At 41.3% G+C, this 72089-nt stretch overlaps 5 protein-coding genes and 1 long non-coding RNA gene across 6 annotated transcripts in view; 4 read left to right on the top strand and 2 right to left on the bottom strand.

Annotated features, from left to right (window-relative positions):
- The first annotated feature begins 367 nt into the window (after positions 1-367).
- spaca6 (sperm acrosome associated 6) lies at positions 368-27177 on the top strand. Its single transcript, XM_079560797.1, has 8 exons — positions 368-1726; positions 21233-21319; positions 21503-21574; positions 21801-21824; positions 23742-23819; positions 24321-24424; positions 26264-26420; positions 26626-27177. Exons 1-8 carry the CDS (start codon positions 1477-1479, stop codon positions 26823-26825), a joined length of 972 nt encoding a protein of 323 aa, XP_079416923.1. The 5' UTR covers positions 368-1476; the 3' UTR covers positions 26826-27177.
- A 5756-nt stretch (positions 27178-32933) lies between these two features.
- Positions 32934-35188, bottom strand: has1 (hyaluronan synthase 1). Its single transcript, XM_079560778.1, has 5 exons — positions 35134-35188; positions 34237-34935; positions 33942-34167; positions 33734-33866; positions 32934-33662 (listed from the first exon to the last, which is right to left on the bottom strand). Exons 1-5 carry the CDS (start codon positions 35143-35145, stop codon positions 32987-32989), a joined length of 1746 nt encoding a protein of 581 aa, XP_079416904.1. The 5' UTR covers positions 35146-35188; the 3' UTR covers positions 32934-32986.
- A 5959-nt stretch (positions 35189-41147) lies between these two features.
- Positions 41148-43524, bottom strand: LOC306966727 (trypsin-like; the record flags this gene model as incomplete). The annotated part of the gene is made up of 5 exons (XM_079561540.1): positions 41148-41297; positions 41374-41510; positions 42874-43136; positions 43271-43421; positions 43485-43524. 5 exons carry the CDS (start codon positions 43522-43524, stop codon positions 41148-41150), a joined length of 741 nt encoding a protein of 246 aa, XP_079417666.1.
- An 8383-nt stretch (positions 43525-51907) lies between these two features.
- Positions 51908-54127, top strand: fpr1 (formyl peptide receptor 1). The gene is made up of 2 exons (XM_079560793.1): positions 51908-51958; positions 52874-54127. The coding sequence occupies exon 2, from the start codon at positions 52885-52887 to the stop codon at positions 54022-54024; it is 1140 nt and encodes a 379-aa protein (XP_079416919.1). The 5' UTR covers positions 51908-51958; positions 52874-52884; the 3' UTR covers positions 54025-54127.
- Positions 54128-54974: 847 nt separating this feature from the next.
- Positions 54975-64702, top strand: LOC306966130 (uncharacterized protein). The gene is made up of 2 exons (XM_079560780.1): positions 54975-55132; positions 62716-64702. The coding sequence occupies exon 2, from the start codon at positions 62760-62762 to the stop codon at positions 64470-64472; it is 1713 nt and encodes a 570-aa protein (XP_079416906.1). The 5' UTR covers positions 54975-55132; positions 62716-62759; the 3' UTR covers positions 64473-64702.
- Positions 64703-70113: 5411 nt separating this feature from the next.
- The window catches only part of LOC306966156, a 5178-nt gene continuing 3202 nt past the window's right edge, over positions 70114-72089 (top strand). The window contains exons 1-2 of the long non-coding RNA XR_013793089.1: positions 70114-70202; positions 71182-71272. This is a non-coding gene — a long non-coding RNA (uncharacterized lncRNA). The remainder of the gene's footprint in view (positions 70203-71181; positions 71273-72089) is intronic.

A 72089-nucleotide genomic window follows, 5' to 3' on the forward strand; every position in this document is an offset into this window, starting at 1 on the left:
GGACTCTCCTTTAAACCCCCTCCGCAGTCTCTTCGTTTCCGAACTCGGCCGAGGTGAGTGGAACGCACACGCGTGACAGGCATCTGGTGGCGGCGGCGCGGTCCGTCTGTTGACCCACACGGCGCAAATGAGTCTTCCCTTTTATTATCAAACATTTCACCTGTGTGTCAGCCGTTGCCATGGAGACGGTGTGCAGAAATGCGCCTGCTCGGGCTTAATGGTCCGACCTTAACCCCGCTCTCTCAAGATAGTGCTTTCATGAACACATGGGCATACTTTGTACATCAAATCAATATTTAAAAAGCAGCCGCGATTCCCTTAAAATTGATTTCCCTCTGAATAATGAGAGGCCTGTATTGCTCTCATGAAAATATGTGTTTGACGCTGTTGGTGTAGGGCTGAAAATATCTTTGAAAGTGTTGCGATTGGATTTGCATCTTTGGAGCATCAACTTTGACCAGAAGACTAGAATATAACCAACATAACCAATACAAGAATCAACTTAATTATAGAGTTACAAGGTTTTAAACGCATAAAAACCCCTTTGATATGTTTTTGTCATTGTTCTCAGATTAGCTAAATGAATGTAGGCCTTGAGATCTGCCTATCGCAAGCTTTGACTGCAAATTTCCATCCACTTGTGATTAAAACTTGCCGCCCTTGTGTGGTGTGCCGGTTTTATTGATATCTTCCCCATCAAATTGAACCTGTCGCTACTGTATAGCCTTGAACTAGCACTTAGAAACCTTTTCCCCTCCCCCCATCTACATTTCTCACTGCCCCCTTTTGCCCCTCTGTCCTGTTCGGCGGCTTTCTCTCTCTATCTCCCTCCCTCTCTCTCTCTCCAAGCTGCATGTCTTTCCTGTGTGCAGGGGGCCAGCGGAGGGGAAGTACAGCGAGAAAGAAAAGCACTCTGAGTTCAAGTGCGCGGCCTTAAAGACACAGCTGACTCGAACAAAGGCGAACGCGAGAGGAGGAGAGAGGAGCTCTGGTGGAATTGTCCATATAATGCCCCCACTGGCGGAGAGGCGCAGACAGTAAGGATGAGGTTCATTTCACAGTTGAAGAAAAAAAAAAAGAAGGAAGAAGAAAAAAAAAAAGAAAAACTCAGGGAAATTTGAAAAATGTGAACAGGAAAAGCTGAAAAAAATGTCTCCTCCCTGCTTCCCCTGGCTCCACGTATGCTCCCTCCCACCTTCCTTTATTTCAATCTCGTCCCTCCCCTCCGCTCTCTCGCTCCTTCATTCCTGCCCTGCTCACATGCACACAAGCCGAGAAACATACACAAACGGTGAGCGATGCCTTCTCTGCACTTTTACGTGTGTTTTCCTCTCTCAGGCGGCTCTCGGCGTATAGAAACCGGTTCAGCGCAGCCTTTCAGCAGCCCGTGCGAGACCTCCGGCCACAGACTGAGCAGCGGGCAGCAGCAGCAGAGCGGCTCCTAGTGTGACTTTCCCCACCGCTGCTCCACTTTCCATGCTTCACTCCCATTACACTTTCCCTTTGTCCGCGAGACCTTGTTCTCTCCAAAGTCCGGACAGAGTGGGAAGGAAGGAGCTCGGGACTCAGCAGGGGAAGAAGAAAAAAAACGTGCTTTCGGTGAAGAACGGTCCGAACGGCAGAAATGTGGCCAGAAGAGAAGAGGATTGGAGCAAGATAGAGGTGCAGAGCTGCAAGTCAAGAGCTGGAAGTCAAAGAGTTGGAAAAGAATCGACCGCGGGAAATGGTAAAAATCACACACACACACACACTTTTATAACATGACCCTTTTCTTTGCTCTTTGCTTGTCTTGCCCCTGTTTCTCAGCATTCCACTCGTTCTATGATTTCTTCATTTATTCAAACACTTGAGGGCATTTCTCTGTTCCGCTGCGCATCCTGATAATCCGTCCATGCCTTTTATCATGCCTGACAGAATATCTCTGTTTGCTCAAAGAGAACTCGCCAGAAATGAAGCTTAGTGCAAGTAACAGCCCGGGCTGGTTTGAGGCCCTGCTTTAAGAATAAAGGGGCAGAAGGAACAGGGTCAACCTCCCACTTCTTTTGCACCATTATTTCGTCTAATCACATGTTGCACTGCAGTTGGGCTATTCCCTTTTTAGTTCCCAAAAGTATTAATAAGATGACGTTTTGAATTATTGGCTGTCATCCTCCCTGCTCTGGAATTGACCTGTCCCACCCTCGATTTCCCCTCGGAGTTTGTTTGTATACCACCCTGTTACAGCTCAGCCCCATTGTTCCACACATGCGTTACACTTTCAAACTTTTTTACCAGCGTGCCGTGAAATAATGTTTCGGGCATCTTACTTACTTGCACGAGGGAGCGGCATTCAACAGTGGGCACAGAAAAGGCTTTCAGGACTCTGTAATGGTTTATTAAAACTGAAGGTCAAAATAGTTTTCTTTGTGGATCACGGGGAAGCAGGAATTATTATAAATGTTTGATTGGAAAAAAGATATTGTGACAGGTTGTGTTTAATTCTGCCGTGTTTTTACTTGTTCGTACGTTTTAAGACTTAAATACAGCAAATAACATATCTTTTCTATTTGACATGCCTGTAAAAGAAATATTAATTATTCTGTGTAATTAGTTTTTTAATACATAGATTTTGTTGAAATGAAAAGAACAGGTCTTGCTAAAGCTGTGAATAATGTGAAATTAACTTGGACTGTTCAGAAAGGCAGCATATATTGACTGCAATTATCAGCCTCGCCTGCGCTGTCCCGATTCAGCTGCTGGATTTCTGTCTGTCTTCTTTGGGCCTCAGCACCTGACAGCTGACAGACATGTTAATGTCAACTCACTTCTCCACAAATAAATGTGCACTTTTTGCACTGTTTGACCCAATCATTCATTTCACACCATATTTATTTGAATATGATGTTTTTTTTATCCAGTTTCTCTGGTTAGGGGTCAGTGCTTGTGCGTTTATACTTGCGTCTTGTTCTGTGCTGTTGTGAATTGGGTTGAAAAGCTGAAAAATCTTGCTATTCATTTGCAAGCATAAAAGCTGAAATAATAGATTACTTTTATTGAATACCACAGTTATTCCAGATATTTGGAAGTATTAAAAAGGATTGCACGTTCAGAGGCCAGATGTAAACCATTAATGCATTTCGCTTTTATAAAACTATGCCCCTGCCATCAATTATGTAGCTCTGAGGTGAAGGAGACAGAGAATCAGGTCACACACAAGGACTATGTTTACCGAAATCATTTTACTTGGTTCCTTTAGTTCAGTGTAGTTAACTGGTTGATTTTTTTTTTTTGCTTCTAAGTGAATTATGGCAGCAGTCAAAACCAATAAATGTATTTAGCTTTTCTTAAAACTATGCCTTTGTTATCAATTATGTAGCTCTGGGGTGAAGGAGGTAGTGAAATCGGGCCACGCTCAACCGTTAGTGGGTGCACCATTTGATGGTCCAGGCTCAGAGCTATTCCCTCCGGATGCACTGCTCCACTTGCATCAGTGGTGTTTGTCTGCCTCCCAGGACATGGGGCTGGGAGTGGAGGGACAGAGGGAGAGAGAGCTCCATCTGGATCCCCATAGGGCTTTAGGGCCAGCGCTGATAATGTTTCTGTCAGTCGCTCCCAACCCAGCGATTTTCCACTTTACATCCCTGACTGCCGTTACACTCGATTTGCAGCGATCACAAGAGAGAGGCAGGTCTCAGTGCAGCTTTATTACATATGTATCGTTGCTTTCCAAAAGAGCAAAGGGACTATTCAAAACTATTTCTCATATTCCGCCTGGTAGCAGTACCCAAGACTGAAGATTTGGGAGTAAGAAGAATTTAACGGCAGATTGTTTGTTTTTTGTGTGATTGGGCTCGGACAGTAAAGTGCCCTTCAGAATATTGCTTTTTGTATTTTTCACCTACTGTATATCATAACTTTATTCCAACTTATTCCATGTTTTTAAAGGAGCTGTGAAATTCCCCAACACATTTGGTTCTGGTTTCATATTCAGCATTTCCCCTGTATCTTTTTCTGCATATTTCTGGATGTATTAATTGTGACATCCGAATAGTTCGAGTCTCCCTGATTAGTTGTGCGCTTTTCCAAACCGATCTTTAAACGTTGGATAAATCTTCGGTGCAATGCGACAAAGTGATCAGGTGTGGACGAGCCGCAGTGATAGTTTTCATTGACTCTGTGTGAAGGATTTGTGTTATATTTAACCAGTTGCATTGATTATTTGGTTGATTTAAACAAAGCATTATGTTGGTCTTAACAGCAACTAGATTTACTTGAAGGCTCTTTTAGTCGGATTAATCCAATCTTTTGAGATGGTTTCACTGAGTCAAAGCGGCGTCTGTTTTCGGATTAAATCAACTGGTGTGACATTCGGCGAGTATTTCCTGATTCAGGGATTTGGAAACTGTCGAGTTTTCCCCACGACAGCGTCTTTGTGTGGATATTAATTGATAGCTGGAGAGTATGGATTTCGTTCTTGATAGACTAAGTGTTGGGTGTGTGGGGGTTAATAGTTGCAGGCTGCAGGAATGCATAAGGAGTCAGCAGAGAGAATTCCTCAGTTGTGCATTAGTAGGTCACAGCATCGTTGCCTCTCTCTCTCTCTCTCTCTCTCTCTCTTCCTCCTCCCCGCGTTCATTTGATGTATGTCTTCATCATCCAGACTCGTTCCTCATGCACAGCTCTCTCCTGGTGTTCCCCTCTTCGCGTTTGATCCTCGCGCCTCCTCCCGACTCTTTGAAAGTCTGTCAGACATCCCGGGAGCCTCGGGAGTCGGGGTTTTTAAGTCAAATGTGAGTGATATCTCTATACAGGGCCTGGTGTTTTCTGCAGTGCACCGCTCGTACACGATTCAAAAAGCCGCTCGGTGATGATCTCTCTGTTTCTTCTCATTGGGGGCAATGACAGAAATCTTACGAGGTTTATATAGTAGGATCTGCACAATTAATCAGAGGATATAACGGAAATAATGACTGTCGCCTGGTGACAGTGGTTTTCTATTTGTACGGTTTAGGATGAAATAAAGATTCAATTCACCTGTATAGCGCATTTTAGAAGATTCTTCTTCATTTCCCCTTTGTATCTTTAAGGTCTGCTTTCATAAGTGTCTTCCTTAGTACTAGTTGTCCACAGATCTTACATTATGTTGGACGCAATCCTCTCTTTTCATTTGGTTTTGGCGCTGTTGCAAATACTGATGTCTTTGGTGCATTACGAGCACTATATGACTTTTATTCACACGTTCTACTAATATAAAGGCTGTGAAGTTAAAACAAGACAGATGTAGATATACATATTTTATACCTTTACCACTGAAACCACTTCATTGGTCTTATAATAATATATAATAATCATCCAATCACAATTACAATCCAACACAAGTTTTCTGCACTAATGCTTTAAAATGGAAGAGTAATTTCGCCTTATGCACTGATAATTAAAACATATTATCACTGGCTGGTCAACGACTAACTACGCATCCGTTTGCATTTCGGCTGATCGTTTTTTTTTGGCTGTGCACAGAGGGGGGATTTTTCTTAAATTCTGAGGGTGTGCGTTGAGCGATAACCTGTTTTTATGAACGCGTTTTGCTTTGGTGTCACTACTCCTCCGCTGGCAAACATATTGGTGGTGTTCACAAGGCGCTCCATTATGCTTGGCTGTTATACACACGCTCCGCTGTGGCATCGGAGGTGTCAGCTAGCCGCGTCACCTGCTGCCACCCGCCAGTGTGCCAAGCCTCCCGAGTGCCAGACGCCGAGCGGGAAGAGAAGCGGAGGAGAAGGTGGTGGTGGGTGGGGGGGGACGTGTGAAAAAAGATGGAATGAAAAGAGAAGTTTAAGGTGCGAAGACGTGGTGTTGTGCGCGAGAGCAGGGAGAAGAGGAAGGAGCGGCTCTGGTTAATTGGAAAAGGGAGGATGTGTACGTTGATTTTGGAAGATTTTTTCTGAGAAGCGCTTTGACTGCGATTATATTTACAACTTATTTTATGCATCAAGATTAAGTCCACAGTGCACATTTTAACAGGTCCAGGAAGATGAAGGGTAGGAGACTGGATAAATCACGGCAAAAAAAATACAATAATCACATGAATTTCTACGGCTGTGCAATTAATCAAGTCGATGCCGCTTTTTAATCGACAGGTCTGCATCCATTATTGTGGCGCTACCATTGTTTGGAAGAAAGTTTCAGCGTCGTAACTATTTTGTGTTAAATGGTGCTGCGGTGGAAAGCAGTCGTTTGTTGTTTTTAATGTCGCATTTTGTAACAGCCATCAAAACATTGAGATTTATCAACATGGGGGGAAAAGGAATTTGTTTTTTGCTGTGTGGACCGGCGTTGCCTTTCCAAAGCAGATGTACGGGTATCATTAGGGCACCGAGCAGGGGCCAAAGGTGTTCTTTTTGAAAGGAAAGCTTTTTCATGACTTATTTTTGGTTTAAAATGTTTGGGAGTATGAGTTTTACCCACTTTTTTCTAATATAAAGAGGTTCTAATCAAACACTTTCTTAATAATTGTAAACGCCCTCGAGGTAGGGCGTTCTCGGGGTATTATGAAATGTTCAACGGGTGCGCGTCAAGTCAAGAAAGGCCTAAACTGAAGGCTTAGCAGTTTATAATAAGACCCCATGGAGACACAGGGATATTTGAGCGAGTTGAATTTGATCTCGCAGCCCATAGATTGAGGTAAACTCTTGAGGTTGAAGAAAAGAAATAACACAGAAAAAAAGCCCTGAGGTAAAGCCTTCTGTTTTGCACTTAACACCCTCCTTGAGAAGTGAAAATCTGCCGTAGCCAACTGTTCTTTGGTCAGTGTGGGGTCGCGGGGGTCACTTGTGTAAGATGAAAGCGCAGGCTGCGGTGGGTTACTTCCACAGAGCGACCGAGAGGTCAGGAAGTGGCCCCCAGCACAAACACCAGACTCATTGTTCCAAGTTCAAGGTAACGCTGAATGGGGTTTTCATTCAGCGGGCTGTCGTTCTCGTCCTCCTGAGAAGTTTCTGTTTTTGAAAAAAAAAGAAAAAGCCCCTAATTAGATGAAAACACTGCACCTTCGGGAAAGTCTTGCGTCGGTGTCAGACAGTTATAATTGTAAACTAATTATGCTGCATTTCTTTATTTATTTAATTTGCCGTTCTGGTGTTGATTGGATTGGAGAGGCTGATTATTTCTACGAGGGCTGCAAATGTTATTGCAATGCAGTGTAAACCGTGATTTGAATGGTCACACTTAGAAAACTGATACACTTGCAATTATTGAGGGACCATAGTTTCTTTTAGGTACAAAATATTCTGCTCTATGGGGTCCTGTTACAGCTGAGCAATATGAAAAATCACATTAAAAATCAAGGTTCTGTATGAGCTTTTTAGTAAAAATAAATCTTTTTGTGTGTTAAATGGTCCTGGAGTGGAAAGCGTAGTATGTTAACTGTTTAAGCTGAGGGTTTATCTTATCGATATGCAGAAATTATGTTGGTAAAAGACTTTTTTGTTGTTAATTTGAAAACGTAATAGTTAAGATCTATGAATATGATGAACCTCTCTTTATATATTGTTAGTTATTCTTCTGAAAAGTAAATGCTATATAAATTCTGTGTTCTGAATAAAAACAAGCTACTCTTATCAGAATTGTGATAAATAAATTTGCATTATCCATCAGCTTGTAAAATATCCGGAGTAACGCGTGGTGCTGGAGTGTGCCGGCTCGTTGCCCTCTCAGACAAAGGCCAAGGTCAAAGCCAGTGGGTCATGTGTCAGGCCTGCCGTGCCCCTCCTCTCCTCTCTGTTGTGTCTGTTCATTTGTCAGCTCCTCATTAACTCCTCACGGGGGATTTCCTGTTCGCCTCTTCCCCCGGCTTCCCCGTTCAAAAACTCTGCTGCCTTTGAGCCCTCTTTACACAGTCTGAATATTTAAAGCCTTTACAGTTAAACTATGCAAACGTCTCACCCGATCACGCTCGCTTACGGACTTAATAACTTACTGACAATGGGTGCATGGAAAGTGTAGCTAACCCCGACTGCAGCTCGAACCTTTGGGAAAGCTTATAACTGATGACTTTGTGCTCTCAATGAGTACAGTACAACACACATATATGAGCAGGCAGCCCCATAATTCAGCGTCTGACTCTGTGCCTTTAACAGAAAGTCAATAACAATACACGAATGATTAATCAGTCCCTGCGATGCCCCCTCCACCACCACCTTCCCCTCTCCCTGCTGAACCCGGCTCACCCGCTCTCAGCTTAGTATTGATCTGAATGCATTTGCTTCCCATTTATCCTCCCTCTCCTCCTCCCCCCTCTGTACTCTCTGCCACTGCATCGAGCGGTCACAAAGAAGCTTTTACACAGGAGTGTCTCCCATGCACCAATAATACGCAGAAATACACTACATGGGAGCAGTAGAGGCACCGCAGCTCGGGCTCAGATTGGTCCCACACTTAAATGCAATGCGCAGTGGGATTTGAGTAGATTATGCAGAAGTGCAAATTAATGTGGCCCCTTTCATAGTGCAGGTGCACGTGTGTGTTTGTGCTTGTATGTTCTGCACACTTGGCCTAAACACAACACCGCTTTCTTAAAGCTTTACTGACAGTTCTTTTGAACCCCCCTCCTGCATTTGAGTTGGTGGCACACAGGTTGCCATGACACCAGACTGTTTTGTCTGCCCTTTGACCTCTTTTAGGGGTGCTGTGGTCAATCAGACATTACATGTGAGGGGCAAGTAGAGGGAGGGAAGAGGAATGCACCCCCATTTCCTCTGTAAAAATGAGGTCCAAGAGGTTGTTCTATACATCCGTTTTGTAAAGCACAGAAGGTGGGGAGCCTCAGAGCCCAGGGCTGAAACAAAGACACATGTGCGCGTATAGACATGGCAGCTCTGCAGGGTAAATGAACTAGGTTGGCGCTCCCAGGGGGTGGAGAGTTATTATGCTCATTGTGCAGTCGGCCAGCTAAAGCTGTTTGGCTGCTTCTTTTGAAGTTATATTTATCAAACCGGAGCAGGAGGCTTAGCTCTGAGCTGGTGCATCCCACCGTCCACACAGCAGAGACCCTGGGCGCCGCTGTGTTCTGCTTGACATATCAATAATTAAATATGTTTATCCTCACAATCGAAAACTGCAGAAATTAACTATGAAACTGTGTTTTCAAGGTGTCCTTCCTGTGCCTTGGAGCAGTGCTACTACCGCTCCATCGCTCCGTCATTGGCGTAATTATCCCCAGTGTCTCTTTGCTCTTTGCTTGTGATTTTTGGATCATTTTATAAATTATAAACACAAACATTTATTAATGACGACTCTCACGAGACAAAGCAAAGCATTAAGTGTTGAGCGTGACTTTTTAAAAGAGGCTAATTATAATGTAATTTTCTCTGGAGTGAACAGTGCTGGCTCCATTAGTCACACTGTTAGTATATCAGAATTACATGTTGAATGACTTTTTAATTGCATTGTTTGTAACTTCGGTTGTACATCATCTGCATGTTGCTTGTAAATAATTTGACCAAACAACTGTCACCTTGTGCGAGTGCGCTATGTGACGTAGTGCACCTGAGTGTTGTAGTGGCTGAAGCGTCGGTCGGTCAGTAATGGTTCAGGGACTTGTTCAGTGGCACTTTAGCTGTGGCTGTGGTTGAACCCATGACCTCTTGGTTAAACAGGCTTTCCATTCACAAGGCTCTGTGTGTGTGTTGCAGCTCGTCCCCCTGTGAGGGAACACCTGGGACGATCATCCTTATAAACAAACTCAAGGTAACGGCATTGTTAATTCATTATAACATCTGCACCTCTTCATTACACCTCATGTTTCATTGATAATATTGTTAAAACAAGAAGAATGAAGTACATGTTTAATGCACAGTTATGTTGAGAGCAAATTGAGCTCGCACATTTCTACCGTGCAGTGTTGTGTATTTTCTGAATATTATTGTTTATATGGTTTTATTTTACAAACAAGAGTCGATTCACATTTTAAATATGTCCAGAAGCATTCTCCTTTTTTTCTTTGGGATCAGCTCAAATAGGAACTTCTAAACTAATAAAAGAATCCCATACATTTCTGAACATGTCTGGAGAGGTCTAGTTCGGACGTTTTTTACACTGTTGCAATCATTCAAATTGCAGTTTTGTTTCAATTGCGATGAAGCCATACTGCTTAAGTGTATATTTTACTATCAACTAAGAATAGTAGAAACATAATGTATTCAACAAATTTAAGATATGCAATAATATTTGTGGAGACAGTTGTCGCCTTAATCCATAAATGAATTCAGTCCCTCCTCAACATTGGTTTGACTTTTGACAGCCTAATTATCAGTCTTTTTATTATTTCATGAAGCCAATATAGTATCTTTCAAAAACGTTTGGTTTGTTGGTTTGTTTCAGGCAGTTTGTTTTCAGTAATAATCTGAAAGTATAATTTTATTTCATGCAAAAGTAGGAGAATGGAAACCTAGGAGCAAAGACCTGGTATATTCACTCAAAAGTGACTTTTGATTCTGCTTGTGATCTGGAACATTCATGGACACTTGTTGCTCAGGCATTTGCTCTGAAAATGTGTGACCATCAAACTGAATTCCCACAACATGACCTTTTAACCCCTTCCACACCCTTGTTTCTATGGCTTCATCTGGTAATTCTGGCAGCCAATCAGTCCTATTCCCTCCACTACCAACAACTTCCAACCATTCGGCGTCCCCGCTGCAAGTAGCTCCGTCCTATCGAGCCTTTGATTGGAAAGTTTCGAAGGGAGTGGACCACCAAAGGCCAGACACACACCAGCGCCGGCGCAGATTGACAGCCGTGCCATGGCAACAGTTTGGCTAGTTTCCAGGCTGTTTGAGTTGCCAGGCAGAAATGTTCCCATGGCAACATTCGTTTTGCCATCGCCAGTATAGGCGGCCGGCGTCAACCAAAGCAGATTAGTGGATAGAGACATGAGCTCTCACCTGAAAGGGGAGAAAACATGCACATGCGCAGTCCGCTGTTACTACCTTACTACTGTACTCGTAGTAATGTAAGCCACGCCAGCGCAGCACGTGGTCCATTCACGATTGGGCCATGCGTGGAAGTAGTGGTAGTAGTAGTAGTGTGCCTGGTAACAAGCAGCAAATAAGATTCTCAATATTTTAGACATCACCTCCACTTTGTATACATAATGATCGCCTCAGCGTCCAATCCCTGCATGCGGGTGACAGGCAAAAAGAGTTCACGTCAGAATTGAATGCAGTTTTTATGAATGGACGCCTCTTGTACAATAGGAGCACTTTGGGCATGAAGCTGATGGATGAGTGAACGAGAGGGACAAGAGGTGGACAGCTGACATTGGCACAACTGCACTGCGTTTGTGCATGATCAGACTGTGAAAATGATCGCAGAGTCTGTGAACTGCCGTTGTTCCCTTTGGTTTTCAGACAAGGAGACTGGGTACACTTTAGGACAGGAGAGCAGAGAATGCTTTGGTTGTCCTCAAGGGGGATTAAGGAAAGGAGAGAAGGACGAAGGAGACACCGAGGAAGGGAAATTTACCTGGCAACATTTCCCAGTTCCACCAGCCTATCTGTGGCTCGGGCAATGGTTTCTGATTGGCCCAAGTGTTTCAGATGCTGGTTTCCTAGTGTGTATCCAGCTCATTGATAGGCGCGTAAATACAGAGAGAAGAGTTGCATAGTTCAACTAGAGGTTTGTGCAAAGAGTAGGTGGGGCAGAGCATCTTAACACTCGCAGTTTCTCCATTGTAGTGCAGTCTTTGTGGAGATGAATTCCTTATATCCCACTTGTCAAGACTATTGTTGCCGCAAATATAGAGCTTCCACATACGGCACGTAACTCTTGTTTTTAATACTACACAATAATGTTGATGGCGCCTACACAACTCTCAAACATTGGAATAAAAGGTTCAGCTTAGATTACTTCTTCATAGACATTTTATCAGAAAAGATGGATGGAAAAATGACTTTCTCTCTGTTTAGATTCGATTATTTATATATTCTGTCCTTGCGGAGTTGGACACACCAGAGCCGGTACAAACAAACACACAGGAACAAACAATAAAACCTTCTCGTCAAATAGCACAAATCTCACATACACACACACACGTCTGAGGCAGAGTTTATCACATGACAACAAATACTTTCAATAGCAGTTCACATTGAAGAATCACAAAACATATTTAAAGCTATTTACAGGCAACTATATGCAGTGGGGGAAAAAAGTATTTAGCCAAAATCCAATAGAATGTCTATGTGAAACTGACCAAATACTTTTTTTCCCCACTGTAGACCTTATATTTTAAAATGTGCCAATCTTTCAACATCTAATTTCAATCAAGAAACTGCATAAAACGTTTAAAAACGTTTGTTGAAGCAAAAGAAAAGGATTAGATAGGACTTTCAGACTTGCATTATAGATTCAAAACTACATTTAGAGCTTCACAAGTTTGGAAAGAGATGTAATTATAATTTTAGTATTGCGGTTAGTTTTGCCATTATTATTATTATTATAGAAAGATTTAGAGATTGATGCCAGCACTGTTGAACTAATGCTTGAATCCCATGCATTTCAGACAAAGTTTATAGCAGTCTAAACTACAGGGTTAGCAGGTTTATACAGTGCATAATAAAATCCCCAGGAGACGGATGATCTGGTTGTTTGCGATGGAATTGTTTCTAATCTAATTCTAATCTACTAATTGCAGCCATTCAAATTGTGATTTTGATATGATTAATATAATTGTGCCACGCAAACTTTATATTTTAATTTGCTATGATTTATAAAAAATGCTATATCTTTGTGATGCATGAGTAAGTTGTGGCTATTATTGAGCTATTAGTTACTGTTTGCTGAATAGTTTGAAGGTTGGTAGTAAAAAGATCACCTTGTCCGCAGTTCTTTCAGCTTCACTGCAGCTGGTGACATTGGCAGGGCTAAAGAATTAGAAATACGCTGCACGGAGTCGCCGTTTGCAAAGTCACCAGTAGGGGGCGACATATCCAAAGACATAGAGGGAAATCCTATCAACGAGCGCAGCAGAGGCCTTGACTTTGTGTTTAATTTAGGCTCAAATCGAGTGGCCCACAGTTGGTGTGACTGATGCAGCTTATGTGATTTTTCATTCATGCATTTCAAACACTGGTAAACATGAAGCAGAGTTTCCGTGTTGCACCAGTGAGAATGTTGTAAACTCTACGTTTAAATGTTTCACCTGCCGCTTTCAGGCTGATATTCTAATTCCATGTGCTTTCTTTTATATTACAGAAAAGATTGTCAAATTGTATTTTTTTTTCCTTTTTTTTTCAGCTATTGAAATTACGATTAGATTTGAGGCTTACGTTTTAAAAGAGATTCTCTTTACACAATTTAAACATGTGATTTAAACAGCGTTTGAGACAAGATCGAAATGTGAACCGCCAAAATCATGCGCTTTGTAGAGGTCAACTAGCGTCTCAACAGGCTTTAAACATATGAAGACTCCACAGAGACAGGACATTTTCTTTTTTTCTTTTTTTTCGTTTGCAAAGTAATTACAGTCTTTATGATTTTCTAATTGCAACCAAGCAAATTACATTTATTGTGCAGCCCTGATGAAGCCATCCATCACTAACTCATCAAACACAGGTACTGATAGCCTATATTAGCCCTCTGGTCTTTTTTATTTTCTAAAAGGAGAAGTTGACAGGTCTATGGACGCGATCAAAATGGCAAAGTGCTTTTGAGGACCTTGTCTGGGGTGCATCTCGACCGTCTGTGCTCTGCAGTGTGAGGTAGTTGGTTGTATGGTTTCGCATAATAAACAGCACGGAGATAACTGTACAACCTTCTAGCTTTCCCTGCGGAGTCACTTGTCACCGCAAGTGAAGCACCCCCGGCAGAGAGGTAAGTATGCTATTGGTCCGTCGCAATGGGCTTAATGACATGGCACGTCCTTCAAAACTCCGTCTCCTTTTATCCCTGCGGGGTCTTCCCCTGGTTGAAGCCCTCTCCTTCAGGACTGTTTGAGACGTACTTGGAGCTATAGTGTTCTTGTAAATATGGGTTTAGTTGGACATAAGGGTAATGGAGGTGGCTGTTCTTAAACTGACAATCAGTGGTTTCAAGTACGATTCACCTGTCGCCTGGTTTTTCCTATTCACCTACTTATCTTTGACACAAGACACAATAGTTGTCATCTAGATCCATTACAGGAGAGCCATCCTGTAAAGGGATCACTCCATAGGCTCAGCAGTAGCTTGCCATACAGTCATGGAGCAGGGTCTAACTTGTGGATGTCTCTTGTTACATTAACACATGTTTTGCATTGTGCCCAGTGTAACCTCATTGTGTGTGACCTCACCATGTGCTCTTGACGGCTGTGTTTCCTCTGTGCGCATTATGTTCATGTGTGACACCAACACAGTCAATTCCCATGTTTTATTGCCCCACACAGACACCTGTAGTCCCAGCGTTTGTCAGCTTGGTGACACGGACAGCAGCCATCTGCAGTGCGTTATGGTGCCTCTCTTCCACAGAAAGGAGGGGGTCTTGGGCATATTTCAGATTTGTGCTGATTCAGCATTGTCACTTCTATAGCGTTGTTGGGTCTTGCCGCTTCGCTCCAAAACATGCGACTCACAGGACAATGACGCTGACCATTGTCTCGCACAAATGCAGATGGTTTATGTCCTGTTCATACTCACTCTTCATCACAGTAGAAGGCATTGCACGGTCGCAAAGTAATACATATATGACTTACTGCGACTCCATCCAATGCCAGTGTAATGAATGAAGGTGGGCATCAAAACGTTCCCGCTACAGTGTCCCATCTTTGTGCACTGATATACAAAGCATACACATGTATTATTCTTCTGAAAGTTTATTACTATACAGGGGGTATTTGGGGAGAGAGGAGCGAGCATGAGCCTCTTTATGCTTAGACACAGGGCAGACTCCAGCCCAGACTGATGATGTCATGGCTATGGTACACTCCCAATGCTTTGTCTCTCTCAGTGGCACTGCGGAGAGCGCCGCAGGCTCTCACACACACACACCTGTCTGAGACGCTCTGCTGTGGCACTCCAGCCTGTTGGAACCGCCTTTTCCACTTTTTCTGCCCTAAATAAATATAATAACGATGGTAAGATGATTCTACCTCTCTCACAGATGTACAATGATGTGTAGAAACGTCAGAGGATTTCATGGATAGATGCTGCTGTCTACACATCCAGCCACGTGCTGATGTGAAGACAGTGCAGAGAGTGCGCACTCCACACACTGAGCATGAGTTTATGCAAATGCAGGTGGAAGAACACTCGCAGCGGGTAGTGCTATTAAGAATTGCATGAACTGTGAATGAAAATGCAAAGACTGGAACACGTAGTCACTGGGGCCGTGGTCATGATTCTTATGTTTATAAACATATAAACCTACTTTGATCAATTTATTATGAGTATCTTAATATTTCTAAGTTTAAAAAACAATAATCCACAATGTCAACTTTATATAAGAAGAAAGAATAATCGACTTTCCCCGATCTCTGCATTGGGATCATACAGAGACACTGGTAGCTCTGGGCCTGCAACTAACTGCTTCTTTATCATCATTGGCTCCATATCTGTGACACGTTACTGATATTGTGTGTTGTACACAATGGACCAAACACTTTAGGGCCATTAATGATATTTACGCACCAAGTGTAATGTTGATGCTTTATATTGAGGACAGACAGCGATCAGTTGGCCCAAATTAGATTTACTTTTTGATGTGAATTTCCCTCAGGGCCTTGTAATTCTGTTATCTAACAGTGCTCTCACAGCGCTGCAGATGTTAAAGCCAAAATCAAAACTGCCTTTAGACATCAAACAAGCGCACCAGGTTTATTAATGTGCAAATATGATCTCATACAAACAGCCAAACAAAAGGGAATAAACTAAAGTGGCACTGATTCTTCATTTTTCTGAGGGAGGTTTCTGTCTAAGTTGCAGGTTTATGTCACAACACAGAATTGTAATATTTCCGTAATTAATTTGTTTCTTATATTTTCATGGCTGTTGGAGCGACATCAGTTTCACAATGTTATGATTGCAGTGCACACACAGGAGCAGGCAGTAACGGCTGTCAGGTTCACGAGACTCCCGGGCTTTACATTTTCTTCCCATTCTCTTCCTATTAGAGATTCTGACCCTCCCCCTTCACCCCTCTTCCCCCCCCCCCTTCCCCCTCTGTCTTGCACACGCACGCTCACACACGTGCACGCTCCTGGACACACAAACACTACGATCACACACGTGCATGCACTCACTGCACTCCTTCCTATTTCTCACGTTCACTCGACTGGTGCGCGGACCGGTATAGGCTGGGTTAGTGGGCTACTAGAAAAAAACAAAAAGAGAGTCTACAGTGTGAGGGAGAGAGCTCAGACGGATGCAGGCAATGATCAGAGACTGCCGTTGTATAAGCATGGTGTAGACGCACATGTTAAAAGCTTCTGATTCATTTGTGTCTATTTGTTTTATGGCAGAGACGCAAGGAGGCGAGGAAGCTGCGTGGATGCCGCTTGCTGTTAGTCAGGTAAGAGAGTGGAGTAATACAATCAATACTATTGTCTGTAACCAAACTGCCGCCGGGCTCTGTGTCTGGCCCCATCAGAGATGCACAGAAGCAGAGAGAAGCCGCTTCTGCACACCAGACTCCACTGAACGAGAAAAGAACAGCAGAAGAGCAAGGCTGTCACCGAGAGGTGAATGTTTTTTTATTATCTCTCTATGCAATTGACATGTTGATATGCAACATCGTGAAGTAAAAATCAATAATCGCCTTTCGGCATTTGTGTTTTCATTTGCAACTTAAGGATTGGGCTCCTTCATTTTTGTGTGCACACGATCATAGTTTCTGATTTTATCTCCATTTTTGTAAAGCGTTGAAATGAAACTGCTCTGAAGCTTTTGATTTAACAGAAAACACATTGCTTACGGTTTAAGTTCTGCGGGGTATTTTTGACAGTTATTTTATATAAGCGATAACTCGTGCTGTTAATATTATGGCATTAGTTCAATTTGTGGCACGGTTTTGCATAATTTTCTGCAACTGTATTTTGCACGTACACCTGTGAAATATGTCAGCCCTGATGTAGATAATGCGTAATTGATTTCTAGGTGTTAATTTAAACTGGCGTTATAGCTCGTTTGTCACATGCAGTGGGATGTCTCATAGGCCCGCGCGCCATGAAGCTAACATAGAGTTAACACATATACAGATCGCGTGATGCAGGAACCAGGCACCTCGCTTTTTTTCCTCATTGTTTAGGTGTCGGACGTGTGTTGAAGCATTCCTACAAGTCGTTTCTGAAAAATCTCAATACAAGAAGCCGACTTTAAAGATGTGTCAGTGCATTTGCTTTCTTGTGAAATTTATGTAACCGCATGAAAGTTAAGATTTCTGATTCCATTGACAGATTATCGATGTCCTCATTGACCTGTCGTATGAGGGTTAAAGGTGAGTAAAAAAAAAAAAGAAAATTGTATTAGCAACAGCGAGCTAAAGAATAACAATAAAAGTTTATTGAGTTAAATATTTGTAGTATATTATAAATTGTATATTATTGCAAATATTACACTTTAGATGCTATACATTTAGTAAAAAGAAGAAAACCGTCTGTACGTGTTGGAAATTACAATTACTGTTTTCCGACATTCGCTGCTGCATCAGAAAACAATCTGCGACTCACCCAGTTTTAAAGAAGAAAATAAAGCAGTAGGATTGTGTATCTGCAGTAAAGACGACTGGGTGTCGCAGAGTCTCTTTAGTATTTGTTTATTTTTTTTCCCAGTATGCCCCTCTGTCCCTGAGACCCTTAACCTGTGAGGTCAAAGCAGGTCACAGGTGAGGTCCTCGGGAACAGGGCTGCATTCAGTTTCAACACCTACAACAAAACTTGGGAGTTTTGCTTGTTCGCATTATCCATACAAACAAAGCAAGAATTATGTTTTTCAAAGACTGCTCCTGCAGCACCGACTCTCAGGGGGCTAACCTATTGGCTGCCTTTGTGTTTTAACCCTTTGTGGGTCAGAAAGAAGACAGCCAAGGGTTGTGACCCCGACATACGTATCACCCTCAGACATGAGCCGGACCTGTGGATACATGTGACGTAATTATGTGTCGTGAATAAAAGTTTAAAAAAGGAAAGCAATGTTTGTGTCGTCTTCCTGTTGTTGGCTTTGCTTGTGTGTGCGTGTGTTGTTGTTTAATTACAAATGTCTTGTGGTAAAATGCCACTAACACACACACACACATCCACACACACAGCACTATTAAACGTGGGATTTTCCCCGTCTGACTAGCGATCTGACTCTGTTGGTCCTGCAGCAGAATCTTGCCTAGTATTGATTGGCTTGTCTGTGTGGAGACAGATGAATGCATTAGTACCCAGCTCACCCTGCCACTGGAAATATATTAAGTTCATGTGTTAGGCACCCTGTCTGGTTGCCATGGAGATGCACCGGGAGTGAGGGACCAGCGCGGAGTGACTGGGGCTGAGGAGGAGTGGGGGATACAGGATGTGATGAGGCAGTCGGCTTGATTTGTAGTCTCTCTCTCTCTCTCCTCTTCCCCCGATGCCTGCCTCCGTCTGTCACTTGTGTCCCTTCGCCGCGCTCTCCTCTCTCATCTTCTTTGTTTCATTCATAACTACTTTTACTCACTCCACAGGCTGCTCTCTTGCTGTGTATTGGTTTCCGTACCTGTTTGCCTTTCACACAGGTTTGCTTCTCAACCTCATCACATCCCCGCGCGCACCACACCAGTGTTTAAGTCCCTGTTCATGAGCCTCTCTCCCCTGCGCCGCCTCCCTCGCTCCATCTCTGTGCTCTGCAGTAAAAGTGGTGCAATGAGGCAGCAGGAAATGGGGACTAAAGACAATAGAACTATAGGAAGTCTGGAGGAGAGTGCAAGGCCTTCCCTTCGAACTTCAGCCAAATCAAGAACATACAGTTTATCCTTGTGTGTGCCTATTGTGGGGTATTAACCTTACACAGGATTTAGATTTAAGTGGTAGTATTTTAGAAAAGGAATCAAAAATATAAAACCTTTTCAAACTGAAGTGAAATAGGGGGAAGTTCCATATTCCAAGGGTGGGACTGGGACTCTTGTGGCCCTTGCCTTGTGTACATTTTTGCATGCTCTTTCACAAATTCTGTCACTTTAAATCAAAGCAATGCCGAATTCAAATGAAAACAACACATCTGCACCACTGTCTGAAAATGTGTTTGTCTCTTTTAGGCGTTTTGTGCGTTAGCTTGCTGTTGGGCTGCACCAGGGGCTGCTTTCAGTGCTTCGTTGAGGTTCAAGACAGCATTAACCTCTGCTGGGGATATGTCATTTTGGAGCACGAAGTCAGGAATCTCGACGCCTGCTTCATGAGACTGAACTCCATCTTCAACAATAACAGTCAAGTGCTGGAGTCGGCCAGAGTAGGTAGGACATGTTTTAGTTGTGTAAAGTTTCAACCGAAATTGTAGGATTGACTGAGGCTACAGGTGCCTGGGCAGTGCGTACAGGGTGGCACAGCACAGCAGGTTAGTGGTGCCGGGTTCGATTCCCAGGGCAGAAGGGGCCTCTCTGTGTGGCGTTGCCCTGTTCTCCTCGTGCCTGCGTAGCTTTGCTCTGGTTTTCCTGGTTTTAGTTTTAGAGCTCCCCTGAAAAAGAGATTCTCGATGATACTGAATCGACACAGATCCGAGCATGATGACCGGGATCCATCCATCGGTGGTGGTTGTGGAGTTTTGACCTCTTGCCAGGGTAATATTCATGTGGGCACCCATACCCACATAAAGATGTAACCTTATTTTCTTCTGATGGAAATGCTTTTTTGAGGACACTTAAATATATGATATATAGATATGAGGATACTCAAGGAATAGAGTATTTCTTGTGCTAAATTCTTATATGTTGTGGATACAGTCCTCACACATGTTACTGTGAAATGCAAATGATTATCATGTTGAATGTGGGGTAAAGGCACTCATGAGCTTCTTGCTTCAGACTAATCCTTTTGAGCATCTATGACGCTTTAATGTGTATTTTTTTAAATTAGGAAAATGTAAACTGCTCAAATAAACTAAACTAAAGTGTATTAAAGGCACACTGTGAAACATTTTGGACTATACTGTTGCCATCAGTACAAAACACAAAAACACACACAAAAATCACACAAAATCACACAAAAATTAAAGAATGGATTTGGATGAGGACCGAACCTGTTTAAATCTCAAATTCTGCTGATTTTAGTCACATCTCCATGGAGATGAGCTAGAGACGCACCCACTCCCGGTAGAGTTAGTCATGTCTAAGGAGAGCTGAGCCGCTCACAGCAAAAACCCATGTTTGTTTGAACATTTATGAGGTATTGTTCAATTATGAAAATATCTGTCATAAAATAAATGCTTGTATTTCAATTTTTTATTTTTTTTACTTGTTTTGATAAATATCATCTACAGCAGTGGTTTCCTAATGGGGGTCCTCAGAGACACAATAGGGAGGGCTCGTATTTAATCATAGATGCTTTTTATGTAATTTTAGTGGTAATCTAATGATAAATTCCTTTGAATGAAGTAAATTATTATGATTTGAGGGATCAATAAGGGGGGCGTGATGTCCTGGACTTGTGAATGGCTGATGTACAGCATAGGAGCCCTCCAGTGACTCCAAACACAAACCTGCCTTTGCTGACTTCTTTTTAGACTGAAGATGAGGGGCCAAGCCAGCCCACATTGGCCCAAGCTCAACCTTCACTAAGTACAAATAGTAGCTGTCCCCTACATAGACTAAAGAGAAGGGTTGGGAGTGTTTGAACTTTATGTGAAGAGGATGCTGTGGGGCAGGGTTTGGTCCCCAGGTCTGATGTTGCCTCGGCTATTCCTGCAGGACTGGAGGTACTACAAACTACTGTCATCCTCCTGGAGATTCTGTGGCCGCTGGAATAATCTTCGTGACAACATAATGTCCCATGTGGATTGAGATCTCTTCACCAAAAGCTCTTTATTTTTGCTCAAGTGATGTCAAGTTGTGTAAGATCCTAAAAAAAATATCTAAATAAAGACAATATGTACCTTATTTGATCATATTTGTCCTAAGAGTAAGGAGGCACTACTTGGTAAAAAGACTATTCTCCACTTGCCTGTTTTTCTCGTGGTAAAACATTGATGGAGATTTGTGAAAAACATATGTGTGCTGCACTGTAACAGAATGTTTGCGAGCCATTTTTAGTTTCCTCTCTCTCACTCTTCAGGAGCAGGCTATGACCAACAGCTGAACGACATTATGGACGCAGAGATCCAGCCCATACTTCAGGATTTCTATCAGACACCTAATTACGGTAACCATCTGCTCTGACAAAACACAATGCGGCATTATCAAGTCTTTATAGTCTCACAAATGCTCGGCAAAGTCTCGGATGAAGCCAAGTTAAGGACTAGAGATTTGGAAATGATGCCCTTAAGCACATAATTCAGCCTGATGTGTTGCCTTCCTCCTCCCTATGCTCCTCTCCATCCATCAGACTACGTGTACGAGCAGAGGTTGCAGACGGCTGCAGACAATTTTGTTGCAGCAGCCTCTCAACTGCCTAGAGGTGAGACACGGTTCTCCCGCCTTCATCTTTTCATCTATAGCACGGCCTATATAAGGTCATTATAGCTCCTCTGATCTCCCTTATTGCTACTTACGCTATCATATCCTTGACACTAGCCTGTTGTTCAGAATCGTGCGCTGAACTTGATTGTGCATTTGAATGCTGATGCTATGAACCCTTTTGCACACAATGGTGATATTTCCTTCATTTACTTGTCTTTCCACAGTCTCTGGATGCTTCCCTCCATGTGGTTAGTGACATTTTTTCTTATTCAACAATTCAAAACCTTTTCAATATGCCATTACAAAAAGCATTATATGAGTAAATCTGAGTACATGGGAATGGTGCAAGGAGTGTCCATTGGTTCTCAAACTGTGGTACTTGTACTACAGTTTTGGGCTTCTTTAGATGGTGCAGCACTTTTAGACATAATATTAATTATTAATTGGGTCTAATTATTGACTGAGAAACTACATTGTTTAAATTTTAATTAGAGTTTAATTTATGCTTAGGTAATGCTTACAGGTTTAGACATGGGTTTAACCCAGTTTAGTTCAGTTCACCCCTTACATGAGCAGGGCGCATTGTCTCCAGTCCGGCTTTACACAAATCTAAAGGTTTCTCAACTGGAGAGCAACAGTGTGACACCTCATTTGAAAGCTAAGACCGTTTTTTGTCTGTTTTTGTGGCTTTTTTTGCTGCTTTTTCGTCTCTTTTTTGTCTCTTTTTGTCATGTCTTTGTTTCTTTTTTGTCATGTCTTTGTTTCTTTTTTGTAGTGTTTTCATCTCTTTTTGTCTCTTTTTTTGTCTCTTTTTCATCTTTTTTGTCTCCTTTTTGTCTCTTTTTGTCTCTTTTTTGTCATGTTTTTGTTGCTTTTTTCGTCTCTTTTTCGTCTCTTTTTCGTCTCTTTTTTGTCATGTTTCCGTTGCTTTTTCGTCTCTTTTTCGTCTCTTTTTCGTCATGTTTTTGTTGCTTTTTCATCTCTTTTTTGTCTCTTTTTCGCCACATTTTTGTTTGCGTTTTTGTTGCTTTGCCGGCATGTTTTTTTGTTGCACACGACGCGTGTTGCCTTTTTATTGCGTTTTCATCCTCGTTTTCGTCACTATTTTGATGCTTTTTTTTCACTTTTAGATCTCAGATAAGGCCAGACTGTGAGAATGTGCTCGGTTCAGGTGGCGGTTTTCTCTTGACGACCCTTTTTGGTTTGAGTGTGATCTTGATCTGGTTCCAGTGGTACTTGAAAGGTCAGACATTTTATTAGATGGTGCTGGGTGTGAAAAGTCAGGTCTGAGGAAAAGGAAAACCCCTCACAATTCGTGTTTATTTGTTTTTCGTTTTACCACCGTGTCTGATCACCTGTGTCCTTGTCCTCATGATCATGATCTGTGCAATAGTGTGCAATACTGCTTTTTTGAATTTTCTTCAACATCTGCACCTCTGTTATAACCTATTAATCGTGATCGTGATTAATCGCACTTGTGAAATTCAATTAATTGTGATTAATCTCGGTTAATTTTTCTCTAATAATTATATTCATGTTTAATCCTTGCCCAACATAAAACACTTAAATTTAAAGAATTTCATTATTTATTGCACATTTCATTAATTAAATATTCACAGTTCCATAATTATGGGAAAAGCCCAACAGCTTGTAACCGGGATCTCTTCAGCCCGGTCTTGGTTGCTCGCCTCAAGCTTGATAAGTCACATTTTAGCTGCATTTTCTTTGATGCTGAACATTTTGAACAGAATCTGTCAACCTTTAGGTTCATAAAGTATAAGGACAAAAGGAAAATCATTTTTGTTGGAATGCAGTAATTAGAAACGGCTTTTTGATGCATAAGTAGCTCTTTGTCGCTTTTGTTTCATAAAAGTACCTCATCGTGTGAAAGGATTGGAGACTCTTGGCTTACAATATGTAGTTAATACAAGTGCTTGGTCTTTCAGGTCATGTGCTCGGATACAGAAGTATGAATGGTCAAAACATATTATATTTTAACTTGGTGAAGGTGAAATGTTACACATCTTATCCAGGCATGGCTTTAAGTTTGATCTCTAAATAAATCAGAGAAATACATATAGACTCCACATTACAATGTTGGCGGGCGTGAAAGCTCAGAGAAACCCTGGATTGTGCTTTAAGTTGTCCTTCATTGTATTTATCAGGTTTTCAGAGTGCAGGTGCTGTGTACAACTGCGAGACCTGTCTGTATGACTCGTGTGAGTTTCCCCTCGACTGCCCAGGTAAGCCGCGCACCTGCCTCACTTACTGCTGTTACATCACTATCTCCAAATGAAAAGATGACACGCTAATCCAGACTTGACACATCTTACATAACTACATTTTTCCCTCATAAGTATCCACGTTTCAAATGCTTTTGATCCTTGAAATGCTCTTAGCCGAAAAGACTAGATGTGAAAGGAAAACAGACAGGCAAGGTTTTATTTCTCCACGTTATATATCTTTTGCACAGGGCCCCTAAGGTACTCTTTAAGTCCTTGGCTTCTTTATGCAAGGTGACAGTTGACTCCCACACACGATGGTATTTGTATCACACCGGTGCAGCATCGAGTGTGTTTAGCATATCATCACTTTTACTCCACTCCTCAGAGACTGGGAGCTTAAGCATTATCATTAAGAAGGGGCTCAGACTGCAAGAGCTGCCCCCTGTGAATCCTATCTGTGCGTTCTGAGCGCGCGCGTGTGTGTGTGTGAAAATGTGGGTGGCTTTATGTTTATTCCAGTCGGAGAAATTAAGGTAATGGAGAACAGCAGGGTCCGCATGCAGTGCAATGTGCCATTCGACTTGCCCAGTGACTTCCAGGCAGTGTGGAGGTTTGCAGAAAAGGTACATTTCTTTGATATTCGGGCCCAAGTGTAATGTGCGAGAAAGTCATAAAAAGACGTGTGTGTGTGTGTGTGTGTGTGTTCTTGTACTTACGACATTGTGAGGACTAGTGTGAGTAACCAACAGAGTGAGGACATTTTTGTAAAGTGAGGACATTTTGGGTGGTCCTCACTTGATTTGAAGGACTGTTTGAGGGTCAAGTTGTGGTTTTAGGGTTAGGGTTAGAATTGGGTTTAGATTAGGGTTAGGTGCTTAAGGTTCAGGGTTAGGGTCTGGATAATGCATTGTATATGAGTGTCCTCACTAAGATAGCATTACAAACGTGTGTGTGTGTGTGTGTGCGCCAATCCAAGTGATTTATGAGGACTATACGTTTTTCTTTGTTTGCTCTTTCATCAGCATTTCTAGCTTCCCGACCGTTCTTTGAGCATTTGCAAATGTTCAGTATGTCGCCTCAAAATAATTACTCACAAAATAAATAGGCGATGCATTAAATGGGTTTTAGTCACATGACCTTTTTCCTGCTGTTAGAATGAAATGAATGTTAAAAATGAAATAAAATAGAATAAGACAGTGGCATGGATGGCAGAGCAGATGATCGGAAAGTCAGGGTTTGAATCCCAGGCTCCCGCTGGTGCACATTGTTGTTGTGTCCTTGGGCAAGACACTTAATCATCCTTGCCTCAAGTGTCTGCGCACATTGGTGTGTGAATGGGTGAGTTGTAAGTTGAGAGCATTTACCGATAAAACTGCGTGTGAACCGTAAAACCATCTAAAACATCTAATCACTAAAACTGCATTTCTGTATATGTAGGACCTACCATTCCTTTTTCACAGAACTGTCTCAATGCAAAAGAGTATGGTATCCAATGCCAGATTAAAATACTGAACAGATGTAATAAGATGCAACAACTAAAAAGCGGTAAACCCACAACAAATACGAGCAGCACAAGGAAGTAGTTAACCTCAAACCCCACACGAACCGAGCACATTTTCTGCAGTTTGGCCTTACCGAAATCTGAAAGCTTCTAAAATGTGACTAAAATGTGACGAAAAAGTGACAAAAAATGTGACAAAAAAGTAACAGAAAAGCCACACAAGATTAACACAATAGTGGCAAAAAAGCATTCAAAAAAAAAGTGATGACAACGCAGCCACAATGCAAGGGAAAAAAAATAGTTTAGATGAGTTTTGTTGGTCTTCGCTTTCAGTTTGGGTAAAGCTGAACTGGAGAAAATGCGCTCGGTTAAAGGAACAGGCCACCATTTTTCCATACTGAGACATGTTCTTACCTGAGCTTAGACGAGTTGATACGGTCACTTCTAACTGCATCCCATTTGGAGCTATAGGAATATGCTGGGAGAGGCCAAATGCTAACAACATCTTTGGTCAGGGCCGTGGGAAGATATTTTGGCTTGGAGGTGCTGAGAGACAAGATTGTCCCCAAAAAAACGCTTATTTCCTGCGTAAATGATCCACCAGGGGGTGCTGTAGTGCCCTCAAAACCCTGGATTCCCTTGTCTTTGGTCGTTTTGCGTGGCTGAGGGCACACACAAAGACCAGACAGGTACGCATCAACTCGTCTATGCTTAGGTAAGGACATATCTCAGTATGTAAAAGCGGTGGCCTGTTCCTTTAAGGCTGGGATTAAGAGGTTAAAAGGCCTTTATTTGTTACGACCACCAGGTCTTCATCAGGGCTATGACATACGGAGATTATCCAGAGTACATTTGGACACCTAGAGCAATCTGTGACATCGCTTTATATTAAAATATATATGTATATATATATACCCTCTAGTCTCGTTCTTCCCTGTCTTTGCTGTGCGTCCTTGTCCAGGTGAAAACTCAGCAGGTGGATGAGTTCACAGAGGTGACTGCAGGAGTGGACAAGCTCTTCTCCATCCCGTCCACCACTCCTCAGCATGAGGGAACCTACCAGTGTGAGATCTACTCAGACCAGCGCTCCATCGTCAGGCTATACTTTCACGTATCAGGTTCATCTTTTTTCTCACCAGACTTCAACGTATTAACATAGGATTAAATCTAAACAGTTCCTTAACCCACTGCACATGTTTGTACAAATGTATTTACTTCAAAAACACTTGGTTTGAGCAGCACGGGTGTAGCTTTTACTTTATTTGTTTAAAGTGAGTCCTGTCCTCACTCCTCGTTTCAAGTCTGTGGCTCCTTGTCTTTCAGTGACCCCCCAGGTGGAGGTAGGCCACGCAGCGCTGCAGGAGATATTCGACCTGTCTCTGCTCCCTGGGGGGTCATTACTCCCCGTGCTCGATCCGCCCCACAGCCGCCCCTCTGCAGTGCTGCTCGGTGCCTGTCTCGGTGCCGTGGTGCTGCTGCTTCTGCTCTCCCTGGGGTACAACAAACCACTTCTCACAAAGTAAAAAAAAAGGACTTATAAGGTGTACTTTTTGTTCACGCTTTGCTGTTTTCGATAGAACTCTGTATTGGCTGTCAAGGGGAGAGAGAGGATGTGGATGCACTGGTGGAGCCTCAGAACATGATACATACTTGATAGCGACGTCAAGTTGACATCTTTATCGTTTTAAGCGATTCACTGTAGCCACCACCAGATGGCAGCAAAGACAACTACTTCTGTAATGCGGGACCAGAAATGACCGCCATACACTCTGCAAACAGGGTCCAATGTCCATCCTTTCATTAAATAATGATGAAGCACAGATACTTCTGTTTACTTTATTGTTTTCATGTGAAGGAATTATAAATAAGCGTCTGTTTTTCAGATTCAAATTTTGATTAAAAGTTTTCATTGACAATTTAGTGTACTTTGTTTTACAGAAATATTTGCCAATGACTAAAACCTGGGGATGAAAGTCTCAAGTTTTCAGTTTTATCATATTGGTAATTCATGGCTTGTTTTATATTCTTCACAAAATGTTTCTTTGTTCATTTACAACATTTATTCAATCCTCCTCTAACATCCTTTTGGCCAGTGATCCCAGCTCACGTCAGTTCACCAGTTCGCTGCCTAAGTGACTAAAATGTATTTATTTATTTTTTTGTTCATGTCATGACACTAAAACAAATGAGCTCAGCCTCAGCACTAATGTTGAAGATTAGAGACATTGGCTGGATATATTTGCATATGTAAGAAACGCTGCATCATTCTTGATGATGAAAGCAACCGTTTTATTGTCATACTCATGGTGGTTAGTTCATTTCAAAGTCTGTCTACTCTAGACTAGAGTTAACTTATCCAATTGTGAAAGTACAATACTACAAAACATGACCAAATCTTCTTTTGTTTCTCTCCATGTTTTTCGAACTGTTTGGTCCCAAGCATAGATACAGACAATACATAGAGCCTCTTCATACAATGTGGTTCTCACCAAAAACAATCGCGGCGAGTGTTGCTCGAGCTTATAAAGCCCTTGTAGATTGGCTAAATTTAGACAGACATGACTCAACTCCACTTGTCATCTTATGGGCCAAAAGCCTGTACTTTTTTTTCCAGTGGACTCCTTCGTTACTACGGAAACCTGAGATGCACTCAACAGTGTGTAGTACCTGAATTATGTAATGTAATTATGAAACGCAAAGTTTAAGTGCCGTGTGACTTCCATGTGTTCAAGTGGATTCTCCACATTTCACAATTTTTTCCAGTTGACATACAGTTGTGCTGTAATTATTATGGGACTATTTTTCAAAGAATATGAAAGATAACACAAAGGTTTTTTTTAGTGGTTGTGTGGAGCCATTTATGGTGAATGACTGAGTTTTAAATCATGATGAAAAAAGAAAGTACCAAAATGACCCTGATCAAAAGTTTACATCCCCCAGTTTTTAATACAGCCCCCTTTAATAATAATAATAATAATAATAATAATAATAATAATAATAATAATAATAATAATAATAATAATAATAATAATAATAATAATAATAATAATAATAATAATAATAATAATAATAATAATAATAATAATAATAATGCATAAGTCTTATATAGCGCTTTTGGGGGACACAAAGACGCTTTACAGATGAGACGAACAAACAAAGATGGCAGACATATTGTTGGTTGTAGGTGAGCTGAAACATGTGTGTTTTGAGCAGTTTTTTGTAGGTGGCCAGTGAGTCTGAGTTTCTGATGTGGATGGGGAGTGAGTTCCAGAGGGTGAGGGCGGCGATGGCGAAGGCTCGGTCCCCCTTTAACACCAATGACAGCTTGGAGTCTTTGTGGTAGTTGTGAATGAGGTTCTTTTTTTTTCTAATGGTAAAGCGGCCCATTCTTCTTGGCAAAAAGCCTCCAGACCCTATAAGTTACTGGGCTCTCCCCACAGTGGTTCAATGATACTGAGAAAACTGAGACGGAAACTAGCGGGACCTTCACTTTATTCTGCTGGAGCCAGTGGCATCAGCGAAACACCTTCATATTTCACAGTAGGTATGAACAGGTATCAACAAGACCAATGATGGCCTGTGATGAAAAGTGCACCATACCTACTGTGAAATATGGAAGTGGTTTGCTGTGGTGGTTGAAGATGCACTCTGCAAAAGCCATATTCAATACAGAAATGTCATTGTTCCCACGTTTACCTTTTTCAAACATGGGTTATTATCAATAGGTGTCAGCTGCCAATGCCAATCGCTTTCACTCATTCTTCTTGATCGGCAGAGTGGGGAAGCAGTCGATGCTCTTGCCTCATAGACACACCTAGACAATGCTATTCATACTGTTTCAAATTAAAAAATTATAATAATTCTAGAGGTTTTTCTGAATTTATTCATAATTTATTAATTTCTTCATTTCTAAGCTTTATTGAGTGCTATAACATAACTGTCAGTTGTTTTATTCTTAGGGTGCCTAAAACAGATGTATAAATCAGTGTTCCAGACACTGACTCTTAATGTTCGTAGTAGGTGTCATTCCCCACAGCGGGATGTTTTTACATGTTTTCCTGTAAACGCTTCAGTGCGTGTGCTCCACAAGTATGAGTGAGCATGAAGTGTGAGGAAAGAGGGAACACCCTCAGCTTCATTCACTGTGGGCCAAAAGTAACAGGATTGATTTAACACAACGCCTTTGTTCTTGTTTACAAAGTCATTTGGCAGGAGAAAAACAATAATAGCGTGTTTGGAAATAGTTCATTCAGTTGAGTAGTTATGATGGAAGTGTAAGCATGTGCAGGGCTTGTCAATGGTTTTGACATTACACTACAAAAAGTAATCTAAGTAAGGAAAATCTTCTGTATATAAGCAAATTGGCCACAAGTTTTGGCAAGTTTTCCAACATTTCCAACATACATCTCTTTTCAAATCGATTTTTAATTATTTTTAACCTCCTATTAAACCCCACTAGCAAATTTCTTGTGACTCAAATCAGGGACACATTTACTTATTTCAAGAAAATCACTTTTTTCAGTGTACGATGCATAATACAATATTAAAATGATCATTGCCTTTTATGTATCCAGTTTTTTATGCAATCATTGCCTTTTATTGAAGTATTTATTTACACAAACAAGGTTATAGAGAGGTGTGTAGCAGAAGTATACCATAGAGATAAACTTGACTTTAGGGTAACTTTAGGGTAACTTGGGTAAACTTCCCATGTTCGATCTCCAGGGCAGACGAGCCCTTTCTATGTGGAGTTTGCCTGTTTTCCGTGTGCCTGTGTAGGTTTCCTCAAGGTGCTCCGGTTTCCCCGACCACCAAGACATGTACAATACGCCAAGATGAATGAGAAAGTGTATGTACGAGTGTGGGAACAGATGCAAATTAGCCCATGGCGACTATTCAGTGTGGCATGTTTACGTTCATGGGTGTCCCATGTGTGTTCATTAACATGCTGTGTCCCGACCAAATGAATAATTAAATAAATAAATACATGAATAGAAATAGAAATACTAAAGCTAAGCAGACACGCACATCCAAAAAGTCTAAACAGTGCAGGACAAGAAAGGAAAAGGATCCGCACAGCTTGTATTCTCCCAATTGTTATTCCCTGCACCGCGAAAGTGACCTTTCAGACATGAGTCTCATGTCTGATGAAGGGCTGATTTGGTGCCCAGATCATACAAGCAGTGCTTATCTTTTCCTTTTCTTGTAAATAGAAATTGTCAACAAAGCCTCTGGTGTAAACAACAAAAATAAAAATAGGCATGCCAGCAGACTATTTTTTATTTATCTAATGAAGAGTTGTTTAGAGTTGCACTGTAAAGGCATTGACAAAGAGTACTTTTTTTTTTATTGGTGTCTCAGACCAAAAGGCCCTGTGGGGGTTCCCTAGGGGTCAGTCTTGGGACCCCCTTTATTCAATGGACTTCCATTGGGACAGCGAACACCCAACAATAATGTATCTAACCACAACTACGCAGATGACACTGAGATCTACCTATGTGTCACACGCCAGGTTAAGTCATTGAGATTCTGTCCCTCCATCGAACAGATCAGTGTGTGGATGCAAAACAACTTTCTCTAGCTAAACTACTGGGATAGGGTCACAGAAACAAAGAGAAAGAATTATCCGTCTCCTTGAGTTTATCTCTTTAAAACCTAAAATATGGTTAGAAATCTGGGGGTAATAATGGACTCAGACCTGAACTTTAACTGCCACATTAAATCAATAACATCAGCAGCTTTTTACAATTTGGAAACACTGACAAAATCAAAGGTATAGTGCCTAAAAAAGGGTCAGAGGGAGTTTGTGTCCAGCAGGTTAGACTATAATAATTCATTGGCCTCTGACAGCTGCTGTATAAGTGCTTGAATCCTGACTAGAACTAGGAAACACAAGTAAATTTGTCTTTTCTCAGCTCTTCTTGTGTACAAGTCTTCTCATAGCGCTAAAGTACATCTTTGACATAGAGCCATGTGAATCATCTCGAGCCCTAAAAGTATTCAGAACTACGCACAGAGCCACTAGTCTGTTACAAATGTGGGACTGTTTCTGATTAAGTGCAAGGCAGCGTGCACCCCGACATGTGTGCCAGCTGAGGTCGTTCCTCGGCTGTGACGTCAGAGGGAGACAGGGAGGGGGCGACGCACTAATTAAAAACAGATCTGGAGGAAGTGATCTTTTACTTCGTCACACTTCAACTCCCAACTCTCTCGCTCTCTCTCAATGAAACCCTACTCAATTCACAAACTGACTCACTGGTGGGTGCTCCACAGACACAAAGATCATCTATTGTTTTAAACCTATCATCGCTTTCTGCTTCTCAAATTTACTGTGGTTACTATTGGAGACTGAACATGGGACGCACTGTTTGAGGAAGTCCCCATGTCTTTACTCATATGTGACTGAAAATTACCCTGGTTTTAACTTTTAACTGCGTGCGTAGCTTTGACTCACACTAAATCATCCCTCAGTGATGCTAAGGTCATCTAAATGTTTAAAGTAACGCCTCAGTTTATCCTTGATAAATCTCCTTAATCTGAGGACAATGCTGTGCTGTAGAGGGTTATTGTATCATTTTCCAACCGCTATCGGTCAACCCTGTTATATAGCCTATGCCTTCGAATTGTGTGATTGTAAACCACATTTTTAGTCGTAGATATGGATAGCAGATTTACTAGAAGTGTTATAATATAAAGTCTATGAAATACTTAAAGGCACACTGTGTAACATTTTGGACCCTGCTGTTGCCATTTGTACAAGAAATGCTCCTAATGACCAGGGCTTTAAGGCCTACTCTATGGATATATGAATATAATCTAAATTAACTAATTTCTTAATTTTGGTTAAAACAAAAAGTGGAGCACAGTATATTCATGTATTTATTCTTTTTTTAGACAACAGGCATGTGAAATACACAAACATCAACTTTTTTATAACAATTCTTTTTTTTAGACAATGTCTCATTCACACAGAAGAAAACACCAAAAGCATAATTCAGCATTCATTCAGCAGTAAACACAATTTGTGCCAATATTGGCTCTTTAACTGCATATTTTTCATCCATTTTCACATGAAACTACAGTGAGTGTGAGAGACCGCAGTTCAGTCACAATACAGTGAAGACTCAAGACAGGGCTCAGGTACACATCCACAAACATATAGATACATACTTCAATAAATAATTATGCCATTGTGATCTAAAAACATTCCTGAGAGTATCAGGTTCAAGTAGTTCATAAAAGTGCCATAGTTTAATACTTCCCTTTTCTGCAATAATCATATCCAGCATCTGCTTGTCGTTGATTTGCAATAAATATTTTAGATTTCAATAATCATGCGACAAATATATCTATATATAATAAATAAACTAAATCAAGTTCCTTGACAGGAGGAAGAGGAAGGAGGAGATGCTGGAGCTGATCAGTGCAGAACACCATGCTCTGAAACCGGGGAGGTGCTGCACCCTTTCAGAGGAGCACTGAAGGCAGTACTCCGGTTTACCTGATGTCCAGAAACATGCTGCTCAGGTTGGCCCACAATGGCCACGCACTCAGTCCCAGCAGCTCAGGACTTACCCAACACCAGAATGCAATTTCATTGTACAATTGTACAATGAGAAATTAAGCACTTACTTAATTACTTACTTACTTAATTTCTTCTTGCAGCTTCAAAGAAAAGCCCAGTCTAGACAGTGACCTCATACTTTTGTGAGCGTTTACGACAGATCCTTCTGAACCAGACCCAGTAGAGGAACAGCATGACCATCCAGTAGCAGGTGTAGGCCGCACAGCCATAAATGAGAAACTGAACCTCCAGCATCTTGGGAGGGGTGACCCAGTCCGCAAAGGATTCCCTGTAGATGGTGTGACAAATCCCTGCTATTAAAATGGCCCCCCACACAGACAGAGGGATGAGGGGCACATAGTTTCCAACAATCTTCTTCCGGCCTGAGGTTCCCCAGCTGCGTTTGTTGATGGTGAAGATGGCAAAATACTTTGTTGGCAGCATACTGGTCATGTACAGAGCTGAATATAGCGACATGAACACCATGACAAAGTCTTTGCGCAGGATCACAGCATAAATTGATTTGGCCAGACCAATGATCTGGATACAGCACAGGATCCACAGAATGTCCCATAGAGTCCCCGTCCAAAACAGTTGGATGATTGTGGCCGTCACAAAGAAAGGAAAAATACCTGAGACTATGGACTCATAGGTCATCCACAGATGGTGCTTATGCCACCACATGGCATTAAAGAGCCATTCTCTGAAGTACGACTTGGTCCATCGAGTCTGCTGGTTCAGCCAGCGCAGGAACTGTGCAGGAGTCTCTGTGTAGCATTTGGAGCGTGCAGTGTATCTAAACAGAAGAAACCCATGTTCAAACTATATCATGGCATTTGCATGTGATGTGTTTATGAGGCGTCTTACTTTGTAGCATAGCCCATACTCAGCATCCGGTTTGTGAGGTGTCTGTCGTCTCCAAATGTACAATGTGTCCCCAAAAACTTCTGATTGTACCAAGACTCCAGAAACTGCTGCAGGAGATCATTTCTGTACAGACCTTTACACACAAGCAAATCCAATAAATACTAAATAACTATGACTAGTGACTATGATGATAACTCATGTTCCTTACCTAGAGGCCCACTGATACAGGACACACAGTCAAAGTAAGACTGGCAGGCTCGTTCAATGTTAAAGGCCATCCAGTAACGCACGCTGCTCATGAAGCTGACGAAAGAGTCTTGGTAGTTGAGGATCATGACATCTCCTCCAACTGCACCATATTTTGGGTTACTTTCCAACACTTTACAAAGCTCTTCTGTGGCCAATGAGTCCAACTTTGTGTCTGAGTCACACACCTGGAAACACAGAAGCAATTATTAAAATGTTTAGGATTTTAACAATAACTTATTGACACGTGTAAATACCTGAATATAATCGACAGTGGATCCCAGTGCTTTAAATGCTGTGTACATCACTTCTCGCTTGCCGCCCCACTTTTGCATTATGCACACACATCTATTCCTCTGAATCAGACCTTCAACCACTTTACGTTGTGGGTCTTCTCCCAAAGTAAAGTCTGTGCCCAAACTAATGGCTTTGGCCACGTCCTCATCGTCCAGGGCCATGTGGGGGCTCCATGTGTGATAGTTGTGTTTCCAAACATAGCAGGCAGGATCTTGGTCTGCAAACACATCCTTAAACATCTCCATCATGTAGCGGTCCTCCTCTGTGTTTCCGTCCACTACCATGATGATACGCAGCAGCTCTGGGGGGTATTTGAGAGCCCTAATAGACAGGAGGCACTCCCGCAGGTACTCCGGGTCTTCCTGATAAGCAGCAATTGTGAATCCAATTGTTTTCGTGTTGGAACAGGGTTCTATGCGGGCTTTCATTCGCCGATGCTCTGCCAATGCAAAGAAACTTTGGACAATAAGATGGAGTCCCAGTAGTAACCCGTAAAACCCAAAGGCGACAATGCCATATTTAGTTTTGAGCAGCTGAAAGCCCTGAATGTAGGCCCATGCCATAACAGACAGAATCAGCAGCGCAAACAGGAAGGTGAGGATGGCCCGGACCACAGTACCCGTCTTCTTCAGCAGACCCTTCAACTCCATCTGTCTCTCCTAAAAAAGGAACAATTTTGATTAGCAATACTTTTTTGGGGGGCTCAAAAACAAATAAAACTTTTATCACAAATGCAGTTGCAATCAATTAAAATCCAATATGTAAAATAAAATGTATCCCAATCATTTCTTGAAAGGTTTTACACATATCACACACACTCCATTAGAAACAGTAAAAATGAATAAATAAAGAGCTACCTGATGCTCCATGGTTTAACTGTGGTCAGCTGCGTCCAAGAATCTTGTCTTTTTGGATAGAGCAACGTGTTGCGCTTTTTATGCGGCCCCTCTATAAATTGCGCGCGCGCTGAGTCAGATGTGCGTCAAGCGTGAGGCGGTGCAGATTCTCACAGAGCTTCTGGGCCTTAGAGTGCACATGTGCAACTCTCTCTGCTTTTGTTTTCATCCTTACCATGGAGATGAGCACATTGTAGTATTTCAGGGCATTGTTAAAAGGGGGCTGTGGTTATTGTTGATGGAAAAGAAAATCCTGCACAAGGAGGAGGCGGAGATTCCCCTGTTTTCAGGAGAAGAAACACAAATGTGGTTAAAACTGATGTATATATAAATGAATAGGTCCATACGGTGTAAGATCTCGACAGTTTTACTGAGAGTGAAAAATGTCAAAGCTTTTTTCCCCTATAGGAGTAATTCTTTTGATGTTTACCCTGTAAAACAGTAAACGTATCAGGCACTCGGTTTTAACGTCATTAATCTCAGCAAAGCAGATGTGACGACAGTCTAGTGCCCACTGTCTCAATGCTATTTCGCACCTTCAAACATACCTCTTGACACGATCTACTCCTGAATAAATGCAAAGTAAGTTATGGCCCAGATGGAAATGGGATTCAGCTTGATGAACATATTGATCTAAAAGGAGTTTGTCACTACTCCCACGTGCTTGACTGCGGGCACGAGGAGACATCGGGGATGATCAAATCACGTGGATGAAGACAGGTGTTCAGGTAACTTTGAACAAAGAAACACTGCTCATGATTGCACTGAAAACAATTTCGTTGTAGATGAACAAGCGAAGTGAACATAAGGCGCGTTTCGTTGCCTTAAACAAAAACCTGTTATTTGCAACCAGGTCTTGGTCTTTTATGCTAATGCCACTCTGTATACGCACAGTGCGCTACTATTCATCTTGGCCTAGCTCAAAATAAATAAACAAAAAATATCTGGATTGCCTAGTCTAAAAAAAAAAGTGTGGTCTGTTGAATGAATAGGTGATTACTGCCCTCTCCTGGACACGGGGACCACATTCGCCTGCGCCTAGAGATTATTATTCATTGAAAAAAAAAAAATGAAATATTTCTTTTATATAATTAAATTAACGCATTTAGCGTATTAAAGGTTATGTTTGAAAAGGTAAATTAAGAAAATAATATGGTTTGCCTTAACACATGGCCCGTAATGGTTTCACGTTAGAGAGAGAGAGAAAATGGCGACATCTGCTGGTCACACACAGAAACACTGATATTGCAATTTGGAATTTAATTAGCAAAAAATGTATTAGAAGTTTAGGTCTCTGAGAAGGACATGACAAAGTCTAGAACTGCTGAGAAGCCGAAGCAGCCTGTATATACTAATGTCACGTCGCCTTCCATAGTTTTAGATCCACTGTTTAAACTCTTAACCCCCACCTGAACAGAGCACTTATTCTCCAGTTTGGCATTACCCAAATCTAGAAGCAAAAAAGTGGCAAAAATATGCTGGAAAAGCAACAATAACACGATGAATAAAGCGACAAAAACACACGACAAAGGGTGACGGAAAAAAAAACGACAAAAAAAAAAAGATAATCATGACAAAAAGTGATTAGAAAAAGACAAAAACACTTCCAAAAATGAGATGAGATGAGATAAGATAAAATAAGCCTTTACTGATCTCACAATGGAGAACTTGTATACTTGTTACATTCGGCTCTTTCAAACAGATAGGCAGAAAATGTGAGAAAAATAAACAAAAAGCAATTAAATGGTAAATAGTGATATCTTATATACAATGACTACTAAGGACTTTGTGGGGACAAAAGTATAAACAGTAAATAATTAAGTAAACAGACCATAACAGAAAGTGTTGAGTCAGTGTTAGCAGTGCAGGTTTACATCATGTAAGTGGTTGATAGAGTGACGCAGGTAAGTGATGTAAATACAGGGATTATTGCATGTATTCTGCAAGGGCTTATTGCACATGTTACTTTACAGTCTTGTTTTACAGTCTGACAGCAGTGGGGATGAAGGACTTGTTCCTTCTTGTGCTGAAGGTGTCTCAGTCTGCCACTGAAAGAGCTGCTCAGCTCCTCTACAGTCCCGTGCAGTGGGTGCGAGGCGTTGTCCATGATGGAGGTGAGCTTGGCGAACACCCTCCTGTCTCTCACCTCCTCCACAGAGTCCAGGGGCAGCCCAGGACGGAGCTGGCCCTCCTGAACAAAAGGTGACAAAAGTGAGATGAAAAGTGACCAAAACACGACAAAAGGAAAACTACAAAAACACTGTGACAAAAAAGCGGTAATAAGTAGTCTTTGTAGAAGGTTCATACTGTCTTCTTAGGTTAAGGCTATTATAGTTTTGTTTCTTATAGTAAGACAGAAACTAAACCTTTCTGTCTTACTATAAGAAAACAAAACTATAATGGTAATAAGTAGTTTCAAATGAGGTGTTACTCTGGCCTATTGGCTGTGAGCTCCAATCGAGAGGCTTTTAGATTTAGGTAAAGCTGAACTGGAGAAAAATGTGCTTGGTACGGCGGGGGTAAGAGGTTAATGTCTGTTTCTTTCAAATAAATGCAACTAAAGGAACAGGCCACTGTTTTTCAATACTGAGATATGTTTTTACCTGAGCTTAGACGAGTTGAAAGGTACCTGTCTGGTCTTTTTGCGTGCCCAAAGTCACGCAAAAAGACCAAAAATGTTTTTTCTCCCAATGTATTCTTATAGCTCCAAACAGGGATGAATTTAGAAGTGACCACGCTCTTTCACAGGCACGCTCAAGACCAGACAGGTACGTATCAACTCGTCTAAGCTCAGGTAAGAACATATCACAGTATGGAAAAACTGTGTGCGCTCAGTCAAGCAAAAAGACCAAAGATGTTGTTAGCATTTGGCCTTTCCTAATGTATTCCTATAGCTCCAAATGGGGTGAAGTTAGAAGTGACTAAGCTCTTCCATGGGAACACACAAAGACCAGACAGGTACACATCAACTCGTCTAAGCTCAGGTAAGAACATATCTCAGTATGGAAAAACTGTGTTCCTTTAATAGCCTACACAATAACACAGAAAAAATAATGGGTAAATGCACCAAGGACAGCGGGTGGCCCTCATGCTTAAATCTTAAATCTTTGCTACTAATTTTATTGTTGTACCAAGTTCCTCTAAAAAGAGAGAGAGAAAGAAAAAAATAAGATGAGAATATTTTAGTCCATCAATGTTTACAGCCTTGAGAATGCCGCCATCTGCTGACCCATCTTTAAAACTGCAAATGGAAACAGGCTTTTTTTATACACACAAAAAAGTGGAAGTTGGAGTGAAGAGTGGAAATTGCTCTTGTCTTTAAACTGTACCACAGAACAATGGCCTACATCTCTGACCCTGTGCTTTCTGCTACTTTCAGTTCTCAAAGGGCTATAAGCAAGTTTTTTCCCCCTGTGGAGCTGCTGCCAACGTGCTGGTTTAGCCATGATTATATCCCTGGAGACTTTCTTTACAAGGAAATCTGTTGACCATCATGAGGGCCCACACCCATAGCCACAGGCCTGAGCCATCAGCGTGCTCCGTGTCGGACCCAAATAGACGCCACCGCAGTTGATGTCATGTAGGAGCTGTGCCAGTCATATGCACATGTCGCGGTGAGCCATGCAGGACATATTTTTGTGGTTGCTTCACGTTGTTTTTTTATCACCGTTTGGATAGTTTATCTTCGGTTTATTGAGGTTAGGGTGGTTAGGCGTTGCAATATGGTTGCATGGAACTTAGGGTATGCAGTTGACTCTTTCAGTGGTTCGTTCTGGACATCAGGGATTTTAAAAAACATACTTTCTGTGTCCAATAGCTCTGTCCCCGTCTTTAATTGGCGGTCGTGTCATCGTCGGGTGACTCATTCGCTTCCCTGTGCCACACCCTCTCACCAAAGTCACTCAAACCAGCTCGGGACTATTACGTAGTTATGCACCTGATTCTTCCATCCCGGAGTTCTCATCATTAGCACTGTGCACATTTTCATTATGTTGATTCGTCTTTAAAATACTAGTACTGTCCCAAATGTATTTCAGAACAAAACTTTTTCTCTCTCTTGCATGCTACATAAACTGTAAAATACTACCTTCACTTAAGTATTCCCCAAAGTGATGCATAATTTCCAGTCTCATCCCACAAAGAGGTGTATTTTGTCTTTGTGATTCAGCGTTGGCTTCCTGTAAATATCAGTTTGGCATATTGGCTATTATGCTTAATTATGAGCAATACATGCTCCTCTGCACATTCACAGCACAGTCATGGTCAGACCAAGACTTCACTCTCACATCTAACCCTGTCTTCATATCCTGGCATCCCACCACCATCATTGGCCTGATGGTATTTTACCTTTTTTCGTGCACAACCTCCAACTAATGGTATATGTAAACATGTAGTGTACAGACAAAGTTAACTTTTTTGGACATGTGGACATTGTGAGGACCAGTGTGAGTTTTTAACCAACAGAGTGAAGACATTTTTGTAAAGTGAGGACATTTTGGGTGGTCCTCACTTATTTGAAGGACTGTTTATTGATGGGATCCCCATTAGCACAGCAGAGCTGTCGCTATTCTTCCTGGGGTCCACATATAAAAACAAAAAGAAATACATTAAAGAAAAAGAAAAGTACATTAAGATACAAAAGCCACACAACATTGTATACAATATATTACTGTATCACAATTCATCATCACTGCTTTCTTGGCATAATTTAACAATAATGTATCCAATCTCAAGCCATAGTTCAGTTCAGTTGTAGATAACATTTTTTTCAATACCGATTTAAATGTTTTTATGTTTACGAGCATCGTTAGATTGTCAGGTTGCATATTCCATGCATGCATTGCTCTGTACATAAATGTTTTCTGAGCACTGTCTGAATGTACTTTTGGTAAAACAAATTTCCCCTCTAAGGCGTGTCTAGTTGGATATTCGTGTTTATCTTTGCTAAATGAGAGTCTCTGGCAAAGAATTTTGGGCCGCTTTGATGCTATTATATTTTTGAAGAAAGACAATAATGAATACGATAATCTATCTTTTACTGACAACCACTTGAGTCGATTCAGCATGACTTTGGTGTTGGTTGTATAATCGCAGCGTAACACCAGTCGAGCTGCTTGGTTTGATGTGGTTTTATGGTTAGGGTTAGAATTGGGTTTAGATTAGGGTTAGGATTAAGGTCAGGGTTAGGGTAATACACTATGTCTATAAGTGTCCTCACTAAGATAGAAGTACAAGATTGTGTGAGTCTGTGAGTGTGTGTGAATGGTGGTGGTCAGAGGGACCATTGACGCAGATGTGCAGGCGCTCTTCTGTCGATCCCAGGGGAAACTGAAGCCACAGTCGTACTGCAACCCCAATGTGTGGAGTGAATGAAGTACAAATCTCCTTAACTGTGTGAAACGTATTGAGAGTGACTTGTGAAAAGCGCTAGGCCTATACAAATAAGCTTCTATTCCATTCAATTGTGGCATTTAGATTGCAATTTAGAAGCCTTTTAAGTCTCTCTGCTTGTTACTATTATGAAAAATGTTCCCAACATGGTATTATTGCCATTGAAAGTCTCACAATACTATTTCTTACTTTTTTAATGCATTCAATATTGACTTCCATGCATTATTTTGTTGCAATGACATAACAAACGTACAGGGACTATGTGAAAATACTACACTGAAATATGTTGGCTTTTTCTTCAATTTGAAGACTATTCACATTGTAGATTCTCACTGAAGGCACTACTTTATGAAAGAGCTCATATGGAATTATGTTTACACAAAAAAAGTTGAAAATGATTCTTCAAAAGAGCCGCCTTTTGCTTTGATTACCGCTTTGCACTTTTGACATTTTCTCAGTGTGCATGCGGCTATTCTGATCCCACAGCCTTGCTTTGCACTAACCACATGGTGCACACACACGACATCTCACGGGTCATTTAGGGTTGTCACTTCATATGTAATTTATTTCAATATCTTTGTTTCTCAGCCAGAAGCCATCGTATTTTTAATCCAGGAGACGTAATTGCAAACTTTGGCGTACACCCCGGGCTTGTTTCTGAGAGCGCAGCCGTGGCCCCATGACACCACTCCCTGCAGCACGCCATCGCACATCAGGGGACCTCCAGAGTCGCCCTGAGCCGCAAAGAAATAGGCTTTAGTCACTTTCATAAAACACTTAGAAACTAGAAGCTATCATTTTGAAAATTACCTGGCAGGAGTCTTTGCCTCCCTCCAGATAGCCGGCACAAATCATGTTCTCGGTGATTTGGAAAGGGTAGGAGTTGAAGCAAGTGTCATCACTCAGGAGGGGCACCTCAAGGCACTGCAGCTCATGAGGGAAACGTGCTGTGCAGGCAACAAAGAAAAACACACAGGTTGATAAAGTACTTCTAGTTAATATATAGATTTTGTTTGGCTACCTCAACAAACAACATTGCTACAAAAAACACTGATATTAGTTAAAATATGAATTTCAATGCGAATGAAGGGTAATGGTGGTTTAGTATCAACATTGTACCAATTAATTTAAGTGTATAAGGAAGTTTAATGTTCTAGACCAGTGTGCATCATTATCCAGTAGCTTACAATTGTATAGTGAGAAAAACTCTTAAGTTATTATGCGATTTGGGACGCACCATAAGTAAGGACGAATGGGATAAAATATCATTGAAGTCTCATAAATTTGCAAAGGAGGCCAGAGGGAAATTTATTCAGTATACATGAATACATGGTGGTGTCTAACCCCCTATAATCTTCAAAGAATGGGAATTATGGCATATGGTACTTGCTGGAAATGTCATTATGCTGTCTGGGAATGCAATAAGATCGATCCTTTTTGGGTGCAAGTATTAGACCACATTGGTACATGGATTGGCATGACCAGTCACTTAGGTTATGTTTGCTGGGAGATAAGATTCGGTGGTTAAAGTATAGGGGTAATTACTGCAGCACGAGTAATTCTGAGTGTGTGGAAGGAAACCACCTTTTTTTACCTTTAAAAGGTGAAAAAAGAATATATTTAAAATGGTTTCATATGAAAAATATTGTCTAGAAATGACAATATTGATACTTTTAAAGAATCCTGGGGGCAGATTGTTGAATCATAGACTTATTATAAAAGCAAATGGGCTAAATACAAAGTGCTTTTTGTTTTCTTTTCTGATTTTCTGCTTTGTATATCTTATATACAGGTTTTTGCTTTGTTATATTATGTTCTGGGACCTCAAAGTATGTAAGGTCAAAAGTTATATGACTACTGTAGTTCAAGTGTTCATGTTAAAAGTTTTAAAATCAAATCAAAATGAAAAAAAAGAGAATCTCTTTCAACAATCAAATTATGTTAGTAAGGTCGCTCTACTTAACACAAGTAAACTATTTTTTAATACGGCAGTGGTTCTCAAACATTTTTACACAAAGGAGAGTCAAAATGTCAAGTCAAAATGAAATATAATGGAAAAAGGACCCACCCCCACCACCCATAACCAGAAATACTGTATATTAGACCTATACAAGGGGGTCTAACTTGGAGAGGTGGTCACAGTACACCCAGACTAAACCAGGACTAGTGGGCGACATACAGTATCATATCTGACTCTATCAGAAGACACATTTATTCTACCTCCCCCTATGTAACCAGGGGCCCCTAAACCCCAGTTTGAGAACCACTGCTCTGAAGCACCTTGTTATAATATCCTTCCCCCGGACTCACATCCCTCATCGCTGGACCTCAAACTTCCCCATCCAGACACTTTGCACATTGTCCCATCTGCGGCACATGAGGTGGGAAGCGCGGCCGGGCGGACGTAGCTGTTGAGCGTCACGGGCTGGCTCAGTTTGATCAGCATTATGTCATTATCCATGGTGCGTGGGTTGTAGTCAGGATGCCTAATAAACTTGGCTGACATGATGTATTGCTCCGTTCCGTCGTCCTCCCAAATGTTATGCTCGCCCAGACGTACTTCTACATCGGACCTGCACACATTAGAGGGCCGCAATCACTAAGGCTCATTTTCAAGGGATCCTTTCAACTTCACGAGCCGACAAAACCGCAGTCTTGGAAGATTTATGTGCCTGATTTATGTGATAGTAATAATCATGTCTCTTACTTTGTTTTGCAGTGAGCGGCTGAGAGCACCCACTCATTAGAGAGAACGGTCCCGCCGCAGAAGTTGTACCCAGTGAAGAGAGACACTTGGTAGGGCACCGAGTTTTTAGCACACTCATAGCCTCCGACAATCCTGTCATCGTCCAGGGCGGCTGAAGCAAAAAGTGCAAATCAACATTGTTATTTCGCACAAACACAAGTTCAAATAGCCATACCTGCCCATCCAAACAAAGCAGCTAACAGGAAAAGCTTCATGTTTCCAGTGGCTGTCCTGGCAAATGTGCACTCTCTCTCAATCCTGCCCCTTCCATTTATTTTTAATCTTATCACCACTTTTTCAAGGTCTTCCATCATCAGGGGCTCAAACATAAAACACATGTTATATTCCCTAGAACTTGTTGGCCTCAAAACAACCTCTGGGATTGTTTAGGGTATGCATTTAAGTTTGGTGTTTCTTCTGGTTTAAAGGGACTATACAGAGTTTAAAAATGTTAGAATTATGTATTTTCCTCCCCCTACATGTTCCAACAATGTCCTCAAGTGTAGAATGAGCCCAGACCTGTTCACCACAACTGCCGCTAAAATCCTGCACTGTCACTCAAAACGGTGTTACTTCGGTCCGAATTGCCGTCATGCATGAGCTTAATATAGAAGGTGCAGTTACATGTATGACCTGAGATGGCAGTAGTGAGTATAAAATGGCTAACTTGCATCTAGCCCCTTTAAGACTGTTAATCCCCAGGGGTACAGGGATTAATTTGGCCTGTACACAGACAAGGAGAGACTTCACGCAGACACTCACATAAGGGCCAGTGAACTTCTTGCTACAAGAGCACTAACCACTCAGCCAGTTCTGAGCTGAGGGGAAATATTTAACTAATAATTTAAACAGTAAATAAGTCAAACTGGAAATCTTGAGCAAGGTTTGAGCAAAGAAACTACCCTCACCATATGTGCCTTACCATGTGGTGCCCCTCCCAGCAAACTCCAAATTGTCTTTTCGTTCACCAATTTCTCAGGACAATTCAGTAATGAGCGCATATACTTGAGTGAAAAACCTTAAACAATAACTGGAATTCCCCTTTTTGTAAAGCGCAGAGTCACATTTGTGTTTTTCTTGGTGTTTTCCAGGAGACCCCGAAGAATAATTGAGACAGACGTCGGAAAATAGAACCAGTTGCAGCAAACATTGCTTCACACAGTGGTTCATCAAACAATTTAAAGGCACGTTCAGTCTTTATTCCCACAGTATTTGCTGAGAAAATTGTCACTGTACCACTAGACATTGTGGCTTATTGCACAATGTGACCACCTTTCTATTTCCAAAATCGTATTTAACATAAGATTTTACATTGTTTTGAAATATAATAGACACCTGAAGATACTTTTGGTCATTTTTGTTCCCCTTTGTCATGAGAATCAAACAGAGGAAGTAGCTGTGTGAGCGCTGCATCACTATTTGAAGTATGTGGTGGTGGTACGCGGTTCTAGGCTGTTACTCATGAGTGTGCATAGGTGTTTATCAGTGCAGACAGGAAAACACTTATGTGAGGCGGCTTTTACCCAAACCTATGATTATGCACTCAACTCTCACATATAAGGCATTCCCATCTCGCTCTGACAAGCCCCCACTACTACAGCTCAGCACTCTGACTTATCACTGCCATCACTTTTTATTCCTTAGATGAGCAAGAATGGAGGCATAATTATACAGGCAAAAGTAATATAGCATAAGTGAAAGCAAAAAGACTTAAATTCAAGATGCATTTTTTAATCTACCATTCAATCTATGGTAATAATAATGCCTTACACTTGTATTGTGCTTTATAAGCCTGTGTTGACAAGCTTCTCACAGCACTACACTGTCGTCATTTTTCATTCTTTCCATACTGCTGGTAAGCTACTATTATAGCCACAGGCGGTGGGTGAAGTGTCTTGCCCATTAACACTAAATCAGTCTGCACCTGTGGGAGCCGGGATCCAAACCCCTTGGTTATTGGACAACCCACCACAATAGCATTTATGTGACGTCACAACATTATAAAGAGCCTATAGTTTGAAATTGAGGTGTGGGGCAACTGAGAATTCTATGGTGGCAACTATGGTAACTTTCAAAATGCAGATTTCAAGTCTTAGTGTATTGCCTATTTCTCTGTAATTCCTGGGCCAATTCACACAAAACAAGAACTCCGAAATCCTCTCTTCCAGCGAATATGAACTATGGTCTAATTATTTCCTCATAAAAGCGTCCAAAAGTGGACGCCTTTATGAGGAGTGGTCTGTAGAAAAGACTTTCAGCAAAAGAATAATGTTTGAAGGTTTGTGAATCCAGTCACTATAAAGTAATGATCAGGGAAAACATTTGGACATTTTCTTCTTGAAAAATTATTTCAAAAACTGTTTCTCTCACATAGAGTTGTATGTGTTTGTCAAGTGTGACACACACAATAATAAATTAATTCTGGATCCAAACTGTTGAGAGTTCCAATGATAAACACAGCCAAAAGCGCAACTTTATCTGAAGCTCCTGCTCAAATAACAACAGACAGAAGACAGAAAACAGTTTTACACCTCATTCCAGCAATACAGCTCACAATTTCTCCAGGTAAAATGAAGATATTTTTATATTTAAAATAAGCCTTCATTGTATATGGAAAAAAAAAAAGATAATTAATGCCAGAAAAGCATTACTTATCCAGACTAAATGTAATATTTAATATGTTCAGATGTTCAGAGCCTTGTAGCCGGCTCTATAGCAGGTTAAAATCAGCTAAATCCCATCATAGTGAATAGGGCAATAGCTCCATTGTTCCCGGAAGTAGAACGATGACATCATCACTTAACAAATGTATTGGGTTAGGTTGCTTTATTTGTATCCGTAGGTAAATTTGTCTTGTAATTCTGAGAAAAACTAGTCAAGCATTAAAATTAGCAGGCTACAGTTTTTCCATACTGAGATATGTTCTTACCTGAGCTTAGACGAGTTGATTCGTACCTGTCTGGTCTTCGTGCGTGCCCTCAGTCACGCAAATGTTATTAGCATTCAGCCTCTCCCTGCAAAGGTATACCTCCAAACTGGGGTGAAGTTAGAAGCTGCCACGCTCCGTGTTTTTCCTATTTAACTACAGTTACGTGAAACGTTACATGATCCAAGTATAGTTGCAAAAATTAGATTAAATGTCGATTTTCTAAGCGGATAAAAAGGGGTACTATATTGTAAGGCATAATAACACCTGGAGTACTTCGACGTCTGTGCAGCAATAGCATCGAAGTGCTCCAGGTGTTATTACGCCTCACAATATAGTGCCGCTGAGGAAATTGTATACATGACCTTTTCTACTATGGCTACGACTAAGTGTCATCACACTACCGCCGCGTCCAATGAAATTTAAGCCTTATTCACTATAGTGGGATTATTTCATCCTGCCTTTGAGCTTGTGACATATGAATATATGATTGTACAGAAACTTTTTTTTAATATAGTTTTTGTATAGCCCAATATTACAAAAACAGTTGCCTCGCAAATATTTCTGATTTATAACATAACAACAAATGCACTGTTCAACTGAACAGTCAGCTGTGACAACAGCTGTGAGAGTTGAGGTAGGTGGATGAATATGAATTCAAAGATCCCATGAGGCCCCACATTAACAACAATTCTCTCTATTCAAAAATAATGAGTCATGCTTTAGATCGTAAAATGTATTACATTTGAAATAACAAATAGCAATGTCTGTTGCTAAATACTGATATAAAATAGCAAATGTTCACAAATATATAAATATCATCTTATTTATCTTTTTTTTTGTACAATGTACTGTTTTATTGACAAGCCTTGAAGGCCCCCTGCAGTGCCTCTGAGGGCCACCGGATGGTCATTATGACACTGGCACTGCGCCAAAGGCCTTTGTTACTAGTTTCCATGACAGTGGCACAGCAGTTAGCGCTCTCGCTACACAGCAAGAAGGTCCTGGGTTCGATTTCTGGCCAGGTGGAGCCTTGCTTGCGTAGGTTACTTGTGGGTGCTCCTGTTTCTCATACCACCAAAAACATGTACAATGGTCAGGAACAATGAGAGAGTGTGTGTGCGCGTGTGCGTGTGTGCGAGCCGGACAACAGATGCAAACTAGGCCTTGGTTGCCATCTGGGAAAGACATTTTTATTGTATGATATGCACTGTCCCGGCCAAATAAAAACAAATAAATCAGTCAGTCACAAGTAACTAAGAATAAGCATAAGGTTAAAGTGTACTGTTCTTGTATAATCATCTCCTCTTTCTTCTATAGCCCTGGGGCAACTTGTCTGTGGGGGACGGACTGCAGTGCAGCTCGCAGGGACCCATCTCCAAATCTCCGGGATCTTGGTCAGGTCAGGAGCACCTAGCTGGAAGATAGATCCTCTACATATTTTGGAGTTTATGGGAGAAAACTAAGCACCCGGAGGCAAACCACAAAGACATACATCCATACAGAGTAAATGAGCTACAGTGGTGCTACAACTGTATTGCTACTTCTGTTAAAATGTCGCACACATTGCAAACATTCTCAAGAGAAATTCATTTCAAGATGCATTACAAGTAGTTTCCACCTTTGAACTTCCTCTGTGTGAATAAGCTCTACAATCCGCTTTGGTAATTGTATCTCAGTAGAGAATCTACATTTAGAGGCAGTTATTTTTAAGAGAAAACGAAATTGGCAAAAGTCCCCCGGGCTAATTACTGAAAGGTGGGACTGTGTGTCAGTGGCTCATGTGACTCACAGATGCTTGTTTTATTTGCACGTGTGAAAAACAGGATTTTGGATGTGGTCACTTGGATGTAAGGAACCTGGATCGCTTTACTTTGCTGTTGCTGCAAAGCTTTAATGAATAGCATCACAGCAACTTTTAATTTAACAACCATGCATTTGTTTATAATGATATGGAAAGAATAGTAAAGTAAAAGCAATTTGTGTCACTTTCAGCCCCACCCACACTGAAGCTGTAGTATCAAAAACACTGTGCATTGACAGCCATGTTCTGTGCCAGAGCCAGCTGCCGCTCACGTCCTTGCGTCTGCTCAGGGGGACCAGGACATGTGGTTCAAACTCTGCCCGACTGTAAGGAAGTGGTTTAGGTTTGTGAGGTTCTGCTCTTTTGCTTGTGTGTGGCGTTTTTTTTGTGGAAAACCCCACTCTGAGCCATTGGAGTGAATAGAAACTGGCAGCGATTTTGCCTCTAAAAACAAAATTCCTGACCTCTCCACCGCCGTGAGACAGAGGTTTGAGTTCCAGTCAATGCCACAACTAGATCAACAAACCTTTGTGGTCTGGGGCATGTGGCAGATTCCCACTATTTGGGTTAGTGTAACTCAAATCTGAACATTTCAAAACTGGGTTATGCTTTGGATCTGGTCCAGCAGTGGCTTAGAAAAGTGCCGGCCCATAGCTGTTTTTTCACTCAGCATAAAGTGCTGGTTGTGCAGTGGTGACGCACGGTACTGCAGTGTGTCATTGATACCTCGATGTCCCACGCAAATGTAAAAAATGTCTCATACATAGTCCTCAACGCTCCCCCCACTCATTCATCTGTTGTAGGGCAGTTAGCAAACACCTAATTCGATGAGCATATGCCACTCTCTGCTCCATGCAAGCTGCTTTAAACCTCCTTGAGTTGTTTTACACACCCAAATTGGTATTTGTGCGGTACACACATAATTGCAGGTTTGGTTGGTAAATCAAGAACTCTGGAAGGCTCTGGGCTCTGAAGACTTCCCTCAAACTATAGCCTTGGGATAGCTATTAATATACCCTACAGACTGCTGCACAGCGACTTTAGACTTTTCCACACACTCACAGTGCACAATGAAAAAACTCCAGACCTAATGCATGAGATCTTTCAAGTATTGTTTTGTAATCAAGTTCTAGTCTTAGTGTAGTTATCCTGGTCTAATCCTGGTCTGATGTTTGTTTAATTCTGGCTAGTTTTCCCTTTATGCAGGATGGGCCTCACATCATTTTTGGATAGTGGATGTTTGCTTGTGTTTACATGCGCTGAGTAAAGATTTACATTACGATTTAGAGCTGGGTTAGGCTATTTTAGACGGTATATGCTTCAATTTGAATGAATGGTTTTTGGTCACGGTGTTGCATTTCTCTCAGCGGGATTACATGCACACAGAGAATGTTTATTTATCCCAGAGAAAAGGGGTGCAAAAGCAGAGACTTGTCCTCCTACACTCTGAAACAAGGGAGTTGCTCTGAATTCATGCAGAGCGAGCAGGCACAGAGGGAGCGGACGCTGTTTCTTCCTCCCCCTCACATCTGGACTATTGGCAGGACATTGTTCCTGTGTGCAGCTTCATTGTGTTATCTACAGGCTTGGGAGTTTGGGGTAGGGCTGGGTCTGGTATGTTTTATCTGTGAGAACGTGATCAGGCTTCTTCTATTGTCAGATTAGTGACCAAACTATAGAGATGGATAGGATGTGTTTACTTTGACAACACAACTGTGCATTGGTTGTGCATGTAAATAATGATCACTTTGTCAGTCTGCATGTATTGCTTCAGAAGTCTCTTGGATCTATCAAGTCAAAAAAAAAAAAGATAATAATAATGATAATAAAAGCATGTATACAGTCATCTGGTGTTTAAAAATAAAGTTACCGGTAGTACATTCTTGTCCACCTACACATAATACTCAAAACCCCACAGCCTCTCCAGCTGGATGGGTTTTTGTTACAGTTTTTCTCCATAGGTTTGGCTCATTTCTTGAAACAGAAATTACATTCTCAAAACAACATGGACAAATCTCCTATGCACTTGGCAATTGTTCACAACACAATTGAATTTCTCATTAATTTCATCAAATTGCAAATGACTAAGTCCGTGTCTCAATGTCTCAGAACATCTTTGCAGATGATGAAGTACATGTTACTCTACAATTAGCACAATTTTCAAGTGAATAAATCTTGTTGATCTAAACTGATTGTTGATTCTCAGTCTAATGTTTTTTTTTTGCTCCAAAACGTGTCAGTGTCATTTCATTGTATAAGTCATCACATGCACAATAGTCTGTTCAATTGTCAAAATTAGCCAAGAACACAATACCATGAATACCATATATGAATACCTTGGAACATTTGATACATTTATTAAACAATTAACAGTCAGGTCAAACCTGAACTTGACTAACGAAGGAGGAGTGTCACACGTTTGATCAAAACATCTTTGTGTGAGGATATTACAGGAGATGAGTGTAGGGGATGGTTGCGACATGCACGCCGTTTCTTCCCTCGTTGCATCGTAAGGGAGAATATAAGCTGTGATGTGGATGAGAGTCTTTGGCCATCGTGGGGATGGCCAGGAGGGTGAGGACGTTGGCCAGAAGTGGGAGAGTGAGGACAGCGACCAGTGAAGAATTGTTGTGAAACTCCAGCTTTATTTACAGCACTGTAGGCTGCATATTTTTTTGTGTTTGTGTGTTATGTTACAGTATGTTTAGCTGAATACATTTTCTTTTTACTCTGATGTATGGAATGTATTTATTTGTGTGAATGATAATGGTTACAATTTCCTTGGCAGTATGAGTGCACTGTTAATGTCAAACCTTGGAGGCTGCTCTTACCCTCAAATCCTATTTCTTTGTTGTTGTTGTTGTTGTTGTTGTTGTTATTTTTTTCAAGTTTTATATACAACTTCATTCTGTTCGCTAGACAAGAAAAGTTACAGTAACCATTGTCAATGAAGGACTGGGCTAAGACTAAAAGGTGGACATGAGGGACGTTTCAATGGTCCTCTGCCACAGTGACAAAACATCTAAACATTTAGACTTGCGGGGCTCACACAAGGCCAAAGGGACAAAGCATTTTGCGGGCACTGACTGTTTAAATGAAAAGGAAACTTCGTTTTTAAGCGTGAGTGAACTGTTTCGGGAGAGATATGAGCTTTTGCAAGTGAGCAATAGTGTTGTGCTGAACTCTAAAACTGTTTTGCCAAATGATCGTAGAGTTTTAAGAATGTAATTTCTGTTTCAAGAAATGAGCCAAACCAATGGAAAAAAACTGAACACTTCTATGCTAGAATTGCAGATTGCAAAATGTAGCTCAAGAATGACTGGCGGCAAAGGCAAATAAACATATAGAACGCTATTTGCTTAAGATACTGTCGTATGTAATATGTATCTGTGGCCTTCTGTAACATGCATGTTATTTTTTGGCAGTTCAAATATTTAAGTAGACACCTGGGCATGGCATATGTGTACAAAATCTGTTAAAGATGGACTAGGTGCAGAACAGGCTGCAGTATGTCACCTGCAGGGATAACCACAAGTCAACATGAGCTTAACTTTGCTGCGCAAAACACATATTAAGCAGTAGCATCAGGGCTACAGCTCATACTTTGGTTCATACTCAACAACCCACAATTTGTGCCTTTAGAGTTTTCACCTCAGTACTTTCCCTAGACTAAGACAAAGACTCATTTCTTTAAAAAACGTGTCGCTGCGTGTCCCGCTGATTAGCAATAAAGAAGCACTTGATGGTAATTGCAGCAATTTAGACGCACAGAGGTAGTTGTGGCGCGTGTGCGCGCTCCCTCTGAGCCGTGCGCTGACGTCACATATTTAAGGCTCGCTCCCTCAGCTCCGCGCAGTCTGCCTGTCTCCCCAGAGCAGTGAGGCGCATCATCAGTGTCTGGAAAACTCCGAGCAGCACGGTAAACTACTTTAATAAGACTTTTTATAACTTCATAACCGACTTAAACTATATTCAGTTGCGTTAACGGGGTTTCTTTTCTATTTTGCTCCGTTTTGTCGAATGCATGTGCTGATCAAAGGCAAGCTAAGATTAAAGGGTCTTGTGTATAATAGACAGTCTGAAGTTATCATTTAAGACTGACTTGCACGTGGTAGTCAATAGTAAGTTAGTCTATTTTAAAGCAATGTTATTTTTTCATCTTCATTGTCAAAGTAGCCTATATTTGTTTATGACTAAAGTTAAACAATGAAGAAAAATCAAGTCAAAATCAGTCAAGATTAATTAGTCTACTAATAAAAACTAAATAAAAATAGGAGTGAGAGGAGGGACTTACAACATCATCGCAGCTTCCGATGCCACAGTTTGACAGAGCCTCATGTCATTCAAAGGAACAAATATGGCAATCTGTCAAGGTCTATAAAGCAGTGCAATGTGATTAAATGCCTATTTTTGAATGAAATGATAATGAATGTTAAATAGACCAAATTCATTTCAGTATTCTAAACTCTTAATAGTTGACTTTTTCGAAAAGTCAATGCTAATGCATTTCAGTATTCTAATTTGCATGAACATTTTGTAGACTAAAACTGGGCCATATGTAAAGAATTATTTCACCAAATCTTGACTAAAACTAAAATGCATCATCATCACATTGCAAGACTAAGACTAGAACTAAATGAAAGTTGTTGGTCAAATTAACAAATGTGTTGTGCCCTTGCCAACTTGGAATGCCAACTTTAAAGCAAATATTAAAGTAAGTAAAGTAAAATTTAGACTTATTTCTTATTAGTAATTTGACACACAGTAACATTCACTTAAACTCTCAAAAGTGTCTTTCTTGCTGCTCTAATGAATGGTTTGTTCTGCCTTTCAGTTTGTCAAACAATGATGGATTTAATAACAGCAACTCCGTTTTACCACATCAATGCCACAGACGTGACTGGAAAGAACGCTTCTCTGTACGACGACGATGAGTACGACTACAAGGATGAACATGCAGAACTGAGACAGTCCCTCAACATCATGTCTCTCATTGTTTACTGCTTGGCCTTTGTGCTTGGCGTATTGGGCAATGGCGTGGTTATCTGGGTGACCGGATTCAAGATGAAGGAAACTGTCAATACGGTTTGGTTTCTCAATCTGGCCGTGGCTGATTTCCTCTTTACAGCGTTTTTACCGCTCAGCGTCACCTATACTGCCATGGACTTTCACTGGCCTTTTGGGAAATTCATGTGCAAACTCAACAGTACCATAAGCTTTCTCAACATGTTCGCCAGTGTCTACATTCTGGTTGTCATCAGCGTAGATAGGTGTGTGTCTGTGGTGTGGCCAGTCTGGGCACAAAACCACAGGAGTGTGAGAAAAGCGTCCTTTGTCAGTCTTGGCGTTTGGGTGCTGGCTCTGATCCTCAGCGCACCATACTTCATCATAAGAGACACCGGACCCTCTTATCACAATGAGGACATAATCAACTGCTTCAACAACTTTGCCTTTTCGGACGACTATGAAACACCAGCGGTCAACCAGCTCAGACAGTTTCGGCATCAAGCTATGACCATCACCCGCTTTCTTCTCGGGTTTGTCGTCCCCTTTACTGTCATTGTCTCCTGTTACGCTGTCATAATACACAGACTCAGGAGGAACCGCAGTTTGGCCAGTCAGTCTAGTCGTCCTTTTAAGATTATCGCTGCAGTTATTACCACGTTTTTCCTCTGCTGGGCCCCTTACCACATCATGGCTCTGATTGAGTTGGTACATCACATGGCCAGTCCCCCAAGTGAAACTTTAGACCACGTTATCACCATTGGGGTGCCCATCGCCACAAGCCTGGCATTTCTGAACAGTTGCCTTAATCCACTTCTCTACGTGTTCATGGGCCAGGATTTCAAGGATAAAGTTCGCAAATCGATCCTGAAAGTCCTTGAGACAGCTTTCCAGGAAGAGGTGTCTCGCTCGTATACCTACACAAACTCAATGATTACAAGTCGGAGTAAGGAAAAATCTGTCTCTGAAGCAGAGGTTTAAGACTGTATGAAAAGTATATTATTATGTAATTGTACATATCTTGATCACAAATGTGTATTATAAAGTGCATTCTTCTTATGCTTTATGTGCCTCTTTATGTCCTAACTTTTTCATTGAGAAATCTTTAAATGTTACTAAAATGTACTAAATGGCTGCTCGAAGTTTGTTTATTGTATATGGTGTGTGTTTTATGTATGGCTGTTAAGGACTTTTGTACTATTGCCATTTATAATGGTCTGCTTTTGATGAATAATTAAAAGATTGGTATAATTTTAAATTATGTTTCTACTGATTTTGCTTTTGTTAGAAGCTCACAAAGCAAAGTGGAACCAAGACAACAACAAACAACAACAAACATTTCTAGGCCTAATTTATCGAATAATTGATTTTATTTATTTGATTGGGAGAGTGCATGTTAATTAATGAGCACATATGCCAAAATACTTACACGTAAAAGGCTAATCCACATGGGCTAGGATCACACAGGAGTCACAAGACATCACACTAAAATATGCATAGCAAATCTACAAGCACATTCACCTGATTCACCTACACAAGCACCCTCTCTTTCGTTCACCTACTGCACCACTAGAGGGTGCGATTGGTCCTTTCCAATCATTATGTGTGACATCACTACATTGTGCACTGTATATTGAGTAGCCTACCTTATTTTACTGTGTTTGCACTGTTTACACAAAGTCACTTGTTTTTATACTTCATTTTTGCTCAGGTTGACGATGTGAAAATAAAATCATACAGCCCCCAATAGTATATATTGTGTCTTGCTTGCTGTAACCATAACAAAATAAACAACAACAATGAAAAACAAAAACTCACTATAGGCAGCTTAATTTGCCTAACATTTTTGTTTGATTTAGATTTTTGGAAGACATTTTGGTGATGGCACTCCGGGTCTGAAGAGGGCGCCAGTAAACAGTGTGAACATTTGAGGCCGCAGGCAACCCATTGCGCAGACAGACACAGGCCACACAACCATCGTGTTGACTGAGAGCAGAACAGACGAGAGAAAAAGACCACACAAGGCATTCATGCCCGAAAATACATTGAATACTACACGTGTTTCGAGATAAAACTGCATAATTTTACAGTAAGTTTACACTTTCTTTACGCTGCTCCTTCAACTTGTTTCTCAGAATCTAACAGCTAGCTTAACTGCTAACGTCTAACAATTTCACTTACGAGGTTTCTGTCATGCGTGAAATGTATTTGTTTTGCTATTTACGTCATCGTTAAAAAATAAATTGTTTATGTTTAGACTTATTTTAGTCCGCTGAGGGTTTTCCCCCCACAGTCACATTCACTTTTGTATTACAGGCCTATAACGTTATACCGGATGAGGGGTCTGTTGATTTTAACAAAGGGATTAAATATCCCACATTTAGTTAATCAAACCAAGGCAGGCAACTTAAACATTTTGCTTAAGTAGCCTGCTTTAAATGGAAATGGTAGTGGTTGCAGATTGAGCAGTGACTTTTTCATCAGTGCTGAAAGACACCTGGGTTCCCAAGCAAAACATCACATGAGATCCTCAAATGTTTTGGTAATTTTCCTGTATTCCATTTATTGAAATCACAAATTCAACTCAACTTGCTCTCAATCCTCACTGCTAGATGTAGTTTTGATGTACTAAAAGTATTGATTGTAACCTGCACAAAAAAATACGTTTTTTGGCTCACCATTGAACTTATCTCATTATGTTTTGTTGAGTTCGGGAAATTCCACAGTTACCATGGTGATCCACCATCTTTGCAGCTGTTAGCATACATTTCCATTGATTAACATAACTAAAAACTGTGTAAAAAGTGGAGAAAATAGCCGTGGAACAACTCCGTTAGCAGCTGAGTAACTGCTGGTAAATACATCTCACACACTGTGGTGTCCAAGTGTTTTAATGTGAACAATAACTCTAGTATTTTAACTTTTAAAATCTCCATTAGTTTACAATTGCTGCTAATAATATAATGATTAGCGATATGACATCACATTCCCAAACTCTAGAGCTCCACAGTCCCACCCACTCCTGGTCACTTGTCGGGGTCTGACATAAAAAAATCATGTTTTATTAGCTTAAACTTTTCGAGTTTAACATCACGGCGCCGGCTAATCAGCTCTGTGCTAACTCACGGACATGAAACATGCAAGGTAAAACTGAAGATTTGTCTAAAACGTTATAAACTGCAAAATTCAAAAAGTAATTTTGTCGTATTTTCAAGTATTTTTAGTTTCTTTCTTATAAAAAACCCGCGCAAGTGTCGGTAGTTAGCACATAGCTGATAAGCCAGAGTCATGCCATTAAACTGTTAATTGAACGCTACAAATACATGGGACTCCCATGTATTTGGGAGTGAATCCCAAATACACTCCTGTCATTCACTCTTTCTGCAAATCGACGTCATTCTTGCCTCCAGGCTCTGTGTACGTTGGTGTCTGAATGAGCGAGTGGTTCCTTGCTGTATGTAGGTGGAAAAGCGCTATATAAGTTGATATAAGTTGAGACCATTTACCATTTTACCACACTGTGAAGTAAACAGACTGACAGAGGAGAGATCACCCTCATTAAAATGGACAGTTTATACAGATTAAATATTTCACATCAAACCCCACCAAAAGGGTGATTCTGCGGTCCATTATTAAGTTGAACCCCGCGCGTGTGTTGAGTGGAATAGACTCGTGGGAAGCCAAGTACTTCCATCAAGCCGTACTAAATTGGTCATGTTGTCAAGCTTTTGTAAAAATACGAAAAATCAAGCACTCCCAAGTCACGTGACTGACAGTTTGGTAGAAGTGGATTGCACTGAACAGAAAATAAGTCATTTTAGGTATTGTATTCTTTTTTTATTTATATAGACTTGTGAACCATTTTGTGATTTAACTCGCCTTCGGATAGCAACAAAGTTTGACGCGATGATGTCACTAGACTGCGATCGGGTTGACTGACTGGAGCAAAATCCACATGGGAGAAGAGCGTACTTGATTTTCCTCTCCTTGGAGCTTACGGCAAAGTGACGCTCCAGCAATATTGGAGTGCAGTACAGCGGATCAAGGGACTCAACAGCCTCCTATTGACGTTGTTCACACTGGTGCTGGCTGTGAACCGAAGGGATGCGTAGCCAGTAGCCACGGCTCCTGATCCCACACTAATCCAAACGAGACAGCCATTTCTGGCATGTTGAAGGGAGTGGCGCGAACAGTGGGCAAATAGGTTGAGTGAGTTGACTGTTGGAGGTGTCACAAATTGTGGAAAAGAACAGCTCCATAGGTGTAATGAAATTAAAATCAAGACTAAACAGTTGTGATAAGAAAAACCTAACAAGAACCACCCAATAATCCTGCTCAGCTTGTGTTAAAGGCCCCTGCAAACAAATGGGTCTTCAAGAGATTTGCATCTTGTGCTTTATGAAACCCCAGCACATGGCCCATCAGTTCAGCACACTTTGGCCCAGGGTTGAGCACTGTCCCAAGTTGTACCTTGCTGACCTTTTTTGACCCTGGTCTGACCGGTGAAAACACTCGAGTACACGGGTAGACCCGACACTGGGATGAGTTGTAATTTTGCCAGTGGAAAAGGGGTGTAAAGGGTACCACCTAGTTGGTCTCTATATAGCACAGTTCAACCCTACTTGGCTTTACTCTTACCTGTACTAAAAATATGTCCATGGTACTCTGTAGGCGTTTGCCCACAAAAGGAACTTTTTGGTTCTTGGTGTTTTTTAAGTACCAGCCCTCCAGTTCCACTTATGCCGTGGTTCCATGTAGTGCCCTTCTACCCAACACTGTTTGGCCAAAGTACGTGACGTGGGACAATTTCCCATATACATAACTGAAGGAAAAACAGAACAGAGATGAATTTTTTGTAAGGCACGATGAGTTCAATGTGAACAAATACTGGCTTTTGGTAGGGTTTATAGAATTATTCAGAGGCAGACACTACAGAAAAGAAACTATGAAGGTAAGCTACATGCAGATGATATGCCAACACCAGCTAAAGTTGTGCTAACAGCGGCTAAATGCTATTATTGCGTTTTTCAACAGCGTATGATCGTGTGAAATAATCTTGTATGACCTGTTTTAGTGAGGACTGCCCTCTCTCCCCTAGCCAATCAGAGGCTAGCAGTTTGTTCATGTCACGTTAGTATCAGTTCAGCGCGCTTTGACCCTGGGCTGAGCTCGGTCCCAAAACTTGTACCTGGTCAGCCTGGATTGGTCCTGTCCTAGGCAGTGGGGACGCTTGCCTGTCAGGGTTGCCTGGCCTGCCAGACACTCCTCTTTTCTGTTCAAAAGAACAACCGTCTGGGCGGCTACTCGCAACCTATCATTTCACAATTTTACAAACATTGGTCCAATCATGCACCAGCTGTCACCACCACGGACTCTTCCAAAACATTAAAGATGGTGGCGCGGTGACCGATACATTATTTTCTTCTTTCTTCTTGTTACTGTGACGTATCCAGCGTTGCTTTAATTGGTTGATGCCGTCTGTCAATCACGCTTCAATGTCTGTCAATTAGCTTGCTCCCAGACTACATATCTTTGAAATATCTATGAAAAAGAATGTAGACCAGGAACTGGGCTGGATAGTGACTGTTAGTGGAAATGGGGCTTTAATGAGCTGCGCCAACAGCTTTAATGAGAGGAGCCAACATACGATCAAGTGTCAGTGCAAGACTATGGAGCAGAAACACCCTCCTCCACCAAATAAAACCGAACATGGGGAAAATTTAAGATGGGGCCTAAGGAAATGGCAGTTATCCATTGTATTAAGATGATCACAAACTATTTTACAAAAGTCAAGTAGGTGCGGTATTTGCATTGTCAAACAGCTTGTGTACCAAGACAATTTCTGAAGGCACCTAACCTCACATCAGAGGCACATCAGAGAAGAGGTAAGTCAATGTTGGTGGCTCGTTCTATCTTATGCTCTTGGATTTGCTAAAGCAAGTACTGGTTATCCAAACACGGGTTGGGTGTGAGTTGACAGTTTGCTACCACGTCGTCATCTTCAATGAAGGTTCTTGAGTCATCTTCTGTACTTTGAAGTGTCGAACGTTGGTCCGCGGGCTGAGCTGAAACTTTAGTGCGCTGACAAAGGCTTTTGGATGAGAGGTGAAACATTCGACACTTCATCTACAAAGTACAGAAGATGACTCAAGAACCATTGAAGATGGACAACTGTACGACTGAGAGCCAACACAGATACCAAGTCATCAGTTTAATACTACTGTGTTCATGCTGCTCTCTGGTTGACTTTGTCTTAAACGCCCCATCTCTAACAATATAACAGGGACAATATTGTACTTGGTTGAGAAATGAAGTTAAAAATGTATAACAGTACTGACACATTACCTTTTCTCATTTAAAACTAGCAAATGCTGTTAGTTCTTGACAATACAATAGGTTGTTAAACACAAGAGTTTTTTTTAATGTTTATTCACTTAGTTTTTGTTGTAAATCTCAGAACCTTCATTGCTTAACATCTGGTGTGATGTGTTTGTTTTCCAGATATAAGAAATCTATACTTTGGCTGTATTGAGTTTAATTTAACAATTATTTGAAATCTTAACCTTTTTTTTTCAGCTGATCCCTGCCTCACACATATTTAGTCTGGGGACCACCAATTCATTTTTTTGTGGGAGAGGTGTGGTTTACGATTGTCCATAGCCGTTTATTGGGCGCCATAAATGTCTATCATTTGCGTCTGCACGTAGCCATAGCCAATCGTATCAATTGTATCCTATGACATACCCACTGTAAATTTTAGAGCGAAACAATTTAGAACACGGTTTTGATCGAAAGATGGCGTTGCGTCTTCTGCTGTCATGAAGGATCCGTAAATAAACTTTTCTTTTTCTTTTACTACAAGCGTAGTATGTCGAATAGCGCGTCATCGTCTTGCCGTCCCTCCTTGTTCTGTGATTGATCCTCAAATCCATTCGAAGATTTCGGCCATGGTCCCCAGGCTGGTGTGCCGTTCTAAATGATTTAAGCGCACACGGCAGCAAGCTACCTCACATGGACAACGTCCTGAGTACATTAACAACATGATCAGCATAGCTGCATACGGCAATCTTCAAGGGACATCTCCAAACTTCTTCATGGATATGAACATGTTGGTCTAGGACAGTCATTTAACCTTGCGCTTGCTGTTCTTTGAAGTGAAAGGTTGTCTGAAAAAGTCTTGGTATGGACATGATCAGGTCTAATCTGAACTCAGTCCACCTTTTTTTTGTTTTTTGCTTCTGTTTTTGGGCATTGGTCCAAAAGGTACCAGAGGCTTTTAAGGAAAAAAAGACTGAGCTTAGGCCCCAAGATGATCACATTTGTTAATTCCTGAGAAGGTAAAACGTTTGAAGGATAAGTGCAACACATATTCAACGTAATTGGACAGAATTCCCTCAAAAACAACCCTGGATTACCCTACCTCGAAGCCCTTACAATGTATGCCCGCTGCTAGTTTTTATAATAACAATTTGCGGTTTGGCCCTGTTTTTGTATGGTTAATGTCAAAACACAGTATTTAGAGTTCTTTTAATTCACGCATTGACTGTAAGGCTTTCTAACAAAATAACGTATCAACAATGATTGTAGACACTGGCCTGAAACCCATATTTGGGTCCCGGCCAGCAAGTTGAGAACTCCTCTGACATTACTGTACTGTAAGTAACAATTTTACCTAAAAGCATTTTTTGTTTGAAGGGAACTGCTCATAATTCAACAACTGCTTATAATGCTCTCATTTTAAATTAAAGTGCTGTTTCTGTATTCATGGAATTAAGAATAAATGTTTTTTACATGACAGTGGCTGATCTTGTTTATTCTCGTTGAGAAATGTGAAACAAATTGAGAAATGTGAACAAAATGTGAAACAAATTTTCAAACAAACAAAAGAATGACCTTGTTTAACCAGCTGCTAATTAAGTGATAATTCAGGAAGAAGCCGTTTAGATTTTACGATGAGGCGATATGGCAAACCACTGTGCTACCGTGTCACCCCGTTTTCTATCGTGTTCGAGACTGTCTCCCCAGACCAATATGTAGTATGAAGTGGAGAGACCGTCTCTCCACTCAGAGAACCAGGGTTCAATGTAACTTGAACGTATTGACACATGGTGATCTTTGTAAACACATTGGTTTTCTGTAGTATACTGTAAGATCAACCTGCCCAGGGACTACAGGTGGAAATTAGCATTTTTGCTACAACTTGGTACAATGCATCTTTCCTTTTGGTCAATGTTAATACCATACCATTGTGATGGGCATTTCCCTGGGAATGTCATGCTGGGTTGTTGAGCCACCAGTCAATGATGTGAAGCTACATCTGGTGATTTGAAAGGGCATTGCAGCAATCAGCCTGTGAAATAAAAACGCTGGGCTTGTGTTTCAGAAATGTGTACCAAATTGTCACAAATTAGCTTTTTTATCTCACAGCAAAGTGATTTTTCAGCAAGAGGTTAGCTGCCCTGAACAGAAACATACAACATGAGTCTATTGTATGATGAGCTTTTGTTGAACTGGTAACCCATTATCTACTGTACACTTGTTACAGAGTTACCCAGTCAGTGTCCACTTTAGTTGAGGACAGAGCAGCGGAGAATAATCTATCGCTGAGTCACTAAACTACCTTAGTCAAGGGTTTTTAGTGGAGCCCAGTGTCAGTGAACATGATTTGTGTTTTAATGTAAATGGTATGCCTACAATATCAACAGAAACAGCTTTTTGTGACTATTTCCATTGCTGGACATAGTCATTGACAGCTCATGAAACTCTTGGCAAATAACAAGACGGATGGTAAAGTATTAGCAGACAGCGTTTTTTTTTTTGCTTGCTTATTGTCTTTGAGTGGCAAGAGACGGGTCCTGGTCCATTCCTTTCTTTGGGATCTGGGGAATGGTAGCAATGGTTGCTATGAGGTATGCTTGGACAATGGTCATCAAATTACTTGGAGTCTCTAAGTCAGGGATGTCAAACTCCTTTTTTGGCTGTGGGCCAAAATTCAGCTCCCATGGCGGGTCGCATGCCGCATATATTGTGAAAGACTGGCCTAATAATTAACAACATTAACTCATCAATTCATGCTTTACAAAGGGCCACATTCAATCATCTCGGATCTTGCGTTTGACACATGCTCCAAGTCATGACTTGCAAGTTCACACTGCTGGTTCATTGTTAGATGCGGTAAAGATATACTGTATTGTGCCCTGGGGGACAATGCTAGAGACTGAAGCAGAGGGCATCCACAGTCTCTAGCTTGTGTTGCTTCATTCACACAACTTTCAAGAGGAGCTACTACCTGTACATGTATTTCAACTGCAGCTATTCAAAACACTAGAGGCACACGTGGGAGGCACTACAGGACTTTGCCTGTAAAATCCTGTAACAAAAAAAATCCAAATTGCCATGGGGATTCTAAACCAATCATTGATATAACCTGTCAGCAATGTAACTGATACAGGTGATGTGAGATTGATGTGCGGTACCAGAAACAAATTCCACTAACTCAGCTGTTGGATCATCAATAGATGATGGTGAGGTTGAGGATGATGCTGAGCAGCCGTGTTGTCTGTAAAAGTTACTTTACTGAGATCAGATAGGGCTGCTAGTTCTGTCATATTCTGCTAACTTGAAGCAATTTGTCATGAGCACAAATATTTATTTTCTGATTTATCTTTCTAGGACTCAAACCTGGATAAAACGTCAAAGCCACTCCAGAAGAAGTGATGCCTTCAGCGACTGGACAAAATATATCCACAATGGAAAAACAGAGGGTAGTTGGAGAACAATGCACCTTCATCTGCACAGTATGTGGTGATGGATTTTCTCAGTATCAGCATGTGTTGAGCCATATGTCAGTCCATGGACCTTTAGATTCTTTTGCCTTTGACGGCTCGTCAAATGGATTTGAAGTGGCCAGAGAATATGTCCTGCAAGACAATGGTACCCTGACTGCGTTAAGTGGGATGACACAGAGTGACTACTCAAAACGACCATCTTCTCCTGGAATATTGCCATCTCATTTGTCATGCCAGATAAACTCCTTCTCTCCATTCCTGAAGCAACAATCTTCCTCAAGAGATGTTTTGGCATCAAAGCCATTGGATTCCAATTTTGACAATTCTCATGGACATGTTTACAGTTGTGAAGTGTGCAGTAGAACTTTTAACAACTTGCAGTGCTTACATCGTCATCAGCAGTATCGCAGGGAGGGTGGTTACAGGTGTACTTTATGTTGTAAATTGTTTAAAGGTAGGCCAGAGCTTAAGAAACACTTTCAAAATCACACTTTTGAAAGCTTTCAGTGGTGTGCAAGTTGTGGCAAACGCTTTGTAAAAGCAGATGCACTGAAAATTCATATGACTCAGAATCATTCATCTAAAAGGTCACATGGCGTGTCTGAGAATAATCAAGAATTCAAGTTAGAGAGAACATACGCCTGTAAAAAATGCAAGCTTACCTTCTTCTGGTTGACAGACTTCCAGACCCACTCATTTTACCTATGCAAAGGTAAAAAAGTGTCTGCAGCATTTGAAACTGATGTTGCCCCTAAGGTCACAAAAGTCAATCTTCGAATTTGTAATGGTGCATCTGCTCATGCTCTGAATGTAGATATACCAAACTTGATGAATGCCAGCCATGAAACGGACTCAACATATAGATGTGGTTTGTGTGGGGAGCAATTCTCTGAATTAACTGCCCTGAAAGAACACCATTTAACACACCAGCAAAAAACAGAGAATCCAACTGAGAACACCGTGAAACCAAAACCATTTAAAAATCTGTTACCAAAAGAAAATTGTGGCATGAGAAAGAATCTTTTTAATGTCAAGAAACTCAAGATGTATCCATGCAAGCTCTGCAGGTGTGTTTTTCAACATTCCAGTAGCTTATCTCGACATATGAGTTACCACAAGGGCAGTGCATGTGAATTATGTGGCCAACCTTTCCAGCAGCAGAGTGATGTAATAAAGCATCTCATGTTTCACAAAATGGAAATGAAAAAACAACAAAATGCCAATCAAGCCCTTTCCCATGACAATGAAAAACCCTCTCCAGGAGAGCAAAAAGAAGCTTGTGGAAACTACAAATGTCTTGAATGTGGGAAGAAATTTGGTCTTCTGTGCGTCTATAGGATGCATTTACGCTATCACAAAAGAGAAGCAGCAGAAAAGATAAATTCCTCTTCTCAAGATCAAAATCCTTGCCATGGTGAAGCAAAAGAGACTTGTGCACTTGAGGCTGCTCCAAGTGAAGAGCCTGTCCCCGAAAAGTCTCATATAGAAGACATGGAGGAAAATCATCTGCTCAGTGCCCCAAATGACAAGGAAAATCTGTCTGAACCAGTTTATACATGCACAGAATGCACTCAGACGTTTGCATGCTCAGAAACATTTGTTCAGCATCAGGTTTCTCACAATTTGGAAAATCAGGTGTAACTAAAATGCAAGGCTGACACTGCATTGCCTGGTATACCCACAATGTGAGAAAGGGAAATTGGGACTACGGCATGTATAAAATCTGTCAATTTGCCTTTTTTTTTTTTTTTTTTTTTTTACATTTGCCTATAAATTTGTTAGCCTGGCCAGCCGGACTACCCGCTTTCCCTCTTCTTTACAGAAACGCAGTCAAAGACCCAGCATAATCTCTAAAGAGTATTATTATTCTAACAGGTGGATTAAGAAATGCATAGTTTGTCCAAAAAATGGCAAACAAGTCCATTGAAGAAAAACAGTGCCATAGCCTGCCAATTCAACAGGCTGTTTCAAATTTGCCTTGGTTATTGGGGCAATTCAAATTAACAGAAAAGATGGCTATGAGCGGGGCCTCAGCCACTCCTGCTTTAGAATCTGAAAGTATGACTGGTTGGCTGGCAAGGCTAGGCAAGGTCAGTTATCCAATGTGTACACTGTGTTGACTGTATTACTCAAAATGGAGGTACTTTTTTAATCTTTTGAAAGGATAGATATCAAATTAGATGAGCTTTACCAGGATTAAACACAAGGTGTCACTGTCAACAAACTTTAGAGGACTATTAAATATTGGTCAGCAAAAAAAACTCATTTTTTTGTTTTTTTATGCACCTCCTTCTTTTGAACCTTGTATACAATTTTGAACCTTGTATAAAATTATAAGTAATGATTGTGTATTTGATTATTTTTTTTGACATGTTTTCATTTTTCCTGTACGGTTGGATAAATTGAAAAAAGTTCTGTGCAATGGTCACCTGAGTGACCATACGGTCGAATCGAATGGTGACAGGATTTATTGTGACTAGCACGTGCAAAGGGGATGAAGTGATTCACTCTCTCTCTCTCTCTCTCAGGGCACACTCACACTGGCAGCAACAAGATCAACTTTAGAGACCAGTTCACTTTCATTCACTATGCATGCTTGTGACAGGAAGGTGAATAGCAGTCTTAATAGAGAAGGAATGGGAACTGGTTGCTCAAGTCAGTCTTTCTGCTACCGGTGTGAACATAAAAATGCAATGAATCTCTTTAAGACAGCCACCTATTCACCTTATTCCACCACGCCCACGTTTGCCTTTTTGCCATGTATCAGTGCTTCTGTTAGATTGACATTACTGGGACAGCGGGATGTCCGTTAAGTGGAGAGCGAGGGAAAATGTTTACCGCTAAAATATGTACATGAGATTGTCATGTGCAAAATGTCCAATGTTTATTTGCACCAACAAGTCAGCACTACTGTTTGTCTGTGCGATCTGAAAACAGCTTTGTCTAGATAGAACAGATTTTTCTCTTGACGTCTGCAGTCGTATAGACCATACGTTTAGACTTCATGGGCGCAGAGGCGTAGCTTGCCAGTAGGCAAGGTAGGCACCTGCCTGGGGCCCCCAACAGTCAAGGGCCTCCACAAACTTATCCATTATCTATAAGCTTGCATCAAATGCTTGATATTCACAGACGTCCTATTAACTGTGGTGCTGCTTTAGAACCTACTTTTTACTCATGGCTCCACTAGATAATATTTTATTATAGTGAAGCCAGTTTATTGTAACACTCATCGTGACCCAAAGAACCTCAGCCTTCTGTTCTGAGGAAAATTTGGGAGTTGTCAGGTGACCAGCTCCTGCCCAAATGACGTCCTCTCTCCCAGTGCGCAGTACACAGGGTGGCGGCCAGAGGGTCCCCTACCAACATTCTTGCTTGGGGCCCCTTGGTACCCTTGCTACACCACTGCTTGGGCACACCTGGAATAAGGTGAATAGTGCCATCTCTTGGCTGTCTGCCAGAGCTGCATCTCATTGGAAAACGAGTAAAATGAGCCTTTGTTTGCGAGTTATGCGACTCTTGGATCGAATTGTCCAATGCAGGGACACAATTGTGTGTTTTGGGTTAACAGGCACGCAATTAAACAATCTTGGCTAATCTTGCAATTTTATACAATAGTATGGAACTGACTGTAAGCAAAATAATTATATTTACCTGGTGACTTGGCCAATAAGCTTGTCCCCTTTTAATATGATGTGTAAAGCAAACTTTGCATGGGACACTTCCACATCCACTGAAGCATTTAAATCTCCACCACAAGACTGTGGGAACCCAGGGTGCTGAAGGTGCTGCAGCACCCCCTGGTGGATAGTTTGTGTATTGTAGTCATTGGGAAACAAGCACAGAAAAAAGTGTTTTTGGGGGCAATCTTGTCCCTCGGCACCTCCTAACCAAAATACGTTCCCACGCTCTGCTCCAGCATCGAAGTATTTTCAGCTTCATATAGTGATGGATCCATTTTAGTTAAAGCTCTGGTCCATTCCTAACTTGACTCAACACTTCCAAACATCTAGGGATGTTTTACAACTTTCCGGGAGAAAATTGGTGCTTTATCAAATCTTAATCTCATCTAAGTGTTTCTACTGACGAGGATGGACTTAAGTCATTTTAGAAATTGTGAACCCACAGATGAAGAGAGTTCAGGACTGTCACGGAGGCGACATTGGCGCAGAGTGGGATATCTCTAGTGACTGGAGAGTCGGTGGTCCATATCCAGCAGGTGCACTCAGTCGCTGTGTCCCTGGGCAAGACACTTCCCCCACATTGCCTAGTGTCTGACACGGTTGTATGAGAAAGAATTGGTAAGAGGTCAAGCTGCAATGCATCTTATTTCTTTTGTTCATTTCAGTTCAATTTCATTATTCTCTGCAGTGCCTCACTGCAATCTGGAGTGCTGGGAGACAACAGTGCCACATCTCTATCTTGATAGAGGGTCTTGGTTGGGAATACCCAACTGAAAAATTAGCTTATAACAGACTCCACTCAGCCAGAACACAAACAATGGAATAGAATCTTGCTTGTATAATGTTGTTTGTTTATTTATTTATTTACTCACTCAGCACATGGTTGCCTGGCAAGTCCAGGAGGGATACCCCTATGTCTTTTTAATACACCGGGATATCAGTCTGAGCAGGATACCCTTGTTTGCCACTCCTGCCAAACTCACAACGGATCTGTGCAATCTCCATCCATCCATCCATCCATTTTCTTCCGCTTTATCCGGGGCCGGGTCGCGGGGGCAGCAGTCTCAGCAGAGATGCCCAAACTTCCCGATCCACACACACCTCCTCCAGCTGTTCTGGGGGGACCCCGAGGCGACACCAGGCCAGCTCGGAGACATAGTCCCACCACCGTGTCCTGGGCCTTCCACGAGGCCTTGTCCCACTAGGACATGCCTGGAACACCTCCCGCGGGAGGCGACCAGGAGGCATTCGAAACAGATGCCCGAGCCACCTCAGCTGGCTCCTTTTGACGTGAAGGAGCAGCGACTCTACTCCGAGCTCCTCCCGGGTAACTGAGCTCCTCACCCGATCTCGGAGGGTGCGCCCAGCCACCCTGTGCAATCTGATTGGTTTATTTGCTGTCATGTGTTGTTTGCGAACAGCGTCACTCTTGAAATGCAGAAGTTCCCTTAACAACAATCTACGATTGGTGGGAAAGAAGAGAGCTTTTTTTTTTTTGCGGTGAATTACAAAAAAACTCATCAACAATAGGTGAGTTTCGTTAACACAGAACCACTAACCCTGCAATAACATCACAAGCCCACACTTTGCTGATTGGTTCACTGTGCTTCATGTTTACTTACGTATGTTCCACTCTGGAAATGTAGTTGATGCCAACTCTGACCAGACTCAATCGCTGGTACAGCTACACACGGGAGTAAGCTGCATGTGTTGCCACGGCATCCCTTTGAGTTAGACCAATGGAAGTGTGGGTGTACAAATCTGTACCAACAGATCCTCCAGCCACCACCATTCATTAACGCACAGACAGACATCATTCATCCTGGTCTATTGTACATGTTTTAGCCGCAGGGATAACTGGAGTACCGAGAAGAAACCTACACAGGCACAGGGAGAACAGGCAAACTCCACACTGACGGGCCCCCTTCAGCCCTGAGATCGAACTTACTGCTGCAAAGCATGAGCTTGACTTCACACATGACTAAAATCTGCTAATCATGCCTTTAATTTTACACAACTCCTTTCATTTGGAAATGTTACAAAATATATTACAAAATTCAGAGATGTGGTTCGAACTTTCAAAGAAGGCCCCGAGATCGATTCTTTCAAAACTTGAAGTTCTTTAGAGTTTTTTGGAGGTATGTTTTGACGGACCTCATTCATCCACAAAGTATTCATGGGTAGTGAGGCAAATCGTCATCTGCACTGTGTTGAGACGTTTTGTTTCTATTCGCAGAAGCTTATTCCACATGCTCTGGTTTCCCCATCAACCAACATCATGGTAAATGGTAAATGGTCTCCACTTATATAGCGCTTTTCCACCTACATTAGGCACTCAAAGCGCTTTACATCATCTCTAGATGCTGCACTGCAGTCACCCAACATGTATGTAGCAGTGGCATCGAAGGATGGGTCAAATGCAGAGGACAAATTTCCCTTCAGGGACAATGAAGTACTCCTTAACGTAACACCTTAACATGAATCAACTGATTGTCTTGGAAAAAGTCATAAGGTGCTATGCTGCAATTACCCACTGTCCCTGAGGACTGTTTTTTTTTTTTACTGGATGGTTCAAATGCACAGGATAAATTCTCTGTGTGCACCAAAGTACTTTTGACGTAAGTGAAATGTCTGAGTAAAATATCCAAGTCACACCTCATTGCATGACACTGCTCTGCAAACATAAAAGGGTTTGTGTCAGACTATGACTATGTAAAACAAGAAAAAACCTGAAGGTCAAATGTATTGAAACTGAACGTAACGAATCAAGCAATGAAGGCTTTACATGTTTTGTCCAACATTGCTATGAAATGGGCTGGCCAAGTTGCAGAAGTGGTCCATATATTATTTCACTTGATTTCAGGATCTAGATAATGTGTTTAACTTAAATATGAGCAATATTACTTTGTTTAATTGACAATGCTGCTTACAGAACAGGAACATTATGTCCCTCTATTGTACCAAGGTAGATGGCTTTAGATTCCTGAATAGACTTTGTGCTACAGAAACAGCCCTACTGACGCCATTTTGTGCTGAATCCTTGCGCACAAAATGGTTCTGTGCCGTTTTTAACCCTTTAAAGCCCAACCAGAATAAGGCAGTCCATCAGGACAGTAGGTTTTCCTGATTTTGGCCATTGACCATACCCCTTGAAACTTGAACTTAAATTGGCAGAGAACCGCACCAGGACAACAGAGCAACAGTCTCCAAGCACAGTTTAATTAAGACCAAGCCGGCAGCTTCAGAGCAAGGCAGGGAACAGGGAACACGCTGCAGTTGCTTCAGGGCGGGTGTAGGGAGGCAGGCCAGGCTGCAGCCGTGCAGTCACCGGAAGGACACGACTCCCACTCTTTGGGCGACCGTAAAGGGGCGGACACGCTCTGTGGCGTCCTACTTTATCATTGGATGTAATAACGCGGGAGTAAACCCCCACCTAGGGACCAATTGGCGCAAGCGTCATCATGGAGGTTGATTGGCGTCTTCTCTTCAGTGGTGCTCTTACCATAGACCTCACGAGGTAACTAACACTCCATCTGCAGAAGTTGTGTTTATCGGAAAATACACAACAAAGGCGGCTGTGATGTAGTGGGGTCCCTGTGCTAAAACGTGATTCAATAGCGTCAGGTGGTATTCATTACACGCCATGTAGACGATAGCTGACAAAGGCGACCAGGAACCCAGCACACATCTGGTAAGTGCCGCAGCTAAGAGGTGTTTATAAGCTAGCTGGCTAACTAGCATTTTTGGCTAGCCACATTGCTAGCTAGCTTAGCTAAATGTACACTGTATCGTGTACGGCTACGGCAACATGACTAAACAGAAGACACATGGTCCTTAGTTTCTTTTGATTTAGTCTTTACGCTGTAAAGGTTCAATAAAGCAAGGCTGGCTTGTGCTCCTACATGATGCAAAACCCAGTTTGTATCTGTTTACCCGTAGAATATCCATGTATCCATGTATCACGGGAACAGGTATGCTGCTTCTTGTACTTATGCACGATTGTTACACTAATGTAACGTTATACTGAAAAACCTACTTGCACATTGAACAAGGTAATAATTAAAATATGATGTTCTTCTTGGATGTCGGGTTACGTTTTTTTCTGTTGCCATAGAAAACGCGAGCAAGTGTTCGCCTTAATTATAACAAATATTAACTAACAATCACACACAATTTAACTTGGCCTTTGTGTGCGTCAAGCATCACCCATCATACCCATTGAAATATAATGTGATAATTGCTGTTTCGTTTTTGTACCGCTTCTTGTCGTTATAGATTATTACATTTGTGTGTTGTTTATAAAGCCTGTCTTGCAATAAATTGCAGATTGCTTTGGCCATTTTAAGTTAAAGTGTATATAACTTCATTTGCAAATGTGAAATCCTGTTAATCTGAAATTCTAGCTAAAATATGAACTACTCTCCAGCAGGTCTTGTCTTTGGGCGTTTTGAGACTTGTCCCAGGATGTTATTGTTTAATATTTAAATTAAAATACAAATGTATCAAATAAAAAAACACAGAAATATATTGCCATCTTGGTGTAATGTAATAAAAATCATAGTGTGTGTGTCACATTTATGATTTGTGACTTGACGTGTGTTTACTATGTACATGTTTTCTTGTGACACTCTTTGCCATCACCATAACATCATCTTCTTTTGTGCTTTTAGGCTTTGAGTTGTTTGCTTGGACCATGAGATGCAACAGTGGTTTCCTATCTTTTGTCTCCTGTGCCCGCTCTCAGGCCTTTGTTCCCTTACTGTAAGTACTACTGTGCCTTTCCATCACTACCCAAAACACTTCATCTAATTAGTTCAAGATTATTTTTTTCTGCATGTGTGTGAGGAATTAACTTGTCTCTGATAATACTATAATCACACCAATTTCCAAAGTCACAATTCATTCTGAGGATTATACACATGACTTTTGAGTGTATAAAGTTAACATACTCTGGCAGAATTTTTCAAAGAATATGAATGACAACACAAAGGTTTTTTTCACTTAAGATAAGATAATCCTTTATTGATCTCACAATGGAGAAATTCACTTGTTACATTCGTCTCTCGATAAGATCACTCAGGGTGTGCAAAAATGGACAGGAAATATGCAAATAGTTAAATAGTAAAAAAGAGGTATCTTATGTACAATGAGTAAAAGCAAAAATCTTAAGGGGCAGAAATATAAACAATATTAAAATTAGAACAGACCTATAAAAAGTAGAATATCAAGGTCAGTATTGGCAGTGCAAAGTTTACAGTCCTAGTGCAGGTTAGGGCTGGGCGATATGGACCAAAAGTCATATCCCAATATATTTAGGTTGAATATATATGATATATATCCTGATATTTTTTCTGCAAAGTGAGAGCTGTGGAATGAAATGTTAAGTCAAAGTGAAATATGAGTAGTTTTATTGAAGACTTGCTATAAAATGTAAACATAAACACTGTATAACAAAGCTTCGTAATGCGCACATTTAAATGTCTTGGATAAAAATAGCCTATTAAATAAAATGGGTCAATCTTTTTCTGAGGGCAGCATTTAAATATAAGGACATAACAAAATAAAGTGCTCAGTTTAA

Source organism: Gobius niger (genome assembly GCF_951799975.1).
Source record: "Gobius niger genome assembly, chromosome: 8".
Lineage (NCBI taxonomy): Eukaryota > Metazoa > Chordata > Actinopteri > Gobiiformes > Gobiidae > Gobius > Gobius niger.

Coding starts and splice junctions, on each gene's coding strand:
- LOC306966130 (XM_079560780.1), top strand. CDS start 62,760: ATGCCTTCAGCGACTGGACAAAATATATCCACAATGGAAAAACAGAGG.
- spaca6 (XM_079560797.1), top strand. CDS start 1,477: ATGCTTCACTCCCATTACACTTTCCCTTTGTCCGCGAGACCTTGTTCT. Junction 23,820..24,320: donor GTTTCCCCTCGACTGCCCAG/GTAAGCCGCGCA, acceptor TGTTTATTCCAG/TCGGAGAAATTAAGGTAATG. Junction 24,425..26,263: donor TGTGGAGGTTTGCAGAAAAG/GTACATTTCTTT, acceptor GTCCTTGTCCAG/GTGAAAACTCAGCAGGTGGA.
- has1 (XM_079560778.1), bottom strand. Junction 34,168..34,236: donor CCACTGTCGATTATATTCAG/GTATTTACACGT, acceptor CTGTGTTTCCAG/GTGTGTGACTCAGACACAAA. Junction 33,663..33,733: donor AGTATGGGCTATGCTACAAA/GTAAGACGCCTC, acceptor TCTTCTGTTTAG/ATACACTGCACGCTCCAAAT.
- fpr1 (XM_079560793.1), top strand. CDS start 52,885: ATGATGGATTTAATAACAGCAACTCCGTTTTACCACATCAATGCCACA.